The sequence below is a fragment of the Salvelinus namaycush genome, chromosome 10 (assembly GCF_016432855.1).
Source record: "Salvelinus namaycush isolate Seneca chromosome 10, SaNama_1.0, whole genome shotgun sequence".
NCBI lineage: Eukaryota > Metazoa > Chordata > Actinopteri > Salmoniformes > Salmonidae > Salvelinus > Salvelinus namaycush.
The window spans coordinates 16,259,832-16,331,703 of record NC_052316.1 but is presented as its reverse complement, the minus strand read 5'-3'; the positions used below and the strand labels follow the sequence as shown (position 1 = coordinate 16,331,703).

At 43.1% G+C, this 71,872-nt stretch overlaps 2 protein-coding genes across 2 annotated transcripts; one reads left to right on the top strand and one right to left on the bottom strand.

The window, feature by feature from the left end:
* Nucleotides 1-13,783: 13,783 nt before the first annotated feature.
* Nucleotides 13,784-18,906, bottom strand: LOC120054455 (follistatin-related protein 3-like). Its single transcript, XM_039001870.1, has 5 exons — nt 18,831-18,906; nt 17,077-17,262; nt 14,360-14,575; nt 14,000-14,227; nt 13,784-13,836 (listed from the first exon to the last, which is right to left on the bottom strand). Exons 1-5 carry the CDS (start codon nt 18,904-18,906, stop codon nt 13,784-13,786), a joined length of 759 nt encoding a protein of 252 aa, XP_038857798.1.
* A 4,904-nt stretch (nt 18,907-23,810) lies between these two features.
* LOC120054759 (serine/threonine-protein kinase STK11-like) lies at nt 23,811-56,542 on the top strand. The gene is made up of 11 exons (XM_039002344.1): nt 23,811-23,963; nt 24,591-25,432; nt 25,821-25,904; nt 27,661-27,750; nt 27,867-27,999; nt 28,111-28,247; nt 28,660-28,787; nt 29,621-29,678; nt 36,490-36,692; nt 54,317-54,602; nt 55,913-56,542. The coding sequence occupies exons 2-10, from the start codon at nt 25,146-25,148 to the stop codon at nt 54,556-54,558; spliced, it is 1,362 nt and encodes a 453-aa protein (XP_038858272.1). The 5' UTR covers nt 23,811-23,963; nt 24,591-25,145; the 3' UTR covers nt 54,559-54,602; nt 55,913-56,542.
* Nucleotides 56,543-71,872: the final 15,330 nt, after the last annotated feature.

The window sequence follows — 71,872 nt, the reverse complement described above, 5'->3', positions numbered from 1 at the left end:
GATATTGCTGCCAGTAAGATTGAACCCTAAATCAACCATTTATCGGATCATCAAGAACTTCAAGGAGAGCGGTTCAATTGTTGTGAAGAAGGCTTCAGGGCGCCCAAGAAAGTCCAGCAAGCGCCAGGACCGTCTCCTAAAGTTGATTCAGCTGCGGGATCGTGGCACCACCAGTACAGAGCTTGCTCAGGAATGGCAGCAGGCAGGTGTGAGTGCATCTGCACGCACAGTGAGGCAAAGACTTTGAGGATGGCCTGGTGTCAAGAAGGGCAGCAAAGAAGCCACTTCTCTCCAGGAAAAACATCAGGGACAGACTGATATTCTGCAAAAGGTACAGGGATTGGACTGCTGAGGACTGGGGTAAAGTCATTTTCTCTGATGAATCCCCTTTCCGATTGTTTGGGGCATCCAGAAAAATGCTTGTCCAGAGAAGACAAGGTTAGCGCTACCATCAGTCCCTTGTCATGCCAACAGTAAAGCATCCTGAGACCATTCATGTGTGAGGTGGCTTCTCAGCCAAGGGAGTGGACTCACTCACAATTTTGCCTAAGAACACAGCCATGAATAAAGAATGGTACCAACACATCCTCGGAGAGCAACGTCTCCCAACCATCCAGGAACAGTTTGATGACGAACAATGCCTTTTCCAGCATGATGGAGCACCTTGCCATAAGGCAAAAGTGATAACTAAGTGGCTCAGGGAATAAAACATCGATATTTTGGGTCAATTGCCAGGAAACTCCCCAGACCTTAATCCCATTGAGAACTTGTGGTCAAACCTCAAGAGGCGGGTGGACAAACAAAAACCCACAAATTCTGACATTCTCCAAGCATTGATTATGCAAGAATGGGCTGCCATCAGTCAGGATGTGGCCCAGAAGTTAATTGACAGCATGCCAGGGCGGATTGCAGAGGTCTTGAAAAAGAAGGGTCAACACTGCAAATATTGACTCTTTGCATCAACTTCATGTAATTGTCAATAAAAGCCTTTGACACTTATGAAATGATTGTAATTATACTTCAGTATTCCATAGTAACATCTGACAAAAATATCTAAAGACACTGAAGAAGTAAACTTTGTGGAAATTAATATTTGTGTCATTCTCAAAACTTTTGGCCACGACTGTACACATAATACCCCTTAATAACAAGGTAAAAAGGTTTTTAGAAATGTTTGCTAATTTATTATAAATTAAAAATAGAAATATGACATTTACATAAGTATTCAGACCCTTTACTCAGTACCTTGTTAAAGCACCTTTGGTAGAAATTACAGCCTTGAGTCTTCTTGGGTATGCTTGGCAAGCTTGTCACACCTGTATTTGGGGAAGGTTCTCCCATTCTTCTCTGCATACCCTCTCAGGTTGGATGGGGAGCGTTGCTGCACAGCTATTTTCAGGTCTCTCCAGATATGTTTGATCGGGTTAAAGACCGGGCTCTGGCCAGGCCACTCAAGGATATTCAGAGACTTGTTCCCAAGCCACTCCTGTGTTGTCTTGGCTCTGTGCTTAGGGTCATTGTCTTGTTGGAAGGTGACCCTTCGCACCAGTCTGACGTTCTGTGCGCTCTGGAGCAGGTTTTAATCAAGGATCTCTGTACTTTGCTCAATTCATCTTTGCCTCGATCCTGACTAGTCTACGAGTCCCTGCTTCTGAAAAACACCCCCAAAGCATGATGCTGCCACCACCATGCTTCACCGTAGGGATGGTGCCTGGTTTCCTCCAGATGTGACGCTTGGCATTCAGGCCAAATAGTTCAATTTTGGTTTCATCAGACCAGAGAATCTTGTTTCTCATGGTCTGAGAGTCTTTAGGTGCCTTTTGGCAAACTCCAAGTGGGCTGTCATGTGCCTTTTACTGAGTAGTGGCTTCCATCTAGCCACTCTACCATAAAGGCCTGATTGGTGGAGTGCTGCAGAGATGGTTGTCTTTCTGAAAGGTTCTCCCATCTCCACAGAGGAACTCTAGAGCTCTGTCAGAGTGACCATCGGGTTCTTGGTCCCTTCCCTGACAAAGGCCCTTCTCCCCCGATTGCTTATTTTGGCCGGGTGGCTCGCTCTAGGAAGAGTCTTGGTGGTTCCAAACTTCTTCCATTTAAGAATGATGGAGGCCACTGCGTTCTTGGGGACCATCAATGCTGCAGAAATATTTTGGTACCCTTCCCCAGATCTGTGCCTCGACACAATCCAGAGCTCTATGGACAATTCCTTCGACCTCACGGCTTGGTTTCAAGTCTCATAGCAAAGGGACTGAATACTTACAGTTGAAGTCGGAAGTTTACATACACTTAGGTTGGAGTCATTAAAACTTGCTTTTCAACCACTCCACAAATTTCTTGTTAACAAACTATAGTTTTGGCAAGTCGGTTAGGACATCTACTTTGTGCATGACACAATTCATTTTTCCAACAATTGTTTACAAACAGATCATTTCACTTCTAATTCACTGTATCACAATGCGAAATGTGCAAATCAATCCCAGAACAACAGCAAAGGACCTTGTGAAGATGCTGGAGGAAACAGGTACAAAAGTATCTATATCCACAGTAAAACGAGGCCTATATCAAAATAACCTGAAAGGTCGCTCAGCAAGGAAGAAGCCACTGCTCCAAAACCAAGAAAGATCGTACTTTTTGGAGAAATGTACTCTGGTCTGATGAAACAAAAATAGAAATATTTGGCCATAATGACCATCGTTATATTTGGAGGAAAAAGGGGGAGGCTTGCAAGCCGAAGACCACCATCCCAACCGTGAAGTACGGGGGTGGCAGCATCATGTTGTGGGGGTGCTTTGCTACAGGAGGGACTGGTGCACTTCACAAAATAGATGGCATCATGAGGAAGGGGAAATGATGTGGATATATTGAAGCAACATCTCAAGACATCAGTCAAGAAGTTATAGCTTGGGTCTTCCAAATGGGTCTTCCAAATGGACAATGACCCCAAGCATACTTCCAAAATTGTGGCAAAATAGCTTAAGGACAACAAAGACATCACAAAGCCCTGACCTCAATCCTATAGAAAATCTGTGGGCAGAACTGAAAAAGTGTGTGTGAGCAAGGAGGCTGACAAACCTGACTCCGTTACACCAGCTCTGTCAGGAGGAATGGGCCAAAATTCACCCAACTTGTTGTGGGAAGCTTGTGGAAGGCTACCTGAAACGTTTGACCCAAGTTAAACAATTTAAAGGCAATGCTACCAAATACTAATTGAGTGTATGTAAACTTCTGACCCACTGGGAATGTGATGAAAGAAAGAAATACTGAAATAAATCATTCTCTCTACTATTATTCTGACATTTCGCATTCTTAAAATAAAGTGGTGATCCTAACTGACCTAAGAAAGGGAATTTTTACCAGGATTAAATGTCAGGAATTGTGAAACTGAGTTTAAATGTGTTTGGCTAAGGTGTATATAAACTTCTGACTTCAACTCTATGTAAATAATGGTTTTCAGTTTTTAATTTTAATACATTTTCAAAAATGTCTAAAAACCTGTTTTTGCTTTGTCATTATGGGGTATTCTGTGTAGATTACTGTGGATTTTTATTTGTTTAATCCATTTTAGAATAATGCTGTAACGTATCAAAATGTGGAAAAAGTAAAGTGGTTTGAATATTTTCTGAAGGCACATAGGGCAGCAGTGTACTGTATGTGTGTTTCTATGCAATTTATCTAAGTAGGTCCTTTAGGAACAGCATCGCCTACCCCTGGTGGTACAGTCAGAGGAACAGAAAAATATTTTGTGTATAGGCAGCCATTGTCCCGGGCATGCTGGTAAGACGATTGTCACCCCATAGAGTTGTTCCAGACACTCCAGCAGGGAATGCACCGCACAGTTCCGCTTGGCCCCCGAGTACCTAGACACACATCAGTAGCACATTTCCTGGGCCTCTTAGTCATGCATGCGTCACTTATTTTTGCTCCCACTGAACAAGATCCCTCTCCTACACATGCTGGCGGAAGCCATGCGTCACAAGAGCTGAGCATCACACTGTAAAATCCCAGAAGTGAGTCCCAGAGTTGAAATATGTCAGTAGTTAAGGAAAGAGTTGTGCCCAACAAGTCAAGACAGACATAAAACTCCTCAACACATAAATTAAAGTGCCACTTAAACACACGTTAGGCAGTGTGGATTGTCTGCCAAACTAATTCCAGGCCATGAGATCTTCTCTTTGCTCAGCTCATCCAGTGTTTTCCATTGTGTGACTAGACTCTGTGTCATACACACTGGCCGCACTGCAATAGTCCATTAGCTTTGGCAATTACATCATTATACAGCTAAGGAAATATAGACGTCAGTGTGGTCTGCAATAACATGTGTGCACAATTAGCAACAAAAATCCAATCTCCTCTGTCATAGTAAATTTGATCTTAATCACTCTCTGCACATGCTCTTGCAGTACCCAAGAGATCTTGATATCATGGTAGTTTGAGAGTGACTTTATGACCCATTGCTTCACTAACACATTATTACAGTCTTCCCTGAACATGTCTAGGACATGAGTGTGAACACAAAGTGTGCCTCCATCCCTAATCTCGGAACCAGGTCACCATGGTGAGGAACGGTGGCAGACAGATTCAGATCCCTATTTGCGTATTTCCCAGGGTGCCTTTTCGAGTGAATTTTACAGTTAGCAGTACCACCCATGACTGTGTTTGCTAGTGACAGAGACATTGCTTTTGCAGTCATTCATTTTCAGATCTGTGGCCTTCACCATTATATCCTAGGTGAATATGTCATCATTAAAATACAATTATTTAAGACAATACTTTACTTACAATATTTAATACAGCCTTCTATGAGGGCCTAGTTTTACCCATATTTACCCACGTCGGGCCTGCAAGTCGCATTATGTTGGCTTGCAAAGTGAAGTGTAATTCCTATTGGAATCCAGCCAGAGTTCTTATATTCACCCTCAACCTGCATTCAGAATGACTGCCATGGTTGGGAAGACTAAGATATGAGACTACCTAAAGCATCTAAACTGGAATAACCATTTCCGTAACGGGTGCAATAAGTCCAACTAATTTATTCTGATCTTTTTTTCACTAATTAGTCTGTTGACCAATTAGATCAGCTCTGTAGAAGAGCTGATGTGAAAAGATCTGATGTGATTGGTCAAAAGACCAATTAGAGGAAAAAATATCAGAATTGGGCTGCCTGTCTAAACGCCGTCAGATTGGACTAGTTTATAAAAAATTATGCTATTTATATTTGTGTAGAATAAGATTAATTAATCAATCAATGTACATGCATAAACATAGATATTGAACAGTGGCAACCCGTCATTCAGGGCAGGTGGGGCTTTTCTCCACGAGGAGGTGATATTATAATGTTTTTGAGTCTGTAACCATGTTTTCCAGTGAAAGTTCAGTAATAGACCCATGAAATTCCAGTTGATATTGCGATGATTGTTTTGTTTGCGCAATGCACTGTCTGTGCTTCGGTATAGGCCTATTCTCTATAAAGTGGATCCTTGTGATTGTATTTTCCTTCCTTTTTAGACAGCATAAGCCTAATAAAATACTATTAAGCTAACCGCGTCTCACTCTCGCTCTCTCTATCTCTGGTGACTTAAAGAAGAGTAAAATTAACGCCTCAGCATCTGCTGAATATATCTGAACTAACACCTACCTGAATCTCTATCTGTGTCCATTTTGAAGGTGCTGAACGAAGGCCTACCTCTTCGCAGCTCGTTTTCTTGCACTTACTGTACTTATAATTAGAGCTTAGTGTTAATGATATAAGAACAAACATTATGAATCTACTGAACATAAATGTAATAATGTTTGTGTTTGGTTCAAGAGTCAAAACTCATGTCGGCATTCATTATTATTGAAGGAGAAAATGTTTTTTATAGAGTTACACAAATCCACAAGGAGTCAGTAGAAACCATATTTATTTAAGCAAGTCAGCCATATCAGCTATGGTTTTTAAAAAGGCTGAGGCTGAATTAAGGTTTTCGCTGCAAGATGAGGCTCCACTGATAGCCAGGTGTAGCGGGGGTAAAGATACAGGGGCTCCCGAGTGGCGCAGCGGTCTAAGGCACTGCATCTCAGTGCTAGAGGTGTCACTACAGACCCTGGTTTGATTCCAGGCTGTATCACAACCGGCCGTGATTGGGAGTCCCATAGGGTGGCGCACAATTGGCCCAGCATCGTCCGGGGTTAGGGTTTGGCCGGGGTAGACCGTCATTGTAAAAAATAATTTGTTCTTAACTGACTTGCCTAGTTAAATAAATGTTAAATATATATTTTTTTTTAAATACACTCCATGGTGCTGAAAGAAAGCTCCACTGTCAGAACAGCTTTATGTAGGCCCTAACAGTTTGTGGGCACTGCTTGTCACCGTTATAGTGGAATTAATATATTGTTCAGTGTTGTGTTGTGTAGTGGCTTTGCTGGCATGCATCTATTTTTTTGTTGTTGAGTTTGCCCCACCAAGATTTACATACTAAAATCGCCACTGATATTGAAACAAACAATTCAAAAAAATCTACCTGCAATAGAGCATGCTGGGAAATCTGATAATGATGGGCGTGGTTTTGGTTTAACTCTGGTTGTTAATACCAACACTGGGGTTATTTTACAACAAAGAGTGTTGATTTAACTCTTTACGGTGTTAATTTAACTCCTGAATCAACACTAGAAATGTTACATGGAAAAATCAACACTCCTTAACAATTTGCTATGTGCTATGAAAGGGACACATCTGCCGGCTTCCATACATTTCAAAGACCTTTTAGAATTCTGAAGAACGGTAGATGCCATATTAAGGTTCCTTATTGGGCAAGAGTTCTCCAAGGAACATCAAGTGCTAAGGAAGAACCATTTAAGAACTTTATTTTGTCCACTGTGTTAGACACAGCATATGTCAAAAGGCTGAGTGCGGTGAAAACAATACAATTACCTAAAGAGCAACAACAATATATAGTACCAGTCAAAAGTTTGGACTCATCTACGCATTCAAGGGTTTTTCTTTATTTTTACTATTTTCTACAATGTGGAATAATAGTGAAGACATCAAAACTATGAACTACTACATATGTGTGCAAAGCTGTCATCAAGGCAAAGGGTGGCTACTTTGAAGAATCTAACATCTAAAATATATTTTGATTTGTTTAACACTTTTTTGGTTACTACATGATTCCATATGTTTATTTCATAGTTTTGATTTCTTCACTATTATTCCACAATGTAGAAAATAGTAAAAATAAAGAAAAACCCTTCAATGATTCGGTGTGTCCAAACTTTTGACTGGTACTGTAGATGGTGGAGGAGATACATAGTGGGGCTAGTGCGTCAGACTGTTATTGTCGACACTTTCCTGCACTGAGCCGGGACAGATGTTATCAGGGCAGAGGCAAGCAGGCAGGCAGGCAGTCCTCCAGTCTAGAACTCCCTCACCATAAGTCTGTTGCTGAGATGTGTGTAATAGTCAGAGGAAATAGATTCCATATGGCCACAGGAGTTCACTGGGGGTACATTGTTCCCTTCTGATGAGAAGGGAATTCTCTGCAGTTACTTTTGCTATCTAGTTGTGTCCTTGTGGTTAATCTATCAAGTTGATATAAATTGTCACCGTTTGCTTGTATCTTCGAAACGTTGATTTATGCTGCTGAATGTGCACTTGTCAAAAGGTTATGCATAACTTCTGTGAACGAATACAACCAACTATCTATGACAAATAGGCAGGCATTTTGGCCCTATCTTGAGCCAACGTTTATAAAATAGTTACTACCTGTGTCTAAATTAGCCCACCGAATGTAGGGCAGTGATGTTGCTGATGGTGTAAGAAACAACATATGTACAGATCTACTCAGTTGACTTTGGGTAAGACTGGGAACATTCAGTTATCATAACTTCCCCCAATGACGCATTCAACCTGTGCCCGCACCTGGGTTCAATCAGTGACCTTGTCATCACAGGGTGCAGAGGGTCAATCAACAATAATCCTATCCCATTCCTAGACCAAACAATTAAATGGTTGTTTGTCACAGCTGTAATATTTCGCTGAGAATCTGTATGAAAATGATATCACACTCCAGCAAATCCAGCTGCCGTCTCCACTGACTCAATCAGACCACACACAGACACAGTCAGGGGTCAGGCTGTCCCAGTAGACGCATCCAGGAAAATAAAAGTTGCATAATTGGGGACAATTAACTTTTTGCGCAACTTTCCAAATCTGTTGATCTCTTGTCTTGATGGTCTGATTATCCCCCCGCAATTGAAAGCATGGCCCTCAATTGCTAACAGGGCACTGCTGGTGTTTAATGGTGCAGGTGGAGTGATATGTTAGCCTAGTGGTGGCACAGTGGATGGCAAGTTTATGTTGACAACGTAATGATGTAGTCAAAGGGATACATATCTTGCTGTACTTGAAGCCAATTACAAACAGACTCAAAGACAGGTGCTCATCACATACTAAAATAGTTGTCTACTATGCTACTAATTAAAAAAGGTTGTATTTTATATATTTATTAAGGCACATAAATTATATTTGACTATTTTATTAGGTTCCATCAATATTTTAACTAAGCAAAAACTGGTTTGTAATTTTTTTTGCTAATTTATAAAATAAAATAAACTGAAATATCACATTTACATAAGTATTCAGACCCTTTACTCAATACTTTGTTGAAGCACCTTTGGCAGCGATTACAGCATCAAGTCTTGGGTATGATGCTACAAGCTTGGCACACCTATATTTGGGGAGTTTCTCCCATTCTTCCCTGCAGATCATCTCAAGCTCTGTCAGGTTGGATGGGGAGCGTTGTTGCACAGCTATTTTCAGGTCTCTCCAGAGATGTTCGAGTCCAGGCTCTGGCTGGGCCACTCAAGGACATTCAGAGACTTGTCCCAAAGCCTCTTCTGCATTGCCTTAGCTCTGTGCTTAGAGTCATTGTCCTGTTGGAAGGTGAACCTTCGCCCCAGTCTGAGGTCCTGAGCACTCTGGAGCAGGTTTTAATCAAGGATCTCTCTGTACTTTGCTCCATTCATCTTTTCCTCGATCCTGACTAGTCTCCCAGTCCCTGCCGCTGAAAAACATCCCCACAGCATGATGCTGCCACCATCATGCTTCACCGTAGGGATGGTGCCAGATTTCCTCCAGACGTGACGCTTGGCATTCAGGCCAAAGAGTTCAATCTTGGTTTCATCAGACCAGAGAATCTTGCTTCTCATTGTCTGAGAGTTTTTTGGTGCCTTTTGGCAAACTCCAAGGGGGCTGTCATGTGCCTTTTACTGAGGAGTGGCTTCCGTCTGGCCACTCTACCCTAAAGGCCTGATTGGTGGAGTGCTGCAGAGATGGTTGTCTTTCTGAAAGGTTCTCCCATCTCCACAGAGGAATTCTAGAGCTCTGTCAGAGTGACCATCAGGCTCTTGGTCCCCTCCCCGACCAAGGCCCTTCTCCCTCGATTGCTCAGTTTGGCTGGGCGGCCAGCTCTAGGAAGAGTCTTGATGGTTCCAAACGTCTTCCATTTAAGAATGATGGAGGTCACTGTGTTCTAGGGGGCCTTTAATGCTGCAGAAATTGTGCCTCGACACAATCCTGTCTCGGGTCTGTACGGACAATTCCTTCGACCTCATGGCTATGTTTTTACTCTGACATGCACTGTCAACTGGGGGACCTTATATAGACAGGTGTGTGCCTTTCCAAATCATGTCCAATCATTTGAATTTACCACAGGTGGACTCCAATCAAGTTGTAGAACCATCTCAAGGATGATCAATGAAAACAGGATGCACCTGAGCTCAATTTCGAGTCTGGTCGGGTCTGAATACTTATGTAAAAATGTCTAAAAACCTGTTTTTGCTTTGTTATTATGGGGTATTCTGTGTAGATTGCTGAGGAATCTTTTTTATTGAATCAATTTTAGAATAGGGCTGTAATGTAACAAAATGTGGAAAAAGTCAAGGGGTCTGAATACTTTCCGAAGGCACTGTATATCAATTTGTTTCAGCTGTGGGGTTGGGGCTGTTTAAAATCAAGTGGTGTGATGTGGAGAGTGGGTGGTCTCTTTGCGAGCCCCAGCATGTTTTTGTCGAGATGTCTATGACGATCAATCTATTGGGCGTAACTTACTGGAAGTTGTCAGTCGACTGTAGGAAATGACGCACCATGACGACGAAAAATAGACAAACATAGGCATGGAGAGAGAGCAATGAGGAATTGTGTATGATCAAAATGGATGGACCCAACAGCTCTCAAACTTGAGTGTGTACACTTAGTTGCTACAAGTGTTTGTTTCAAAGTCTAAACATTTCACTTGGAGCTCCTGACAGAGGGATTTGTGCATCTGTTAGATTCATAGCAACAGAGCAGTGTGTTCTGGGAAAACCCACGGATTTGCATGACGCATCATCTACAGCAGGATTACACACTCAGTCCCACTCCCTCCATTCAGGAAGTGGCCTTCAGAACAGCCCCCTTATGTGTAGAAAACAGATTGCTCTGTGGAGCATGTGATCATGGTGTGTTACGAATCGCAAGCCCCAGGCCAGGCAACACAAAAATGGGAATGGACGTGAACTGGCAGCTGGAAGGCTGTACCATTTCCTGCTGTTGTGCTCTTGAGCAAGACACGTAACCCCCCACAATTGCGCTCCATCCAGGGGCACTGTACTGCTGCTGACCCTGTGCCTCTCGACATGTGTGTGTGTGTCCGGCAGTGGAGGCTGGTGGGACGAGCTATAGGAGGACAGGCTCATTGTAATGGCTGGAATGGAATTGTGGTTTTCATATGTTAGATGTGTTTGATACCGTTCCATTAATTCCAATCCAGCCATTGCCCGTCCTTCTATATCTCCTCCCACAAACCTCCTCTGGTATCTCAGGTGTTGGGAAAGGCTGAAAAACATTTCATTTTCAACTAATTGACAATAAATTTGTTTTCTGTTCTACTGTTCGGTCGCAGATATTCCTTTGGGTCACAGTTTAGTCTAGATTGGTGCCAGAAACATTGGTTTTGTTTATTGGGTGGGTCACAAGACAATTGAAAAGGCTTTAGATGGGTCACATCCCCAAAACGGTCTGGAAACCACCGCCTTAAAGCGTGTACATTTTCCCATGCTCTCTCCATAATTAAACTTTACTTTAAATTCCTTACATTTTAGGCCCTTTGGTACTTAACTGTAATATAGAATAGCCTGTGGAATATACTTTTATATGCCAATTATCACTATATGAAAAACTGAGCTGGCATTATTGAGTGGTGCATGCCATTGGATCACATTGAGGTCAGGTCTTGGTTGCTGATGACAAGATCATCAGGTCATTAAAGTTTGTACCAGAACTCAGTAAACTAGGCTAAATGGAATGGGTTAGCAGCGTCACACATTCTTCCCGCTATGTCATCTGATACCGTATAATTTCATTAGAAAACAGAAAAGGAAATAACATAATTTACAGTAGAGAACAAGAAATAAGATGCATGCATATCAGAAAAAGAACCACTTTTCGATGGCATTGTTATTGCCCGTTCGAGCAAACATTTAAGTCCTTTCCCAATGTAATAAAAGGGTGCTTGGATCAGAATATAAACATCTCCCAAAGTTAAACCAGATGCTGGCCCAGTCAGTCCAGGAGTGGTTCTCAGTCAGAGTAAGGAAAACAAGGAAGGTATTTCATACAGAAAAGTGAGTCAGTCAGTGGCCCTCTGTCTCTCACCTCACCCACCTCCTCTCCTCCAGAGGAGGCTCCAAAGGGACAGGAAACGAGGGCCTGTCCCCCTGCTTTGATGCTCCACCGCCCCTCTCCTCTGGTCTCCTCTCCTCTGAGGCCTGTCAGTGGGCTGTCAGGCGCCAGGGCCATTGCACGCACAGAGGCTGCAGCATTGTAAAAGCCGTCCATCACTCTAGCCCACCTGCTGCTCTTCTGTCAGGGTAGTTAACGTGGACAGTTCACCACAGTTCATAATCATGAACGCGACCTCCTTTTGGCAGTAAGTGATAGATGCTGTGCATATAAGCTTGTCGCGCAGCCACATGAGGCTTGCAATGACTGCCATTGATACATTTCTTTACTATTGTGTGTATTTTTAGACTGACAAAAGGCATATAAACATTACATATAGAATGGCAATTACTGTGCATGCAGTGTCTGTACTGTAAGTGATATGTTGTATGATAGATAGTTAATAACAGAGGGTAGGACAAAGCCTGCCTGGAATTATACACTAAACCAGAGAGACCATAGCCTGAGTACCATTTTCTTTAGCTAACATTCCACTCCTTGTCATTGCCAATGAGACAATTCTGACTTGTGTAACAGGTGTTACTCATTTGTGCTGAATTTAATGACGGTTGAAGTCGCACCAGAAATTAAAGAGGCATCATGACAAATACTATAGTTTATGTTGAGAGTACAAAAATACAAAAATAAGAAGATACATTTATCATTTAAATTTCACAGTAGGTACACTGGTACATGTACATGAAATGGAGTTGCATTTACAATAAACTACTTTTAAATTGTTCAACAACAGTATGTATTTATTTATTTTTTATCCCAAAATTAATTAAATCATCTAGATAAATGGGAAGCACTATTCATTCACATTACAATAACCAATAGCTATTTGCAAATAGCTATCTGCCCATTTGGTTCAAATGGTTGACAGTATTTCAACATTGAACAGATATATTCAGCTGCATAGTCTGGGGATCCGGTGAGTTAACTTGAGGTCATTTGGCATTCCCAGACAAATTTGATTCTGTTTTCAATTTGATAAGGCTAACAACATTTGTCAGATTTTTCAGTTCCACTGTTATGGTGTATTCAACAACCCGAATGGCATTATATTGAACTCGTATGACCTACAAACATATGAAATAAACAAAGCCAAGACTTCAACAGTGGAAGTATTGTAAAGGCTTGGTGTCGAACAAACAGCCTAATAAAACTACTGCAGACAGAAGTAAACTTTTAATTTCAGTAATCAGCGGGTGGCTCAGAGTTTTGATTGGGCTCCAGCGTAAACAGTATCATACTCTGTGCAGGCAGAGCAAGAGGAGACATGCTGTATACTTTGTTTTGGCTGAGTCTTCCCTCACCTTCAAACAAAGACTGAAACATACTTGACATACATGACTTCACATGGTTGACATATACTAAATGTGGTATCCAGTAACCAAACAAATTGAGATTGCTTGCCATGTTGCTTTTAGGGGACTAATGCACTTAATTTAGGGATATGAAAAACACAAAAATAAAAACAACTCTCTGAAATAAAAGAATGTCAGTGACCATTGAAATACATGTACATCTAAAAACAAAATACAATATATACATTTTTTTGTAAAAGCTGACCTATGGATATATGGATTTGTATACAGAGTAAAAACATAAATATAACAGATTTGATACCTTCTCCAATAAATAGTAGTGGTATTTATTTACAATATACACATATCTTCCTCTACTCAAAGTCGACTAGATATTAATTTTTTAAGATATATGCCTTTCATCTGTTTCCACAGTTTTACGAGCAAATCATCCAATTTAACATACATTGCATGCATCAACAAATACAGTATTGGTTTCCTTTTGGAATAAAAATGGTTTCTTCCAGCAGGTTCTCCCACATCAAATGTATCGTCATTCTATGTACAGGTGGTAGATATGGAGGGGATAGGTGATTGTAAAAAAGATGTCAACATCAATCAGAGCTTGGGGAGTGAACAGCGGGACAACACTGGTTCACCTATCGAACGTGATCTCTTGGAAATCTTCTTACCAGGTGGACTGTAGTACCAGGTGGACCACATCAGAACTGTCCCCCTAGAGTGAATTCTCCTCACTGCCCTCCAAATCCAGAGTGTTCCTCGGAACACCTGAGAGAGAGAACCCAAGAGAAAAAGATCAAGCACAGCCAACACATGCCAAATCAATGCAAAGTACGAAATATCTAAAGTCACAAGAAAATGTATTTAGGTTGTTTATTCATTTCTATACTTAGGCTGTGTTGACAGATCAGGAAAGGTGAAGGGGACTTACTAGAGCAGTTGCCATAGTGACGCACTCCTATGGAGCGCCCCAGAAAGCAGGTGGCTCTGCGGAGGTGGCAGGCGCTGGGGTAGGTGATGTTGTCATTGCCACAGATAGGCACCTCGGACTTCAGCGGTATTTGGCAGGGGGTCATGCGGCACATGACACAGTGGGCACTGTTAGTCTGGTCCGTCACACAGGTGTGGGTACCCGGGCACACCACGTTGGAGCACGACTCTGGACAGAACAAGGACACATATTTGTATCCGATATTGTGTGTAATATTGCTTCAGTAGCACAATGAGTACTTGAAATAACCAAACTGCTGACATATGCAAGATAACTTGTTCGAAGCACAGGTGTCCTCACTTTTGCATTCTCCCTGGTACATGACCTCCAGATCAGGGTGTCCCTTACAGCGGGCCATCAGCAGAGCACACTCATCATGGTAGGACTTCCCATCGCTCCCACACACAGCATGCTTTATGGAGATGTTAGTGCAGTCAGGAGAACACACACACTGAGGACGTCCAACCATCATCTTACACACCTTCCCTGGGCCGCATTTCACACCATCACAGGTCTCTGCCCAACATAGAGTAGAAAGTCAGTATTATTGTCAAAGCGTTAACTTACATTCAATGTTCTGTCATCAAGTGATCCAGATCATCTGACGCTCAAGATTCATTCTCCACAGAACAGAATAAAATGGATGAAAAATTTTGTCTTCACTGCAGCATGAATCATCCAGCAAAACATTTGCAATAAACACATATTTTGTTTATGGTCATGCTCGAGGATGTCTAGTCTGTAGGAATGTGTCTGAGGTTGTGCCTGTTTCCATGACAGTGGAATGGATCCCTGCAATGGGCTAAGTCTCATAGATGGATGGAGGGGTGTTCGAGCAGACCGAGCCAGTTCAAAGGCCTGTCACTGGGTTTTACAGGCTGATAGATGTGGCAGGAGGAAACGCAGGCTAAACAGACACTAGTAGACTGTCCAAGGCCCAGCCAGGTCAATAGGAAGTCTCCAGGTACTGTAACCCTAAAACAACACAGATACCATCGTCACTTTTCAACAGGCTTCTCGGGACCCGTTTGATCCCGATACAGAGTGATGTTCGGCCCAGATCCCTGAGATCCTGTAAAAAAGCCGGACTTTATTTCCTTTCTCTGCGAGCACTTGCTTTAATATCCTGTTATTCTCCATCTCCAAAGAGGCCAACTCTGCTACCTCTGGGTTTCTCACACAAGTATTAGATTTGTCCCCCTCCCTTTCAGGGATCCAAGCAGTTCCCTTTTTCTGTTATGTTTTGGTCCGGCTTTACTGGCAGCCGGTTATGATTTTATACATTTTCACAAATCAATGCAGATTGAAAGATAGGCCAGTCATGGAGTTCTAGTCAACACCCAGGAATGCTTTGAACCACTGGAAATCAGTAGCCCCAAGAGGACCAACTGTGGAGGTTCAGTCTGAGTCTGACAGGGAGTGCTACAGTATGATAATATAACAGCACTTCCCCACAGTATCACATGTACATTGATGCTGTAGTTTTGTTCTTTCAGTTGGACTAATGATCCAAATAGTGCTCCACATTATGAGGAACAGACGTCTGGGCATGTGGCAGACATTTCTCCTGTGGTAAACAGGAATGTGTTTTTTTTTCTCTGAGGGGAGGCAACCAGGCCTGTGTCCCAGCCAGCATTGGGAAATAATTCATGCAGAGTGAATTAGAGGAGGGAGGAGGAGGAAGGTTATTTCCCATTTATTCCATTTTTTCAATGTCATTCATTTGCACTGCAACTTTGAGGAGATATAATAGTGAAAAATTCCATTGTGGTAGACCAGCCTCTCGATAGAGAGATACAAATGCAGCTAAATTATTGAATTTTGTAGCTTGTCTTTTATAACTTGTCTGCTTCTCATTCTGGATCACTTGAGTTCATTCACTTATCATTGAAGCATCATGTTATTAATGAGAACATTTAATTGTTTCCTTATGCTGACATGTCATTCTAATGCTGCTGTTGATTTGGCTCATACCGTTTTTGGTAATAAACAGCATGCTGGAATAGCCTTAATCTTGGATTAAAAAACATGATCCATCATACACTAGTTGGCAGGGATGCTACTGCATTTTGAATCTACGATTCAGTTGGTATTTGGTAGCTGCTCAAGGCTTCAGCCTTGCTGACACTAATCATCCTCACATGGTTTAAAATAATCCTCTCTAACCTGGCCAGAGATCACATGCACATGTTCAGGTGCCTTAGTTTCTAAAGACAGGAATAAATATCCTTGAGTGAACCTGAATACCTGGCCAAGGCTTCCAATAGTGGAAGCGACTCAAAACAGCTGGACAGAGTTAGATGGAACGCCTGGCCCAGATCCACAGCTAAGTTTTCAAAAAACTTAGAAGAGACCTCTGGAAATCAACTTAGCTTGGAAATTCCATATGGATCAAAGTTATCCCAAGAAGAAGACAGGTGGTCTGGTTATGGCCAAATGAGCTGCCATTTGGAGCTATACTCAAATGTGGCCCCTAAACTTCTTTGCTTTTTGTTGCTATGTATTAAATGTGATCTATCTCTTATTCATCCAAATAGGCTCCAACACATCTAAATGAAATGTGGCAGTATGAAAAATGTTTTGAGAGGAACACAAAGGTAAGGAGGTTTTGGTGCTACATGTGAGCAGCTGTTTCTCATTTCAGATCGTTCACTGCTTCTCAGTGACTACATTTTCCCACAATGACAAATGAAGACCTGCACCCAATCTTGCATTTCGCCACTTCTTTGTCAGAGGCTGACAACAAGGGGGGACCATATGAAGAAGCTTAAACCAAACCTAACTTGTCTGAAGTACCTTTAGGACACTTCCTGGGATGGTGGCTTGCAATAAAATGATAAAGCGTCAAGGATTGTGATAGTAGGGAATCATAATCAAAATAAATCAGCATCTACTTTTAAGTCAAATAGTTTGAGAAAAAGCAAAACACCCTCATTGATGATAGGGTTGACTAATGTTGTCATTTTGACACAGTTGGTTCACAGCAGGTCATTGTGGGAACTGTAGTGTGCTGTTACCTTTGCAGAGTTTGCAGGACACGATTCCCAGGAAGCCCAGCAGGCTGACCTCGTTGATGGGCAGACTGGTGTTGGACCAGGCCGTGTCTAGACGGCCCCCGGCGCAGCATTCCTCCCTGCTGACCCCACGCATCAGCACCATGTCACAGCGCTGCTCCTGGCTCTGCTGCAGCCAGCACATCCCCGCTGAACACACCACAACAAACACAATAACACGTCTAGTTAGATTTTTTTTACATACTTGACATACATGACTTCACATGATTGACATACTTAAAGTAGGCAAACTTAAGCAATAAGGCCTGAGGAGGTGTGGTATATGGCCAATATACCATGGCTAAGGGCCGTTTTTCTGCACAACGCAACGTGGAGTGTCTGGATACAGTCCTTAGCCGTTGTATATTGGCCATCACAAACCCCAGGTCTCCCAAGTGGTGCAGTGGTCTAAGGCACTGCATCGCAGTGCTAGCTGTGCCACTAGAGATTCTGGGTTCTTGTCCAGGCTCTGTCGCAGCCGGCCATGACCGGGAGACCCATGGGGCGGTGCACAATTGGCCCAGGGTAGTCCGGGTTAGGGGAGGGTTTGGCCGCCAGGGATGTCCTTGTCCCATCGCACACTAGTGACTCCTGTGAGCAGTACACGCTGACACGGTCGCCAGGTACACGGTGTTTCCTCCGACACATTGGTGCGGCTGGCTTCCGGGTTAAGTGAGCATTGTGTCAAGAACCAGTGCGGCTTGGTTGGGTTGTGTTTTGGAGGATGCACGGTTCTCGACATTCGCCTCTCCCAATTCTGTACGGGAGTTGCAGCAATGAGACAAGACTGTAACTACCAACTGGATACCATGAAATTGGGGAGAAAAATGGGTGAAAGTAACAAACCCCAAAAATGTAAATATATATTTATCACAAACCCCAAAGGTGCCTTATTGCTATTATAAACTGGTTACCAACGTAATTAGAGCCTTAAAAATAAATGTTTTGTCATACCCGTGGTATACAGTCTGATATACCACGGCTGTCAGCCAATCAGCATTCAGTGCTCGAATTACCCAGTTTATAATTGAATGTATACAATGGCCTCCTGGAAATACAAATAGCCCACTTACGTTGACTTCAGAGCCAGAACCCACTTGTACAATATTCAGGACTCAGTCTACTCTACATCAAAGTGGGCTGAATGGACCAGACCAGTCATAGCCAGACCTGGCTGACCTCTCTCTCCACACACAATACACTTTACCAGCATTTAATCCACCAATTCAGACAGGAGAATAGAGACCTGCTGTTGCACTGTCATATAGTTTTGTTTATAGGTTTTAGAACTCATCACTTACACATCTCTCATATTGTTTAAAAAATAATATATAAAATATACTAAAGTAGCCAAAATGAGACATTAAAATTACTTTGGAATCCAGAAATATGCAGTTCTGTATACTAATTCCAACCAGTGATGAAGTAGCTAACTGTATGTAATACATACATTATTACTAAGCTGTAGTAACACCATGTGCACCTGCACTCTGTAAATATAAAATTCTCAGTATCAAGCGAGTAAAAATATGGCTTTAGTTGGTTTATTTTCATTATACTTTTTTTTACTATCAATTTTGAATGATACAAAACTTTGAATAACGTTTAAACATAAACTAATAAAGTTAGACTATTATTTTTTTAGCAAAACTTTTCTAATTAATCATAATGTATAAAACATAATTTATTAGAAAATACGTTTGAAAAGCTTTACTCACCATTTACATGGTAACTTCCAAAGATTTGACACAAAGCAACAAGTGTCACACCGAAAAGAGCAGTCAAAAAGCCCATGGTGACAAGAAAATATAAAGTTCTAAAATAAAAGTTGTGGCAAAACTTGCAAAAAAATGTGTTTGTCCTTTTGCAAATGGTTTCAAATATTTTGAACTTGCCAATGGAGAAGTTTGCAGAGTTCTCTCTCTTAAGTGAATGAATGTGTAAGTGATGGTGTTCCCCTCTTTATAAATATTTAGGCCTAACCCACTGAGTTATGCTGCTGGGATAGGCAATGGTCTCAGCCAGTTAAAATGCTGGAACGGACAGTGTTCTACGTGAGACGTCCCCTCACCAGAGTGCAACAGATGTAACTGCACCATGCATCTTCTGATAATGTTATTGTGATTGTAAAGTAGGCATACCACATTTCGAATTGGTGTTGCGTCATTTTAAATTATTATATGGAAATAAGTACTACATAATTTTTCACATAAATATTTCAAATAATGTAGAACCACTTTAGCACTTTTCAGCTTTCAATTGTGTTACATAGAGATAATTTGCTCTGTGGACAATGTTAGCTATAATCAATAAGAACAATATCACAATTCTGTCTTTAAAAAAATGGTATATACCGATAACAGGATATACAGTTCCTTCGGAAAGTATTCAGACCCCTTGACTTTTCCCATTTTTTTTTACGTTACAGCCTTATTCTAAAATTGATTAAATAAATAAAATAAAAATCCTCAGCAATCTACACACAATACCCCACAATGACAAAGCGAAAACAGGTTTTTAGAATTGTTTGCAAATTTATTACAAATAAAAAACAGAAATATCTTATTAACATAAGTATTCAGACCCTTTGCTATGAGACTTGAAATTGAGCTTAGGTGCATCCTGTTTCCATTGATCATCCTTGAGATGTTTCTACAACTTCATTGGAGTCCACCTGTGGTAAATTAAATTGATTGGACATGATTTGGAAAGGCACACACCTGTCTATATAAGGTCCCACAGTTGACAGTGCATGTCAGAGTAAAAACCAAGCCATGAGGTTGAAGGAATTGTCTGTAGAGCTCCAAGACAGGATTGTGTCGAGGCACAATTTCTGCAGCATTAAAGGTCCACAAGAACACAGTGACCGCCATCATTCTTAAATGGAAGAAGTTTGGAACCACCAAGATTCTTCCAAGAGCTGGCCGCCCAGCCAAACTGAGCAATCGGGGAGAAGGGCTTTGGTCAGGGAGGTGACCAAGAACCAGGGAGGTGACCAAGAGTTCGTCTGTGGAGATGGGAGAACCTTCCAGAAGAACAACCAATTCTGCAGCAATTCACCAATCAGGCCTTTATGGTAGAGTGGCCAGACGGAAGCCACTCCTCAGTAAAAGGCACATGACAGCCTGCTTGGAGTTTGCCAAAAGGCACCTAAAGACTCTCAGACCATGATAAACAAGATTCTCTGGTCTGATGAAACCAAGATTGAAGTCTTTGGCCTGAATGCCAAGCGTCACGTCTGGAGGAAACCTAGCACCATCCCTACGGTGAAGCATGGTGGTGGGAACATCATGCTGTAGAGATGTTTTTCAGCAACAGGGACTGGGAGACTAGTCAGGATTGAGGCAAGGATGAATTGAGAAAAGTACAGAGAGATCCTTGATGAAAACCTGCTCCAGAGCACTCAGGACCTCACAAGTCTCTCAATGTCCTTGAGTGGCCCAGCCACCCAATCGAACATCTCTGGAGAGACTTGAAAATAGCTGTGCAGCATTGCTCCCCATCCAACCTGACAGAGCTTGAGAGGATCTGGAGAGAATGGAAGAAACTCCCCAAATACAGGTGTGCCAAGCTTGTAGCGTCATACCCAAGACGACTCGAGGCTGTAATCGCTGCCAAATGTGCTTCAACAAAGTACTGAGTAAAGGGTCTGAATATTTATGTCAATGTGATATTTCAGTTTTTTCAAAAATATATCAAAAATATTTGTCATTATGGGGTATTGTGTGTAGATTGGTGAGGGGGAAAAAACGATCTAATCAATTTTAGATTAAGGCTGTAATGTAACAATGTGGAAAAGGTCAAGGGATCTGAATACTTTCCAAATGCACAGTATGACATGCAGCTTTTCTTATAGCCTGGATTGTTTTAAGAGTGTAGTGACCATAGTGACTTATTAGGAATATTTTCTTTGCAAATGGAAGCAGTCTCTTTACACTTGTCTGGCTCTGTCGTCTAGGTTCTGTCTGGTTTGTGTTGCATGTCCTCTCCTCCAAACGGAACTCAGCAGATTGTGAGATGTGATTATGGGAGACTGCTGTTACACAAGTACTTAGTGCTTTGTGGATGTGTGTCAGATTTTCCTTATGGGTTAATTAACTCAAAAATAAAGAATGGTTTAAGAATTCAATAATGATTCTTAATTTCCCTCAGTGCAGACGAGCCTAATTTCCTCAACTATACAGACTATTATTGCGCGATAGATTAACCTAAACTGTACGCAAAGTGAATCTGTATCATTAACTAACCTATGAAATCAGACACATCCTGCCTATAGACAGTCTACTACCACTGAGCTCGATGTGGTTAGATAAATACCCACATATTAGAGATGGGTTGTCAGTCTTTGGGCAAGCTAGGGGACAGGCTTTTTCACTTTTTATGAGGGAGGGCACATTAAAGCTAATACGTGATAAAATCAATTTGTGGCCCCAAGTCAGTCTTCAACAGCGGCAGGGCCACCAAGGCAGAGAAGCAGAAGCAGATACAAAACATCTGTATCAGAGTGATGGCAGGTGATTGTGGTGGCTTGGAGGGGGACTGGCACCAAGGCAGGGTAGGTTACTTTCAAAATGTAATCCGTTAAAAGTTACTAGTTACCTGTCCAAAATTGGACTTTTTTGGATTACCCAAACTCAGTAACACACTCTGATTACTGTTACTTTTGGATTACTTTCACCTTAAGAGGCATTAGAAGAAGACTAAAAGGATCCATCAAACTCATTTGGTGTGTCATCATAGTGGTCTTTGACTTGTAGTCAGACTCGCTCAGGTGGGACAAACTTAAACTTGTGCCTTTTTTCAACGCTGAATTGAATGTCATTGAGAAAACAGAAAGGCGTCATAATGTTTTTTTTCTCTTTCACGACATCCTTTCTGAATTGAAGTAATGATCAAGTTATTCAAAAGTATCTGTAATCTAATTACAATATTTCTGCTGGTTAAGTAACTGATTACAGTTAGAGTTTTTTTTGCAATCAAATGACATGTAACTGATTACATGTAATACATGTAATCAGTTGATCCGTAACCCTGTCTGGCACTCATTTCACCGATAGAACCCCTAAGTGAGAATGGCAGAGTGAGCCCCATTTTAGCCACATGTATGCCTCCATCATTCTTCCTGCATCCCTGGATCCCTGGTTGTCTATCTGAGAGCCGTCCTTGTGGTCTACATGGACACATCTGGCTGCTAGCCAATTGATTTCTGTGGAAATGAAATACCTTTCAGCCCCCCCCCCCCCCCCCCCCCCAAGCCGGCTCCTTTCTTTCTCCTGTCCCCTCTCACTGCCTCTTTCTTCTGTGGAGTATGATGTTGCTTGGGAGCCAAAGTTGTGTCAATCTTCCCATCTGTCTGTCTCTGGCATTAATGTAGTCCCTTTGATGGTGGAGAAAATTAAAGTAGCATATGCTGTTGCTGTAAGTTGTGATGAATGATGTTGCCTTCTGTTGCTGTACAGAGACCCTAGGGCACAGCAGGAATGCGGACCCGTCAGAGTGGTGCAGTGGGTGGGCTGGAGCACTGGGTCACTGCAGCAGCTCACATGGTTTGGATCATTGGGCCACACAGATAATGAGGCCAGTGCATGACAACCCAGACTAACCACTTCAAATCTCCATTATTTATGTAATCTATGGCAAAGCAATACTGATGGGACCTTTCAAGTTGGAGAAATGTTGTGAAACAGCATGAAATTGAAGTATGTGTGGAATCTAGGGTTTTCTCAAAGCTATATGACTAAGGATATATGTTATATCAACCTATCAATCATATATTCTGTCTTCTGTTTGTATGTCTGTCTTTTCTCTTTCCATCCATCTGTCTGTTTACTTGTAGGCTGTGTAGTAATGTGCCACTGTATCATTGGGGCCACTTTGCATTTGTTCCAGAAAAATATAATCTACCAGTGCTGCCATCAACTGGTGAGTGTTAACATCACATCCACATAAGAGAAGGCTGAATAAAATCTAGCTAATTATTATAATTTATTAGCATAATCCAATAATGTATTCATGCAGCATCACCAGCTGATATTGACATGATAGGGCCCTTTCACAGGGCCCTCAATCCTTTGCTCATAGACATGTTTTCATTGAGGTCAACTCACAGAAACCATCATGTTTCTTCAGAAAAAACTACACATGGTAAAAACACAGTATTTTTTTGTTTTGAGCATAACCAACCTTAGTAGCAGACTACTGTATGACTTTGATATGGAGAATTTTAACCCCTCGGAGGATCACGCCATGTATTCTTATACCACAATTCTTAGCGGTTGAAATATATTTCTTCATGATAAATTTCTATGGTTTGGACACAGCGTTTCTAAACCCAGAGGCCAACATCGCGAGACTTCCGGGAACGCTTGCGAAACAGACCAAACAGACCAGGCCGGGGTTTGGGGCTTGATAAGTTAATGAGAGAAAATAAGAAGTATTCCTTAGTAGTTAATTTTCTCGAAATCTAAATGCACAACCTAGATTCAAGACAAGTACTTAAGTAGTTGAACATGTTATTACTCCAACCTCGAGAAAGTGACAAACTGAAACGTTTTTATTTTAGTCTAAAACAACTTTATATCGAAGGAGTGCCTTTGATTTGTTTGAGTTTAGCGCGAGACGACCATTAGACACGATGACGTATTATCGCGCATGCGCGTTGCTAGTCAACGTCGCCATGACATCGCCTACAACTGTGATCGGGGATTTCTATTGGAGAAGCAGTTTTACCCTATCTTCATATTGTACTGTCTTTGGTTTGGAGCATGGAGTATGTAAACAAGATGGAGGCGTTTCTGACATCCAGCACTTCTACATGGGCAATCGGTGATATCGGTCAAGTAGCATTCAAGGTAAAGTTGACCTCTTTCAACATACAAAACATGTACCCCGTAACTGCAAATGCTATAAAAAATGACGTGGCGACAGGGGACGTGAAATAAATGTAGCGTTCGTTACGTTATCTAGCAGGTTTGTCGCACATAGCTAGCTAGCTAGTATGTATGCTTGCTAAGCTAGCTAGCCGAATGCTAATAACATTGCTTGGTTTGTGGATGTGACTGCGAAGCGTTACAGTAGTGAAGAGCTAGTTGGCAAACAGACTAGCTAGTTGGGGAGATATTGTTATTACACGAGTTGGCTGCTACAATCAATCGAATCTCAGAAATGTTATTGTGCTTCTGTGTGCCCGTACGGAAGCTATCTAGCCTCGCTAGCTATCTGCTGGTTTGCACTATCCAAGCTCACTGATTACTGTATATTACCCATGACCTGCTATTGTTGTTGAATGGATGTGATGTTCATAAGAAGATTTAGCATTTCTTGTTGTAATTGGAGCTAGTATTCAAATGTAAATCGTTATGATAGCACATCCATATCATTGGTAGTGTGTATTTGTCATATTCCAAGCATTTGGAAGGTGCCATCTCATGATGTGAATTTCATCAAAATGCTTATGCGATTGTGCATTTGTAATGCAGATCTGAGGATCCCTGCAACGATTCATTGACGCTGGCAGACCAGTTTTGCAGTCTTGGCAAGTACCCCGGATTTATTCGGTACATGGGATGGAGGAAGAAAATTTGATCAGCTAAACATTGTAGAAGAACTCAATGAAAATCATATACCAGATTCACAATTAAGTTGCCCAAAACATGACATTCACCAAGAACCAAAGAAAGCTGCACACATCACAACACTACAGGTCCCAGGTGTCACAAGGACATGGATAAGAAGGAGGGAATAGGCCTATATCATCAGAGAACAAAGAACCAAACCATTCCCTCATACATTGTAGACATTGTAATATTGGACAGTACCCAAACCCAGTCCACTCACTTCTCTGCTCAAGCAATGCTGCATGGTCAGCAGGTTAAGGAGAACATTCTGTAGCCTTTCTGCTGTTGCATTATCCTGCATTTCATTATTCAATATTGGAATATTTTTCTTGCAATTTCATATTGTCCGACCCAGGGCATCCAGAAACAAACAGTACAGTAGTATTAAAGAACAGTCAAGTTGCTGAAGGGGCAACCATGAATGACGAGGACATCCATGAACACATGGACTATTTGGAGAATGACTTGACCATGTGCATGGAAACCTTCATCCACCGCATCGACTCCACTGAAGTCATCTACGAGCCGCGGAGGAAGAAGGCCAAGCTGATTGGGAAGTACCTGATGGGAGACCTGCTGGGGGAGGGCTCCTACGGGAAGGTGAAGGAGATGCTGGACTCTGAGACCCTCTGCAGGAGGGCAGTCAAGATCCTCAAGAAGAAGAAGCTGAGACGCATCCCCAATGGGGAGCAAAATGTGAAAAAGTATGTGGAATGCTTTGCATGGCTTTTCAGTGCTTTTAGTGTTGATCTACAGAATAAGCTAGCTGTGTTGATGGATTTGTTGTTTTGGTGTGTGAATATGCTTCTAATCAGATTATATACTTCAGGAGTTACTCTGAGGAATTACTGAATGTAAAATTAACCTCACTATTGATTGAAGTGGGATGTAAATTGAGCTTTTCAGGACACTAATGTTTATCTCAATAAGTCTTGCCTTTGAAAGGCCAGAAGATAAAACAACATGAAGGTTGTTCAAATTACTTTTGCCCTGTCTTTTGTTGTGAGTGCTGATGAAAATGCAGTATTATTCCATAGTGCAATTACTCCAGTTTTCTTATTACCATATCTGAACACTTTTATTTCTTTACAGAGAGATTCAGCTGCTACGAAGATTGAGGCACAAGAATATTATCCAGTTGGTTGAAGTTTTGTATAATGAGGAGAAGCAAAAGATATATCCTTTAAAAAAAAAATGTATTCTTTAGCATGAGTACCTAAACCAAGGGGGGGGGAAAGTACGCACCGCGGGTCCTATCCGGTTCGCCGTGCACTTGAATCCGGCCATCGAGACATTAAATGTACTTTTTTTTGTAGAAATATATATTTATATATTTATTTATTTTATTTTTTAAAATCTCGCCAATTTCGTGGTATCCAATTGGTAGTTAGACTTGTCCCATCGCTGCAACTCCCTTATGGACTCGGGAGAGGCAAGGGTCGAGAGCTGTGCGTCCTCTGAAACACGACCTAGCCAAGCTGCACTGCTTCTTGACACGATGCCCGCTTCACCCAGCCGCACCAATGTGTCAGAGGAAACACTGTGCACCTGGCGACAGCATCAGCGTTGCACTGCGCCCGGCCCGCCACAAGATTCGCTAGAGCGCAATGGGACAAGGAAATCTCAGTCTGCCAAACCCTCTCCTAACCAGGATGACGCTGGGCCAATTGTGCGCTGCCTCATGGGTCTCCAGGTCACGGCCAGCTGTGACACAGCCTGAGATCTAAGCCGGGTCTGTAGGGATGCCTCAAGCACTGCGATGCAGTGCCTTTGACCGCTGCGCCACTCAGGATGCCCCCGCAAATTGATTTTAACAAACAATTGGTCCCCCAAAAAATGCGGTCCTCTGAATTTCAAAAATCCCGATGTGGCCCTCGACCCAAAGTTTGCCCACCCCTGATCTAAACCATAGTGATGTCATAGAAGTCGCACTAACAAAGCCTTCGCAAGCACTGCATAAGATTTGCCCAAGCATAATAACGTGTGGATAGTGGGTTAGGCTAGTCTATTTTGGGGTGACTTTTTCCTCACATCTGGAGAATTATCTTGTCCCATGGAACAGTTGTCGAGTAAGCTATGCAGATCAACTGTAAAAACTATGCACTGTCCTTCAAAGCTCATGTTGCTGTAATTCAGCAGTATGACCACAAGGGGTCTCTGTTGGCCTCTTGGGGAGAAAAAGGCAAGGTTAAATCAGATGGACTAACTAACTTCACAAGGCATTTACCTTCTGCCCCCCCAACTCACTGTCTTTGATTGTAATGATCTCTGGCTTGTCCTTAGTCTGCTGCTCTACACCACATAGACACTCAGTAAACTTTGTCTCTGACATTAAAAGGGTCTCCCCAATACATTTTAGTACAGTTAACACTTAAGATGGCTTTAGGACTTGCTCTTTAGGACCATGAAGGATTCTGCCAATGTCAGGTCAAATAAATCCCAATTGGCATTTTAGGGTAATTGTTGAGGTGAGAACATTATTATAGGAACTAATGCTCCCCTTTCACGCCTCTCTCCACCCCGCTCTGGTTGAGGATGCTGGCTAGATGAGTGCCTTCTATAAGTGACCCTGAGGAGTGTGAATACAGAAATGAGTATTGTTTTGACATTCATTTTCACAATTTGTACGCTTTTATTGCCTTGTCATCTTCAGTCCATTCAGGAAGATTAATGTATTCTCAAGGACATTGCATGTTCCCAGACTTGGATCGATTTATATTTTGTGTATCTAGCTAGTTTCATGGATTAGTGACTAGTCAGTCAACCACATATTGATCAGTACTGTAGTAGACATTAGGATTCAAGGTTATTTGTGTAGAATTAATATAGATCCTTTGGTGATGAAGATGTATAGCACGTTTGTTTTGGCACCTTGCTAAATGACCAGTATGAAGCCATTGCCACCTTGTCTCTTTTCCTTGACTCTGCCTACGTATATGGTGATGGAATATTGTGTATGTGGAATGCAGGAGATGTTGGACAGTGTTGATGAGAAAAGGTTTCCAGTCTTTCAAGCTCATGGGTATGTGTATCTTTCATCTCAATTCAATAGTTATAGATATGTGGCTTAAAGATATCTGGCCAAACACTAACACCAAACAGTGACATTAATGCAGATGTATTCCTATTTTTCCCCAGGTACTTTTGCCAGCTGCTAGATGGCTTGGAATATTTGCACAGCCAAGGAATAGTTCACAAAGATATTAAACCAGGGAATCTACTGCTGACGACGGATGGCGCACTAAGAATCTCCGACCTGGGTGTAGCAGAGGTGAGCCCCTAGTCCTCTGACTTTTCCGATATCCACTTTATATTGCAGTTTAATTGGGTTACCTTTATGGGGCCGAATGATTATCTGTGTATTCCTGTTCTCCCTCCCAAGGCGCTGCACCCATTTGCAGAGGATGACACGTGTTGTACGAGCCAGGGCTCTCCGGCCTTCCAGCCCCCAGAGATTGCCAACGGCCTGGACACCTTCTCAGGGTTCAAAGTGGACATCTGGTCTGCTGGTGTCACACTGTGAGTGGCCACTCTGACATTAATTGTTTCGGCTGGTATATTTATTTCATGCCTCTTGGGTGAAAAATACTATTTATTGAATTGAACATGCTTTGCTGTCTAATAATGTGATTTGAATTGCAAATGATCAGGGGCGTAACTTTGGTTTTAGAAGTGTGGGTGATATGTGTATATATATTATCCAGTCGGAATAACACTCCAAACAGCCTACATGACTGCTCGGAGGCGTCCGCATGGTCCTAAACCACACTGTTGCCATGTTTTTGTGTCACATTCCAATGATAATACTGGGGGGGACAAAAAGGCTATTTTAGAATGTGGGGGGGCCCTCCCCCAGTGAAAGTTGCGCCCCTGCAGATTATTCTTCATTAAAGTACTCTTCTTGATTTTGGAATTGTATTTTTTCTTTCAGTTATAACATAACAACCAGCCTGTACCCTTTCGAAGGTGACAACATCTATAAGCTGTTTGAGAACATTGGGAAGGGAGACTACAGTGTTCCAGAGGAGTGTGGCCCTCTGCTCTCTGGCCTGTTAAGAGGTAAGAGTCTAGACCAGGGCTCTCCAACCTTGTTGCTGGAGAACTAACCCTACTCACTCCAACCCTACTCAAGGTCACCTGATTCTAATAATTAGCTGGTGGATAAGCTTAATCAGGTTAGTTATAACTGGGGTTGGACTGAACCTACAGGAGGGTAACTCCAGGAACAGGGTTCAAGAGCCCTGGTCTAGACTAACACTGCTGCTGGCACTCCCAATATTCTATGTCATGTTATTAAGCCTTATTAGAGATGAAAGCATTAGCTGCAGTCGTAAGAGTATTTGAGGGATGCCAACTTTGATAACTTATTTCTCAATATTCTTTTAGATATACATGTCAACAATTATTCCTCCAAAGGACCATTCAGTCGATAACATTTTGTGAAAATCCCCCAAATCATGGGGTCTTTTTGTCCCGGTTTCGTGACTCATTACAAGAAGGGTATGGCCACAGAATTAGAAATGTTCCTCTTTATTGGACTTAATTTGACCACTCAAATGTACTTAGCAGTTAGTAGTGATTCATTCTTGGAGGTTTTTCTTTTGGAGATGGCTCTGTGGTGATTGTACCTTCTGTGTCACAACAATTGTTATTTTGATGCATCGCGAATATGCAGTGTATTGAAAACATTTCTCAGATAAAGATGTGTTCGAAGGACAGCCACTCTGTTTTTCTCGATGGAAACGGTCATTATGCTCAATTGTCTGTTTTCATTGTTGTCAAATAGCCCTGATTTAAGCACCGCACAAAAATAAGGACATAATGAAAAGAATAAATGCATCTCATCAAATTATTTCGAAACTGTCTAATTTATTTTTGTATTTTTTTTCCAGGAATGCTTGAGTATGACCCTGAGAAGAGGTTCTCAATACAAAACATTAGACAACACAAGTAAGTCCTCGTGCTCCCTTTCTAGCTGAAGCAGCAATTGAACTTACCTCCATACTTGCTGAAGAGAGGGCTCTTAATTGAAATGCAAATTCAATCGAAGATTAATTGGGGGGGGGGGGGGGGGGGGGAGCGATGTCCAATCTATTTCTTTTCAACATAGGATGATGAATGTAAAGTGCTCGAGGAAACAAGCTGTCACTTTAGTGATTGATTTGTTGTCATTTGCATCTGTGCTCTGCTGAAGGCCAAATTGTATCATTTCGATAATGATGGGAGGAGAAAACAGAACCCACTGCCTCTTTCTTGTATCATGTGGAGGTCTAATGTGAGGCCCATTGTGTTGGAACAGGCTTTTATGGTAATGCAGCTCCTGTTTGTTTACAATACATAACCTATATGATATAGGCTACTGTACATTACGCACCACAGAAAAACATAATAGCCCATGGGGCTTACAAAGTTACAAGTATGGGCTAGCAAATTTTATTTTAATTTTGAAATGTAATAGGGCCTGTTTATGTAATCAGTAGGCTGACGTATATATATATCTTTAAATATTTCCCCTAATGTTAGAGCCTACCTCCTCTTTCTCTCTATTGTTGCTTCATTCCTTCCTTGCTTTCAACAGTTAAATGAAATATGTTTTGTTGTCCTTATCTTCATCATTCTAATAACATCCTTGAATAATATAGGTTTAGAATTAGACGCAAAAGGCTTTCACTTCTCTTCACGAAGATTGAACGGTTAAGGGTCTGAACAAATAACTGCTACAGACCGCTATTGCACGTTCGCTCTTCTTTCAAACTACCCATGAGTTCTATTGGCTGCTGTATTTAGCATTCAGGAAACAAGAGTTTGCGTCCCTATTCGAATAGTCTATTGGTATAAGAAATCATGTCCAGCAAGCTATTCCAGTCTAGCTTTTCCTGCATGGGACTCCAAGAGCTAAGGAGCGTTATTTAAGGAGAGAGGCCAGCGGAACACAGGAGGTTCCGTATTGCGCAAGAGACGACGGCTGTAAGTTAGAAGCTTATTATGCATAACCCATCATTAATTAGCCTAATATAAAGGCTGATACTGCATTGAATTTATTACCTGAAAGAGGTAGACTGGGACATCTATATATAAATCTAGAACATCTGTTTTGGAAGCAATTTGAATGTAGTTGATGGAGAGAGAGGACATGGAGAGAGTGCTCGGGCGTGCAATGATTTAAAGTAAAGATATTCGAGTGATGGGCTGTTTTTAAACTGCAACTGCAGTTTAACGCCAGATGGATGGGTAAATTAGGCATGCATTCTGTCTTTATATTATTGTAACATAGGCTATGTTGTAGCAAGTGTAGGCCTACCTGTCACAGGAAAAAAAAGTTACCGTGATGAGATCATAGGTCTACATGCAACTGCTGCTCCATAGTGACCCTGAGGATTGATTCATCATGCAGAGGCCGTAGCGAAGCCAGATTTAGACATCGCATATAATTTAACAGTTCCATTTCACGCCATGCTTTTCATATAAATAATTTACCGTGTTCTCGCAGCTTTTTATCCTGGGAGAAGGGAGTGGTTTTGGGCAATAAATCTCGGTAACCGGGTTCCCGCTATTCAACCCTAGTTACAACCAATTATGCTTCCAACTTTTTGTATGCCTCTATGTAACATCACCAAGAAGTCATGTGGTAGTGAGAGCCGTTGCCTTATTTGGTGCTACCTCAGGGCTTCTGGTGAGCTGTAGTTAAAAAGGCATCAGTCAGACTGGCAGCATTTCCCTGCCCAGCCAATCTATCGCTCCCTCTCTCCTCCTAACTTTCCAGTTTTTCCCCCCCAAGCCCTTAAAGACTCTTGACTACATGGTCTGATGCTCTGGTGAATGCCGGCGGCAGTTACCATGGCAACAGATGACTGAAGCGTATCTGTGTGATGCTAGAGCTCGGGGAGGGAGGGAAAATCACGTATTGTATTCACCGTGGGCGTCTCAAAACTGCTTTAAAATCCTATTTCATTTTGTCTCGCTGTATTGGGTGCAAAATGGAATGAGAGAAAAATGATGAAAACAGGTAGTGTAGATACATACACATGCTTGTAATGAACTATGTTGGCCTCCCGAGTGGCGTAGCGGTCTACGAGCACTGCATCGCATTAAATGAACTATGTTTTAGAGTTGGTTTAGATATGTCTAGCATATGCTTTTTCAATATTCAGTTTATTAACATGGTTTATTAATTTGATAGCAAATGTGTTTTAACTTCAAGTTTCTTTCACTTCCATGTATGGATTGCACATCATGATAGGATGTAGTGCGTCCCGTGTTGCCTAACCTACCTTAGTGCATGTTAATAACAAGCAATTATTCAAAAGTATGTAATCAATTGCTCCTTCATATGTGGTCCTTCTATGTGTGGCTATGCCAAAATAAACCAAGAATAAAAATAAACCAAGGATAAGGAGGCGTAAAAAGGAGCTGGAGAAAAATGAAAGTATAAATATTTAACCAGGAAAAAGGGCAGATGGGTCTTTAAAATTAATTACCCAGCTCTGTGCAAATATTAACATTAAGGAGAATTACAATGGGTAGCGACACCATGCTGGAGTTGATGCAACTTTAATGTCCCGGCTCCTTAGGGGCCCCCTTCTCGTTAGGTGAAGCAGCTTCACTAGGCTGCTTTATGGAGGCGTGATACTTATTTTCCTACCCTACACACACACACCCACACACCTTATTATCCTACCCTACACACACACACACACACACAACTTATTATCCTACCCTACACATTTTACTGGCCTTGTCTTAAATCCACATCATAATTATACACTGAACACAAATATAAACGCAACATGCAACAATTTCAAATATTTGACTGAGTTACAGTTCATATAAGGAAATCAGTCAATTGAAATATATTCAATAGGCCCTAATCTATGGATTTCACATGACTGGGAATACAGATACGCATCTGTTGGTCACAGATACCTTTTTAAATGTTTTATTTTATTTTTTAAGTAGGGGCATGGATCAGAAAACCAGCCAGTATCTGGTGTGACCACCACTTGCCTCTTGCTGTGCTACACATTTCCTTCTCATAGAGTTGATCAGGCTGTTGATTGTGGCCTGTGGAATGTTGTATGGAACATTTCTGTGATCTTTTATTTCAGCTCATGACCCATGGGACCAACAATTTTGCATTTTATATTTAAGTAACTGCTTATTCCATTGGTTAGCCTTCTTTATATAACTAGTGAGCGGAGGTGGAGGAGAATGGCTGCAGCACTTGATCAGCGAATAGCAGTGAGTGGGAGTGTGTCCTGTTATAATCATGGAAAAGATGGAGAAGATTTTGGACGGAGGTGTAGATTGAACGTAAAAGAAGAGTTGTACACACAACGTACAGAAAACGCACACAATCAATCCCACGTCACAATGTACAGAAAAAGCATGCACCCACACACGCACTCATACTGTGCGCACATACACCTACCTCTGTGGCCCCATGGCAAGGCTGTCATCACTGACGCTCCATGTGTTACGAAACAAAAGGCCAAGGTCTCCACAGGCCTCTCTACCATTACTCACTCCTCTCAGAAAGGAAGCTGCCTGTTACATAGTGTGTTGCTTAGCTCTTCACTATTTCTGGCATAGGCGGAAGGGGACGTGGGACATTTCTGTCTCCTAAAATATGAGCCCTGTCAAGATGATTCTGCTTCATGACATGCAGGAGATTTAGTGGTGACACATAACTGCAGTGAGAATGACAAAGAAATCATTGGTCAGTTGTCATGACACATCGCTCTATTGTTGTGCATTGCGGCTCTGCTTCTGTTGTCCTCAATCCGCACTTATAGTCTGCCCACTTCAGAGCAAATCATGCCTGGCTGCAAAGACTACGTTGTTGTCCTGTATTTACTAGGGCTGGGAATTTCCAGGGACCTCACAATACGATATCATCACGATACTGTATTGTGATTTTATTGCGATTTGGTGTTCCAAACATATTGCTCACCATATGTCTGCTGCAGAGAGACGAGGGAACCCCCCATTACTAGTAGTTAGCCCAATGTGATGACACTGGAGATTTGGCTTTGAAGCTGGCTTGGGAGTAGGCTTTTTACACTAACAAGTCTCTCTCTGTACTGTACTTCAGTACAGTAGTTGAGTATTTGCATGTCAAATTACTATGATAGTAATGGATGACAGGGAGTGTCTTTTTTAATATGAAACGCATGAAAGGCCTGTGCTCTTGGGAGAGACCAGCTGTTTCCACCATGCCCCCTAATTAGGAGCCCCTAACGTGTGTGTGTGTGTGTGTGTGTGTGCACATGCTATTTGATGTGTAAATGAGTAAGAGAGAACCAGACCTAGCTTCAAATACATTATCTAAGTATTTGTTATTTAAATACTCACTCTATGTATTTGAGCATTTTCTAATAATGTGGTGCTGAATTAACTACCTGTATTAGGAGTAGTTTTCAAATTTTCTATAAACGGCCTGCTATTTGAAACTATTTTCAAATACTTATTTCCAAATACATTATTTCAAAACTCTAGGACCAAACCGACCTGGATTCAAATGCAAGGGAATATTTTGTATTTGAAAATACACTTGCCTGTGTATTTGAGTATTATCAAATACACGCCGATACTTTCCAACTGTATTTCCAAATACAATTAGTGGAATATTAGAATGTATCTTCAAAGGACAAAATCTAGAAATTCTTACTTTGAAATGTATTTAAAATAATTGAAATTATATTTGGAGAGAACACACACTGCCTAATGACGTGGCATATTACAGAAGCTTGCCTCTTTGTCATAGAGATGTCAAAGCCTGTCCCCATGTTCCTCTACATGTCAGCTGCAGAGCACTGGGACATTCCCCCTTTAGCAGTTTCTTTCACACATTTAACAAGGATGTTGCATATGTTACATATACAGTGCCTTCAGAACGCATTCATACCCCTTGACTTATTCCACATTTTGTTGCATTCAAAATGGATTCTACAAATTTATAATTCACCCATCTACACACAATACTCCATAATGACAAAGTGACAAAATGTTTATTTTTTATTCAAATGTATTGAAAATGAAATACGGAAATATCTAATTGACATAAGTATTCACAACCCTGAGGCAATACATGTTAGAATCACCTTTGGCAGCAATTACAGGTGAGTCTTTCTGGGTAAGTCTCTAAGAGCTTTGCACACCTGGATTGTACAATATTTGCAAATTTTTTTATTTTTAAAATTCTTCAAGCTCCGTCAAGTTGGTTGTTGATCATTGCTAGACAGGCATTTCCAAGTGTGCCATAGAATTTCAAGCCGATTTAAGTCAAAACTAGAACGTGGAACATTCAATGTCATCTTGGTAAGCAACTCAAATGTGTAGGATTTGCCCCAAACATAATGCTTTGTATTACTTTAGTACCTTATTGCAAACAGGATGCATGTTTTGGAATATCTTTATTCTGTACAGGCTTCCTTCTTTTCACTCTGTCATTTAGGTTAGCATTCTTGAGTAACTACAATTTTGTTGATCCATCCTCAGTTTTCTCCTATCACAGCCATTAAACTCGGTAACTGTTTTAAAATCACCATTGGCCTCATGGTGAAATCCCTGAGCGGTTTCCTTCCTCTCCGGCAACTGAGTTAGGAAGGATGCCTGTATCTTTGTAGTGACTGGGTGTATTGATACACCATCAAAAGTGTATTTAATAACTTCACCATGCTCAAAGGGATATTCAATGTCTGCTTTTAAAATGTTTACCCATCTACCAATCGGTGCCTTCCTTTGCGAGGCATTTATTTCTTTCACCTTTATTTAATCAGGTAGGCTAGTTGAGAACAAGTTCTCATTTACGAGCATTGGAAAACCTCCCTGGTCTTACTGGTTGAAATTGACTGTTCGACTGCGGGACCTTACAATTATCTGTATGTGTGGGGAAACAGAGATGTGGAAGTAATTAAAAAATCATGTTAAACACTATTATTGCACATGCAACTTATGTGACTTGTTAAGCAAAGTTTTACTCCTGAACCTGCCATAACAAAGGGGTAGAATACTTATTGACTTGAGACATTTCCACTTTTCATTTTTAATTAATTTGTAAAAATTCAAAAAAACATAATTCCACTTTGACATTAGGGGGTTGTGTGTGAGGCCAGTAATGCACAATCTCAATTGAATACAACCGGAATTTAAAATGTAACACATTTCTTGGGAGAAAGAAGTAAAGGGATGTTAAAACTTTCTAACGGCACTGTATTGTGATGTTTCCAAAAGCAAATCTTCTTGTTTAAAGGGATACTTCGGGATTTTGACAATGAGGTCCTTTATCTACTTCCCCTGAGTCAGATGCGTGAAGTTTGAAGGAAGTTGCTAACTAGCATTAGCGCAATGACTAGAAGGGGATAGCACAATGACTGGAAGTCTATGGGTAACACTATTTAGCATTGTCTTGTGAAACTACCTCTAACATACTGGACACAGAGATACACATTTTATCCACAAGTTAATCTGATTCTGGTTAAGTAGATAAAGGGTCTAATTGCTAAAATCCCAAAGTATCCCTTTAAGCAAATAAGGTGTCACTGAGTTTTTTGCCTTGAGCATTATTAAGAACTGGTTCTCAACTGACTCACCTGGCTAAATAAACGCTAAATTAGCTGCACAAATAAAGAATAAGCTTTATGGGTCCAAAATGAAAGGCATATGTCGCCCCCAAAAATGAGGTAGGGGCCCAGAACAAAGATTGTATCTTATTTTAAGTTTCTGGAATTTTTATTCTGTAACCAATGTTCTGTGGTTTCAGCTGGGTGAGGAAGAAACACCCTGCAACGGAGCCTCTGGTGCCCATGCCCCCTAGTGCTGACCGGAGGGACGCGTGGCGTAGCATGACCGTACTGCCCTACCTGGAGCACCTGCACGGCTACGCCGACCAGGACGACGAGGATGACGACGAACTCTTCTACGGAGACGGAGAGATCATCTACTCTCAGGGTTTCACTATGACAGGTGAGAGATGGAGGGATAGAGATCGATGGAGAGGTGGAGCGATAGAGAAATGGAGAAGAATCTTTTGATTTCTGAACTTTACAGCTGGTAGGCAGATAAGGTACATGCAACATAAATACAGTGTTATTGTTACAACAGCGTTATGTAGGGGTTGGTGGAGGCTTCAAGTAAAGGTTCCCTGGACAATAGTGTCAACTGTGCATTACATCCATGAGAATATTAAACATCTATAGTTGAAGTCGGAAGTTTACATACACCTTAGCCAAATACATTTAAACTCAGTTTTTCACAATTCCTGACATTTAATCCTAGTATTTCAGCTTTTATTTCGTTCATCACATTCCCAGTGGGTCAGAAGTTTACATGCACTCAATTAGTATTTGGTAGCGTTGCCTTTTAAATTGTTTAACTTGGGTCAAATGTTTCGGGTAGCCTTCCACAAGCTTCCCACAATAAGTTGGGTGAATTTCCTCTTGACAGAGCTAGTGTAACTGAGTCAGGTTTGTAAGCCCCCTTGCTCGCACACGCTTTTTCAGTTCTGCCCACACATTTTCTATAGGATGAGGTCAGGGCTTTGTGATGGCCACTCCAATACCATGACTTTGTTGTCCTTAAGCCATTTTGCCACAACTTTGGAAGTATGCTTGGGGTCATTGTCCATTTGGAAGACCCATTTGCAACCAAGCTTTAACTTTCTGACTGATGTCTTGAGATGTTGCTTCAATATATGCAAAAAATAATAATTCCTCATGATGCCATCTATGTTGAGAATGCACTAGTCCCTCCTGCAGCAAAGCACAACATGATGCTGCCACCCCCGTGCTTCACGGTTGGGATGATGTTCTTCGGCTTGCAAGCATCTCCCTTTTTCCTCCAAACATAAGGATGGTCATTATGGCCAAACAGTTCTATTTTTGTTTCATCAAATGTCCAGAGGACATTTTTCCAAAAAGTATGATCTTTGTCCCCATGTGCAGTTGCATACTGTAGTCTGGCTTTTTTATGGCAGTTTTGGAGCAAGGAATGACCCCTTCCTTGCTGAGCAGCCTTTCAGGTTATGCCGATATAGGACTTGTTTTACTGTGGATATAGATACTGGAGGAAACGGGTACAAAAGTATCTTCACAAGGTCCTTTGCTGTTGTTCTGGGATTGATTTGCACTTTTCACACCAAAGTACGTTAATCTCTAGGAGACAGAACGCGTCTCCTTCCTGAGCGGTATGACGGCTGTGTGGTCCCATGGTGTTTATACTTGCGTACTGTTGTTTGTACAGATAAACGTGGTACCTTCAGGCGTTTTGGAAATTGCTCCCAAGGATGAACCAGACTTGTGGAGGTCTACAAAAAAAAAAATCTGAGATCTTGGCTGATTTCTTTTGATTTTCCCATGATGTCAAGCAAAGAGGCACTGAGTTTGAAGGTAGGCCTTGAAATACATCCACAGGTACACTTCCAATTGACACAAATGATGTCAATTAGGATATCAGAAGCTTCTAAAGCCATGACATCATTTTCTGGAATTTTCCAAGCTGTTTAAAGGCACAGTCAACTCAGTGTATGTAAACTTCTGACCCACTGGAATTATAAGTGAAATAATCTGTCTATAAACAATTGTTGGAAAAATGAATTGTCATGCACAAAGTAGATGTCTTAACCGACTTGCCAAAACTATAGTTTATTAACAAGAAATTTGTGGAGTGGTTGAAAAACGAGTTTTAATGACTCCAACCTAAGTGTATGTAAACTTCTGACTTCAACTGTATGTGTTTGAGGGAAAAAAGCAGGAAATCGGTAGAATGGAACAAACATTAACGCCACATCAAACAGCCGTGTTGTGTTGGCCAGTGCTCTTTTCTGCTCACATCACTCTAGACATGCTATTCGTTTCCCAACGTTTTTCACATGAAAGGAAGAATACAATTAATGAAGTCCCTCCAGCCCACCTCTACTTCCTTCCACTCTAATAATTCAAATTCCCTTTCATCTTATTATAACTATTAGATAGAAACCTTTTCCAGAATGCGTTATTAGATCAACCACTCAGAATGGAAGTGAACTACCTAACATGACAGATAAAATGTCGCCGGAAGAAATGGCAGCAGTGTTACGGGCGCCCAACCAATTGTGCTATTATGTGGGGGGGTTTTCGTGTTATTTTTAACTTATTTTGTACATAATGTACACAATGCTTCTGCAAAAAATAGCTTCTGGATATCAGGACAGCAATCACTCACCTCGGATTAGACAACGTTTTTTTCTTCAACAAGCAAGACGCACAGGACATTCTCCAAACACCCGACAGGGCCAACATCCCCGTTATTTGCAAGAGGAAGAAACGCAGGTACAGGGGACACAGAGCGGGATGCCTCGTGAGGACCCACAGAAGGCGAGGGGGAAAGCTGCCGTTACCTTCAATATTACTTGCCAACGTGCAATCATTGGACAATAAATTAGACGAGGTACGATCACGAATATCCTACCAACGGAACATCAAAAACTGTAATATCCTATGTTTCACGGAATCGGGCTGAATGACGACATGGATATTCAGCTAGCGGGATATATACGCTGCCACCGGCAAGATAGAACAGCACACTCCGGTAAGACGAGGGGGGCGGTGCATATTTGTAAACAACAGCTGGTGCACGAAATCTGAGGAAGTCTAGATTTTGCTCGCCTGAAGTAGAGTATATTGTGATAGATTGCAGGCCCCACTACTTGCCAAGAGAGTTTTCAGCTATACTTTTCGTGGCTGTTTATTTACCACCACAGACAGATGGCACTAAGACCGCACTCAGTCAGCTGTATAAGGAAATAAGCAAACAGGAAACCACTCACCCAGAGGCGGCGCTCCTAGTGGCCCGGAGACTTTAATGCAGGAAAACTTAAATCAGTTCTACCAAATTTCTATCAACATGTTAAATGTGCAACCAGAGGGAATAAAATTATACATCACCTGTACTCCACACACAGAGACGCGTACAAAGCTCTCCCTCACCCTCCATTTGGTAAATCCGACAACTCTATCCTCCTGATTCCTGCTTACAAGCAAAATTTAAAGCAGGAAGCACCAGTGACTCGGTCTATAAAAAAGTGGTCAGATGAAGCAGATGCCTAACGACAGGACTGTTTTGCTATCACAGACTGGAACATGTTCTGGGTTTCTTCCGATGTCATTGAGGAGTACACCACATCAGTCACTGGCTTTATCAATAAGTGCATCGAGGACGTCGTCCCCACAGTGACTGTACGTACATACCCCAACCAGAAGCCATGGATTACAGGCAACATTCGCACTGAGCTAAAGGGCAGAGCTGCCGCTTTCAAGGTGCGGGACTCTAACCCGGAAGCTTACAAGAAATCCTGCTATGCCCTGCGACGAACCATCAAACAGGCAAGCGTCAATATAGAGTTAAGATTGAATCATACTACACCGGCTCCGACGCTCGTCTTATGTGGCAGGGCTTGCAAACTATTACAGACTACATAGGGAAGCACAGCCGCAAGCTGCCTAGTGACATGCATGAGAGCATCAGCCTGACAGACGAACTAAATCACTTCTATGCTTGCTTCGAGTCAAGCAACACTGAGGCATGCATGAGAGCATCAGCTGTTCCGGATGACTGTGTGATCACGCTCTCCGTAGCCGACGTGAGTAAGACCTTTTAAACAGATCAACATACACAAGGCTGCGGGGCCAGATTGATTACCAGAACGTGTGCTCCGGGCATGTGCTGACCAACTGGCAGGTGTCTTCACTGACATTTTCAACATGACCCTGATTGAGTCTGTAATACCAACATGTTTCAAGCAGACCACCATAGTCCCTGTGCCCAAGAACATAAATTAGCACTCATGTTCGTAGCCATGAAGTGCTTTGAAAGGCTGGTAATGGCTCACATCTACACCATTATCCCAGAAACCCTAGACCCACTCCAATTTGCATACCGCCCAAACAGATCCACAGAAGAAATCTCTATTGCACTCCACACTGCCCTTTCCCACCTGGACAAAAGGAACACCTACGTGAGAATGCTATTCATTGACTACAGCTCAGCGTTCAACACCATAGTACCCTCAAAGCTCATCACTAAGCTAAGGATCCTGGGACTAAACACCTCCCTCTGCAACTGGATCCTGGACTTCCTGACGGGCCGCCCCCAGGTGGTGAGGGTAGGTAGCAACACATCTGCCACGCTGATCCTCAACACTGGAGCCCCCCAGGGGTGCGTGCTCAGTCCCCTCCTGTACTCCCTGTTCACCCACGACTGCATGGCCAGGCACGACTCCAACACCATCATTAAGTTTGCAGACGACACAACAGCAGTAGGCCTGATCACCGACAACGACGAGACTGCCTATAGGGAGGATGTCAGAGACCTGGCCGGGTGGTGCCAGAATAACAACCTATTCCTCAACGTAACCAAGACTAAGGAGATGATTGTGGACTACAGGAAAAGGAGGACCGATTACGTCCCCATTCTCATTGACAGGGCTGTAGTGGAGCAGGTTGAGAGATTCAAGTTCCTTGATGTCCACATCACCAACAAACTAGAATGGTCCAAACACACCAAGACAGTTGTGAAGAGAGCACGACAAAGCCTATTCCCCCTCAGGAAACTAAAAAGATTTGGCATGGGTCCTGAGATCCTCAAAAGGTTCTACAGCTGCAACATCGAGAGCATCCTGACTAGTTGCATCACTGCCTGGTACGGCAATTGCTCGGCCTCCGACCGCAAGGCACTACAGAGGGTAGTGCGTACGGCCCAGTACATCACTGGGGCTAAGCTGCCTGCCATCCAGGACCTCTACACCAGGCGGTGTCAGAGGAAGGCCCTAAAAATTGTCAAAGACCCCAGCCACCCCAGTCATAGACTGTTCTCTCTACTACCGCATGGCAAGCGGTACCGGAGTGCCAAGTCTAGGACAAAAAGGCTTTTAACAGTTCTTACCCCCAAGCCATAAGACTCCTGAACAGGTAATCAAATGGCTTCCTGGACTATATGCATTGAGTGCAACCAGGAAATTGCGGAGTGATTTCTGTGTAGGGAATCTTTTAATATTTGAAATGGTATCTGTATTCTTTAACCTCTACGGGATCGCCCCCCCCCCCCCCCCCCCCCCCTCGTAGGACAGTTGAGCTAATGTGATTAACATGAGGTTGTAAGTTACAACAACAACAAAAATCCCAGGACATAGATCTATCTGGTATGGGCAGAAAACATATATTCTTGTTATTCTAACTGCACTGCCTTATTTACTGTAGCTATTATAGTGAAAGAATACCATGATATTGTTTGAGTAGAGTGCTCAATTATGAACTTGTATATGTATTAATAAACCAATTAGGCACATTCGGGCAGTCTTGATACAATATTTTGAACAGATATACAATGGTTCATTGGATCAGTCTAGAACTTTGCACATACACTGCTGCCATCTAGTGGCCAACATCTAAATTGCACCTGGGCTGGAATAATACATTATGTCCTTTCTCTTGCATTTCAAAGATGATGGTACAAAAAATGCATGTTTTTCTTATTTGTATTATCTTTTACCAGATCTAATGTGTTATGTTCTCCTACATTAAAATTGAAAAAAAGGGTCAGATGGCAGAAGCTTTTGACAAATTATTTTGTAAAAGAAATGAGATTTGTGTTGATGTCTGTTTTGAATTTCTTTTGAATTGGGAGTTAAAGTAGCATTTATTTCAAATTCTGCTTCCGTTGGGGTGTGGCCAATTTTTTTTAAATTCATGGGTTGAATTGAATTAAATTCTGAATTGACGCTCACTCACTCACTCACTCACTCACTCACACCATCCTCCAACTACCTCTCTCTGTGTCAGCCACCTTTGTTCTTGTCACAAATCCACAGACACACACAGGGGAGGAAGTGGCTTCTCTCCAGCCTGATCAGTAATTAGTCATCTCTGGGTAGACTAGATGGTAATGGGAGGTGATTGTCTGGGACTGACGAGCCACGCTCATATCTAAAAGAGACTGAATTTCCTTCTGTTCTGTCTCCATTTGGTTTTTCCTCGTCCTCCCGTTTCTCTTTCATAATAATCTGATGTAGCCAGACGCTTATCTAGTGCAGGAGAGGAGACCGTCGGGTCTGGTTGAGCCAAGGGAATGCTGCTGACATTGTGCACTGCACTACGACCTACTAAGGACCCACACCATGACACAAATGTCAATGTTTTGTGGGGTTTTTATGAAAAAAAAGTTGAAGTACTATGTATGTAAAGGGTGGAAAGCAGAAAGTCCGGGTAGCCGTTTGATTAACTGTTCAGCAGTCTTGGCTTTGGGGTAGAAGCCTTTTTGTACCAGACTTGGCCCTCCGGTTCCACTTGCTGTGCAGTAGCAGAGAGAACAGACTGACTTTGACAATTTTTAGGGCTTCCTCTGACACTGCCTCCTATAGAGGTCCTGGATGGCAGGGAGTTTGGCCCCAGTGATGTACTGGGCCATACGCATTACCCTCTGTCGCACCTTGTGGTCGGATGCCGAGCAGTTGCCATACCAAGCGCCGATGCAGCCATTCAAGATGCTCTCAATGGTGCAGTTGTAGAACTTTTTGAGGATTCGAGGACCCATGACAAATCTTTTCAGCCTCCTGAGGGGGAAGAGGCATTGTCGTGCCCTCTTTATGACTGTGTTGGTGTGTTTGGACCATGATTGGTCCTTAGTGATGTGAACACGGAGGAACTTGAAGCTCTTGATCGTCTCCATTACTGTCCCGTCGATGTAAATTGGGGTGTGCTTTGCCCTTTGTTTCCTGTAGTCCACAATAAGCTCATTTTGTCTTGCTGGTGTTGAGGGAGAGGTTGTTGTTCTGGCATCACACTGCCAGGTCTCTGACCTCCCTGTAGGCTGTCTCATCGTCGTCAGTGATCAGTTCTACCCCCGTTGTTGTGTTAGCAAAGTTAAAGATGGTGTTGGAGTCATGTGCGGCCACACAGTCGTGGGTGAACAGGGAGTGCAGGAGGGGGCTAAGCACACGCCCCTGAGGTTAGGTGATTGATTTGAGGGTCAGCGCGGCGAATGTGTTGTTGCCTAGCCTCAGCATCCTTTTCAAATTCTAGTATCCAATTGCAGAGGGAGTTGTTTAATCCCAGGGTCTTTATTAGTGAGCTTGGAGGGCACTATGGTGTTGAACGATGAGCTGTAGTCAATGAACAGCATTCACATGTAGGTGTTATTTTTGTCCAGGTGGGAATGGGCAGTGTGGCGTATGATAGAGATGGCGTCATCTGTGGATCTGTTTGGTCGGTATGCGAATTCGAGTGTGTCCAGGGTGTCTGGGATGATGGTGTTGATATGGGCCATGACCATCCTTTCAAAGCATTTCATGACTGCAGATGGGATTGCTACGGGCGATTTAGTAATTTAGACAGTGTTCTTGGGCACGGGGACTATGGTGGTCTGCTTGAAACATGTAGGTATTACAGACTAGGTCAGGGTTAGGTTGAAAATGTCAGTGAAGACACTTGCCAGTTGGTCAGCGCATGCTCAGAGTACACATCCTAGTAATCCGTCTGACCCTGCGGCCTTGTGAATGTTAACTTGTTTAAAGGACTCACACAGTCATCCGGAACAGCTGGTGCTCTCATGCATGGTTCAGTGTTGCTTGCCTCGAAGCAAGCATAGAAGGCATTTAGCTCGTCTGGTAGGCTCGTGTCACTGGGAAGCTCGCGGCTCTGTTTTCCTTTGTAATCTGTGATAGTTTGCAAGCCCTGCCACATCTGACGAGTTTAGTAATCACTGTTTTGATGTCCAGAAGCTCTTTTCGGTCATATGAAACGGTGGGAGATTTTATATATTGTTTTAACTCAACAAAAAAAGAAATGACCCTGTCTTTTCAAAGATAATTCTTAAAATCCAAGTAACTTCACAGATCTTGTAAAGGGTTTAAACACTGCTTTCCATGCTTGTTCAATGAACCGTAAACAATTAATGAACATGCACCTGTGAAACGGTCGTTAAGACACTAACAGCTTACAGACGGTAGGCAATTAAGGTCACAGTTATGAAAACCTAGGACACTAGAGGCCTTTCTACTGGCTCTGAAAAACACCAAAAGAAAGATTCCCAGGGTCCCTGCTCATCTGCGTGAACGTGCCTTAGGCATGCTGCAAGGAGGCATGACTGCAGATGGGGCCCAGGCAATAAATTGCAATGTCCGTAATGTGAGATGCTTAAGACAGCGCTACAGAAGGGACAGCTGATCGTGTAACAACACCTGCACAGGATCGGTACGTCCGAACAACACACCTGCGGGACAGGTACAGGATGGCAACAACAGCTGCCCGAGTTACACCGGGAACGCACAATCCCTCCATCCGTACTCAGACTGTCTGCAATGGGCTGAGAGAGGCTGGACTGAGGGCTTGTAAGCCTGTTGTAAGGCAGGTCCTCACCAGACATCACCGGCAACAATGTCGCTTATGGGCACAAACCCACCGTCGCTGGACGAGACAGGACTGGCAAAAAGTGCTCTTCACTGACGAGTTGCGGTTTTGTCTCACCAGGGGTGATGGTCGGATTCGTGTTTATCGTCAAAGGAATGCGCGTTACACCGAGGCCTGTACTCTGGAGCGGGATCGAGTTGGAGGTGGAGGGTCCGTCATGGTCTGGGGTGGTGTGTCACAGCATCATCGGACTGAGCTTGTTGTCATTGCATGCAATCTCAATGCTGTGCGTTACAGGGGAGACATCCATCTCCCTCATGTGGTACCCTTCCTGCAGGCTCATCCTGACATGACCCTCCAGCATGACAATGCCACCAGCCATTCTGCTCGTTCTGTGCGTGATTTCCTGCAAGACAGGAATGTCAGTGTTCTGCCATGGCCAGTGAAGAGCCCGGATCTCAATCCCATTGAGCACGTCTGGGACCTGTTGGATTGGAGGGTGAGGGCTTGGGCCATTCCCCCTCAGACATGTCTGTGAACTTGCAGGTGCCTTGGTGGAAGAGTGGGGTAACATATCACAGCAAGAACGGGCAAATCTGGTGCAGTCCATGAGGAGGAGATGCACTGCAGTACTTAATGCAGCTGGTGGCCACACCAAATACTGACTATTACTTTTGATTTTGAACCCCCCCCCCCCCCCCCCCCTTTTTGTTCAGGGACACATTCAATTTATGTTAGTCACATGTCTGTGTAACTTGTTCAGTTTATGCCTGTTGTTGAATCTTGTTATGTTCATACAAATATTTACACATGTTAAGTTTGCTGAAAATAAATGCAGTTGACAGTGAGGATTTTTTTTTTTTTGCTGAGTTTTTTTATATATATAAATAAATAATAGGATCAGCACAAACACACAAAATAACACACTTGGTCAGGAGCCCATAAAACGGCGGCCATCCCCTCTGTCGCCATTATTTGATTAGATCAGGGCTCTCCATCCCTGTTCCTGGAGAGCAACCCTCCTGTAGTTTTATTTTTGCTCCAACCCCTGTTTTAACTAACCCGATTCAGCTTGTCAACCAGGTAATTATTAGGTTCAGATGGGTAGATTAGGGTTTGAGCGAAGACCTACAGGATGGTAGCTCTTCAGGGACAGGGTTGGAGAGCCCTGGATTAGATGATCATCCCAGATCTGTCCTCAGGAGGATATTGAATTGTCCCAGGTGTCATCTATATACTGTTGAGTGAGTGAGTCCATCCGTCTCCCGGAAGAGCTGGTCAGTCTATCTGTAATTGCATCAGCCCAGTGAGTCTGTGGGCTGGCTGGCTGCTAATCTGGACCAGTGAGTCACTTTGCCCCGGCTGAGATTAGTGATTGGACAAGGTCATCGCTGAGAGGAGTCTGGAAGAGGAGGGAGCAGATGAAGTTGAGTACCTCATGCTCTGAGAATGTCCATGGACTTGGTTGTTGGGTTCTTTTCTACTGTCCTTAGTAGAACTCTTTTTCTCTCTGTCTGTAACTTGCTGTGATGTGCACATATTTATATGGAGTATTGATATTTATGTTTTGCATTGAGGACATTGGTTTAGCATTGGTCATTTCTCACATTTAACAGTTTGTCATAGTAATATAGTATAGCAGTAGCTAATGCCTGAAGGTAGACTTATATTGGCTGTCTTGTACAAATGTTGTAACACAAGGTGCTAGAAGCACTCAAGTCCTCGCCTGCCTCTGCTAATTACTGCATGCTGTTGGTGTCATGGGTCCGGTTAGAGACACGGTATAGTCATTCTTGGCCCACTGTTAAAGCCCTAGGCACCGGCTGTGATGTAGGATACATTACACACTATATATTTCAAGGCTATAGCAACTACGCGTTTCACTCCCTCAAAGCGACAGGGATCCAGTATTGAATTCATACAAAAAGCCCATCAGGCATATTATATCAAAAGATAAGATGGAAACAGTGAAGATTAGATTGTATGGCATCTAGGAATCTAATCTGAAATCGGATTGTTCCTGTGTCCCTGTAATCTTCTGATTTTGTTAACTGATAGCAGTACATTTGATAGATGCCATGATAAGCCCACACAGCTATTTGCCTGTTTTAATGACTCATTCTAGTATGGGTTAGTTTTGGGTTAATGTTTTACTTTTTCCTGTTGACTGCAGTGATTCGCCTACCTGAGTCATAATATAGAAGATTGGCCAAACTGCCTCCTCTCTTATAACCACTGTGAAGTTCAAAAACTAAATCAGCCATTCCTAGCCATTCTGTCTTCTTAGAGATAAGAAGGGATGGAAATTGTTTTCATTAGCTTTTTTATTATATTGGTTTTCAAGGAGATTACATTATTTATCTTTCCACAATAGACCTTTATGGGCTTGTTTGAACTGTGGTAATGTTTCCAATCGGTCCATACCCAATTACATGAGGACAGCATGCAGAGAGAGTATCCATCATTCTTTTAATTTTTTTCCTTTCAATTCACTATTTCCTGGCAGTCTTTTATTAAGTGATTTGTCTGCCGTGGCTTCTTGTGCATTGTGTGTTGCCAATTAAAGTTAAGTCAATTTAAACCGGAATCTTGTTTATGTTCTGGGTACATTTTATTCCGTACTCTCCTCTTCAAAGGGAAGCACAAATATATTATTTGTATTTTTGATTTGATTCACCACTGCTTCCTCTTGGGTGTCCTGTGGAGGATATTTTGTGAAATTATACCCACTACCCTTAAGAGTCCGACCGATATATCGGTTCACCGATATAGTCTGCCAATATTGGCTTTTTACCTCTATATCGGTATCGGACGATATATCCACCGATAAGCAATATTTAATAAATAGGATGAAAAAAGGGAATCTTATGCTTATCTGAACACTTGCAGTCATTCTCATGTTATTCATTTCACAATGTAAGAAATCAACATTTGAAGCATATTTATTGGACAGTTGCTGTTTTTGGATGTCAATTTATAAGAACTCAGTGTGGAAAACATACACTTTTTAATTTCTCCGACATAAAATACAATATCAGCAGATATGTCAGTATCGGTAAGTTTGTCCCCCCCAAAAAAGGTAAATGACAACAACAAAAAATTCCCCTCACTGTCATCGGAGTCTGTTGTGTTTGCTCTCTGTGCCATGCTGGAGCTGTTAAATTTGGAAAATAGGGCTTTAAAATAACAGGAATCACAGTGTGGCTTTGTAGGGCAATGCCTGTTGGGAGGCTGATTTGTGAGAAAGGTGAACAACCGTGTGAGTGTGTAGGGGAACAACGGTGTGATAGAAATGTTAATTAGAATTTGTATCTGTCATATAGTAGTAGTCTGTTTTTTTTTTCTTGCCCACTTCCTCCCCAGTCTGAGCCTCCTATACTGCACACCACACACTCCTGTATTTTCTCTCTTTCTCTCTCTATTCCTCTTACGGTTGAAGCATTCTTAAGCAATTTAAGAACTCCTAAAGGATTTGTATGTGTGTAGGGATGCGTAGTACATGGTTGCTGCTCATTTAGGGCATAGAAACCACCCCAGCAGCACCCACTCATACTGTGCAACAATGCAACCCATTATAGAGGGAGCACAGCTTGACTGCATTAGAGAGGTGAGGTGTTTTAGAGAATGAGAGGGAGGTGTATGTATGTATGGCCTGGGGTGTATTTGACGTCAAACGTCCTAGTTTGTGACCCCGGCGTTAGCCTTGTGCTCATTTTGTGCATACACACACACACACACACACACACACACACACACACACACACACACACCCACCACCACCACCACGTATTTTAATGATTTCCGGAAACATAAACCCCCCCCCCCTTCTCTCCGCTCGCCGGCTCCATGAGCAGCAGTTCAAAATCGCCGATTAGAGAGTAGCGAGTGTTTAAGTTGCCATGGCAACTAGGTGAGTCATCCTGCTGCAGTTCGTTAAGTCACTTGCACTGTATATCCCCCTCTTCCTCCGCCTCTCTCTCTCTCTCTCTCTCCTCCCTCTCTCTCTCTCTCCTCCCTCTCTCTCTGCTCTGACACTATGATTCTACCTGCTCTTTTGTCACCTTTGCTGTTGTCAGAAAGGGGGTGACAGGCACAGGTCTTCACAGGTTAGCCATTGTTGGAGTAAAGGGGAGGAGACGTGCTGTGAGGGGGAGGTTAATGAGGGCGAGCCCGGTGTCGCTGTGCTGCCTTTGATTACATATTTATGGCCCAGGCTAATCAGTAAGCCCAGTGTCGACAGCTTCACAGGGGGTTTAGAGGGAGAGCGAGGGCCCAGTCAGACTTCATTTAGCTGGTGTTCAATTACTGAGAGTGCCGGAAGCACTTTGATTTCTGATTGAACAAGTCTAATAATGTGCAGATGTCAATTGTGGTTAATTATGGTGATGATTGTCGTTATGACCGGGGTTTTAGTCATCTTTTGCCTGGTGAACCTGTGTGCCTAAATCAGGGTGACTTCATCGCCCCATTCATGAAAGGTCATGATTAATGATTATTAATGTCATGTAGTTTGCTTTGAGAAAATTTAGTTTTCTTTTCCTTTTTCAACTTGCATGTTTTTCTAACCTGTTGCACACTTTATCTTGGTTCCTGAAGCAACATATCACTGAGAGATGTCATGCTCTGCGCTCTATAATGAAGCAAAACCAGTTCAGACAAGAAACTTGAGTGTTTGCATCATCTGAGATGGCACCAATCTGATTCAAACATTTCCTACCTTATGACAGTCTATTTAAGTTGACAAGTTCTGCACAAACATCCTAACTGAGCAATCTGGGGAGAAGGGCCTTGGTCAGGGAGGTGACCAAGAACCGAATGGTCACTCTGACAGAGCTCTAGAGTTCCTCTGTGGAGATGGGAGAACCTTCCAGAAGGACAACCATCTCTGCAGCAATCCACCAATCAGGCCTTTATTGTAGAGTGGCCAGACGAAACAAGATTCTCTGATCTGTTGAAATCAAGATTGAACTATTTGGCCTGAATGCCAAGCATTACGTCTGGAGGAAACCTACGTTAAAGCATGGTGGTGGCAGCATCATGCTGTGGGGGTGTTTTTCAGCAGTAGGGACTGGTATACCAGTCAGGATCGAGAGAAAGATGAACGAGCAAAGTACAGAGATCCTTGATGAAAACCTGCTCCAGAGTGCTCAGGACCTCAGACTGACACACCTTCCAACAGGACAACGACACTAAGCACACAGCCTAGACAATGCAGGAGTGGCTTTGGGACAAGTCTCTGAATGTCCTTGAGTGGCCCAGCCAGAGCCTGGACATGAACTCGATCGAACATCTCTGGAGAGACCTGAAAATAGCTGTGCAGCAACGCTCTCCAACCAACCTGACAGTGCTTGAGAGGATCTGCAGACAAGATTGGGAGGAACTCCCCAAATACAGGTGTGCTAAGCTTGTAGCGTCATACCCAAGAGACTCTAGGCTGTAGTCCTGCCAAAGTTGCATCAACAAAGTACTGAGTAAAGGGTCTGAATACTTATGTAAATGTGATCTTTCTATCTATACAGACAGTTGAGGTCGGAAGTTTACATACACTTAGGTTGGAGTCAATTAAACTCGTTTTTTCAACCTCTCCACCAATTTCTTGTTAACAAACTATAGTTTTGGCAGGTCGGTTAGGACACCTACTTTGTGCATGACACAAGTAATTCTTCCAAAAATTTGTTTACAGACAGATTATTTCACTTATAATTCACTGTCACATTTCCAGTGGTTCAGAAGTTTACATACACTAAGTTGACTGTGCCTTTTAAACCGCTTGGAAAATTCCAGAAAATGATGCCATGGCTTTTCAAGGCTTTTTCTTCAAACTCAGTGCCTCTTTGCTTGACATCATGGGAAAATCAAAAGAAATCAGCCAAGATCTCAGAAAAAAATTGTAGACCTTCACAAGTTTGGTTCATCCTTGGAGCAATTTCCAAAACGCCTGAAGGTACCACGTTCATCTGTACAAACAATAGTACGCAAGTATAAACACCATGGGACCACGCAGCCATCATACCGCTCAGGATGGAGACGCGTTCGGTCTCCTAGACATGAACGTACTTTGGTGCGAAAAGTGCAAATCAATCCCAGAACAACAGCAAAGGACCTTGTGAAGATGCTGGAGGAAACAGGTACAGAAGTATCTATATCCACAACCTGAAAGGCCGCTCAGCAAGGAAGAGGCCACTGCGCCAAAACCGCCATAAAAAAGCCAGACTATGGTTTGCAACTGCACATGGGGACAAAGATTGCACTTTTTGTAGAAATGTCCTCTGGTCTGTTTGGCCTTAATGACCATTGTTATGTTGGGAGGAAAATGGGTGAGGATTGTAAGCTGAAGAACACCATCCCAACTGTGAAGCACGGGGTGGCAGCACCATGTTGTGGGGGTGCTTTTCTGCAGGAGGGACTGGTGCACTTCACAAAATGGATGGCATCATGAGGAAGGAAAATTATGTGGATATATTGCAGATACGTCTCAACATCAACTGCGTGAATCAGGCCTTCATGGTCGAATTTCTGCAAAGAGGCCACTACCAATAAGAAGAGACTTGCTTGCGCCAAGAAACACGAGCAATGGACAGCAGACCGGTGGAAATCTGTTATTTTGGTCTGAAGAGTCCGAATTTGAGATTTTTGGTTCCAACCGCTGTCTTTGTGAGACGCAGAGTAGGTGAACGAATGATCTCTGCATGTGTGGTTCCCACCGTGAAGCACGGAGGTGGTGTGGGGGCGCTTTGCTGGTGACACACAGCATTCTGCAGCAATACGCATCCCTTCTGGTTTGCTCTTAGTGGGACTATCACTTGTTTTTCAATACAAAACCTAGGAGGCTCATGGTTCTCACCTGCTTCCATAGACTTACACAATAATTATGACAACTTCTGGAGAAATTATGCCAACCTATCAGAGCTCTTGCAGCATGAACTGCCATCCAATCAAAGGATCAGAGAATTCATCTAATACTGAAAGCATAAGCTACAGCTAGCTAGCACTGCAGTGTATAAAATGTGGTGAGTAGTTGACTCAAAGAGAGAGAAAGACAAGAGTTGAACAAATGTAATTCCTTACAAAATGAGGAAGCAAGAGGGAAATAGAGATGTCATTTATTTTTCAGTTTCGCTTAATGTTACTTAGCTAGCAAATGCAGCTAGGTAGTTTAGCCTACTGAAAGAACCCCTCTGTTTGAGCAGGGTGTATGTTAGCTCACTGGCTTTGACTTTCCAACACAATGTAAGCTTTTGGTATTAGAAATATATTGCCACGAGGCCCGCTGGTGTAAGTGCTTACTTGACTGTACACTAACGTTGATGTAGGCTGTGTAGCGGATCGGTTTGGAAAAAGATTTATGTATTTTTTGCCTGGTGACATACAGCTGATGTGTTCATGTCCACACATGAAGAGAAAAGGTGAGAGGAGAAGAGTGCATAGAGTGAATAGAACGTGGCTGCTATGATCAGGGGTGTAGGGGGTGTAGTCATCCACTGATTCTGTTGAAAAACGTTTCTTAAACGGAAGTTAACAAAACGGGATGAAAATGCCTGAATTTGTCCAATAGAAACTCGTTTGCAAGCTAGATGCAGGCAAGATTGTGCAAGTTGGTATATAATGTGTAACTGTCTGTCACTGTGTCACCTCAAATTTCTCTTTCGACCTGTGTGCGCCTACGTTGTAAACTTTCATTCATAGGCTCGGTTGTGGCAACCTCTTGATGGGTATAGGGAAAATGTGAGTATCATGTAGTAGCCTAAACCTATCAATGTTACATTGAACTGGGTGAATGGAATATGAATGACAGTCATCCAATAAACTGTAATAGAAATAAGGCCATGCTCATAAAAAAAACATTTGTCCTCACTTATCTTAAACGACACTGACCGCCACTGCGTAACATGTGGTAGGCTATGTATTGTATAACAGCGCAATCATTTTAATTCTGTTTTTTCTTTCGGGCTTGGGCTCATATAGGCATATGCATAAGCCCTGATATTCGTATGGGTGTTCGACATGCAATGTCTTAAAGGCTTTTGAATGAATCATCACCTTAGAAAGCGCTGTCCATTTCATTGTGTTTGGCTTTGAAACAACATCCACAACAACCATGTTTTCCACTCAGATCCAACCTGTTGTTGAACTTCTTTCTTCACATTGATCATCACAGATGTAACAAAGTGTAGCCTTATGGTGAGTTTTTTAAAAAGCATGATACTGTTTTGATGATAAGTGTTTGCTGTTATTTTAGATTGCATTTGCATTAACGTCAGAGTGGTTAGAGGGACAATAGAGCCCTGAGTATCAGGTCATTAGTAACCTGATGTTCATTAGTGATTTGGATACCAACACATTCTTGAGTCATGTGGTTTTTGACTGCAGTCATGACTCCCGGTGTGGTGGTAATACTGTCACCGCAACAGCCCTAATGTAGGGTTTCCCGGACATAGAAGCATAGTCTTGGACTAAAAAACAGGACTGGTGGGAATACTGTTTGCGTCTGGAGGATTTGATTTGGCAAGCGGACCCAAATGTGCTCAGTCATTACTTAAGCTAAAGCCCACCTCACCTTTAGTTTTGCAAGACTTTTGCAACTTTAGAAGAACTGCATCTTAAATAAAGCAGGCTGTTTTTGGTTTTGCTGAGTTTCACACATAGAGGAAATGGCATGAAACGCTTTGGCATTAATTAGGAAATGTGTTCTCTTTAGGTGAGACATTTGACATTTTCAGGGATATGTGCAAATGTGTTATTCTTGTCAATGTTTGAATGGAGTGTTTTATTTCTATGCTACATTTGCTAATACAATTATATTGGGAGCCTGAACAGTCTCTTTTGTAAAAATGCAAACTGCTGAAGAACACAGTAAACATATGCTTACATTTAGTAAAGGTCTCCCAACAGTTTTTGCTCGTCTACAAACTTTCTTCAAGGCTGCTCAGTGCTCGCTCACCTCCCCCATTATCTCGGGTCACTCTGACCTGTTACTAACAGTGTGGAGGAAAATGTCCTCCTAGACCTAGATACTTATCTGACAATGATTTACGGGCATTTTTTCATTTCCGCCTAATGGTTTGGGGGGAGTAAGCTGATCCCAGATCTGTGCATAAAGCTGACTTCCACCAGGAGTCTAACCTGATGGCTGACAGCGTATGTTTCTCTGAGTCAGTTTAGACCACTGACCTCCAACCTCTAATTCTCGTCTCTGTGTTCTCTCCACAGGTCGGGTGCATGAGGATGGGCTGGAGCAGAACGGGCACCAGGGGGGTTGTGTGGGGCCGGGGCTGGGGCTCAGGACCCTATGTGTGAACGGTACAGAGACAGACCAGGACCACTACCCAACCACCAGCAGGACCAGGTCCCGATCAGAACGCCTCTCCTCCTCCTCCTCCTCCAACCCCTCACGCAAAGGAGTGTCCACCTACAGCCGCATCCGCAAGCTGTCCAACTGCAAGCAGCAATGAGGGCAGCCCCTGGACCCCCAGCCCTGAACACATATACTGGACAGGTGAGGAGGAGGAGGCATTGGGGGAGTGTTTAACAGCTGTACAATATGGTGTAGTTTAGACCTTGTCGCATCCCTGTGGCCTTCAGATGATAATGCTACTAAATCCAAGTAAGATGACATTTTTATCAATTTAACTGAGATGACATACTCCTTTGATCCCCTCCTGAAACCTACAGCTAACTGTATACAAAAAAAGCAAATGGAAGTAAGATTCTGGCTACACGTCTGCCTGGTGTAATTACGCATGTGTGCCTTGATTGTCTTCCAAGCTGCTCTCAAGGTAAAAAAAACACAGGCCTGAGGAGTCTAATTATGGAGCCAAACAGTAGAGTGGCGTCTCCAGGGAGGAAGACTCGGTTATTGGAGAGGCAGGATTGGGCTGGTTGACGCAGCGTATGGTGCTAGGGACAGGGTGGGGTTGGAAGAGCCCTGACTGACGCTCTCCTCTGTATGGATGGAGAGCAGGAGTGTGTGGGCGGACTGCGTGGGAGGGAGATGCAGCATAATCTGCTTTCTAGGCTTCTCTCCTCTCTCCTCTCTCTTCCCATTTCCCCTCCTCTGTGTTCCCCCCGAGGCACCTGCTCATTCATGTGGGTTCCCCTCTTTCTCCCTCCCTGTCTCTCTCTCTCTCTCCTTCTTTCTCTCCCTATGAGTCATTGCTGAGTACGGGTTCTGACTCTTTAACAAGCTCCCCCTGCCTCACGCCTCACATTCCTCTTTCTGAAGAATGATGAAGGATCCCATCATGCACTCCTGCCTGGTTAACAGGTTCATGCAAATGCATTTCATTTGAACACAACCGTCACACCATCTCCTGGGCCAATAGGGGATTCTGATGCTAATCCCTTCCTAACAAACATGTTTCCCCGTTTTATCACAATTTACAAAATTGTGATCGTGCTATATGCAACACATTTGTTAAAATAATTATATAATACAGTACCCCGGGGAAATGATTTTATTGGCATATTTGAAATGCTACATCTACAGTACTGTATGAAATTGAAGATTACATAATTTCCCACAGAGGCTTACAGCACCAACTGAGTGGAGAAGCAATACAGATGCAGAATACTAACCATACAATCTTCGTTCCATTGTTCTTTTAGACTGTAATACTATGTGAATCCTCCATTATTTAGACTGTAATACTATGTGAATCCTGCATTATTTAGACTGTAATACTATGTGAATCCTCTTAATTCAGTCATCTTTAACTGTATTGTGCAAATGTTTAATTGAGGGGTGCTGATAACTGATTGAGTAATACTGTAAATGATTGTAGCTAATTGTCGGTTTGATTCCCTCAGGTTTGTTTTTCTCTATTTTCCGGCTCCCTGACGTTTGGGTGATGAATGTTTTGACAGCCTGGTCTGCAGCATGCAATAACAGGACATGATGCACTACAGTGGTTTATTTCACTAGTTATTTTCTGTCTGACGACTGACAACGTGATGATGTAATAGTGAAGCTCCAGAGAGAAATGGAGAAGAGGCTAGGACTTACCCCCTTCTGCAAATCATACTGGGAATCCCACCCCTCACTGTATGAATGTAGCTCGTTTTAGACTACTACACTGTTTATCCTACAGTTACTCTGTATTAAAGCGCACATTGTGATGTGTATTGAATGACATGGATCATTTCAATAAACTACAATATTTGTAACGGTAATAATTATGGTCATTTAATAAAAAAATGCATTAACGGCATATGCAGGCTAAAGGAAAGGGAACTATAGACACGCCAAGTATACATAACTATTCAAGAATGTCTTTGCTTTAGATTTTTTTTGCATCTTTAGTTTTGTTTTGGTGTTTTAGTCCCCAAAATGGGTTTTAATTATTATTTATATCAAATGCACCCCAACCTCACCAGCTGTTTGTTCTGTGATTTCTCTTTATTTGTGGCTGTATTATAAATAAATGTATCTTGTCAATCAAACAATAGGCAGTGTGAAACTTTATAACCGACTCGTCCCCAGGCTCAATTGCTAGGTTCTGAGAGCAAGCCAGTTGATGGACTTTGACATTTCACTGAGATATATCAGTTCCGTCACTAATTTTGTTTGGTTTTTCACTTGTTCAGATCTGTCATCCTCATTGAAAGCAGGTCTAAGAAGTGGTAGATCTGTTCTATATGCACTCTTCCTATGCTTCCCGTTAAGTTTCCTTTTTGCGTCTTACTTTCGGTTTTGTACATCAGCTGAAAACACTATTTGGTACAATGATTGATTCTCTACACTATACTTGCTTGTTTTGTCACATATCTAAAATTAGGCGAACTATTATAATTTTTGCATCCAGGAAATGACAACGATTTCTGCATAGTGCATCTTTTAGGAACATCTGTGTGTGCTGCTGCAGTCAAACCTGCAGGTCCCTCTGGCACTACACTGCAGATTGCTTCACCTTGACTTTGATGTATTATTCTGATTGGTGTATTGGCTGGTGGGAGGGTTGGCTGCAGCCTACTTTGATAAGATGATATGTGGCTCCTGCTGTGATGGGCTTGTTTTAGTGGAGCTGGCCTGGCCACTATTGATCTGGACTGTCAAACCTTGTACTGTACTGGACCATCCCTGAGAGTGATGTTCACACAGACCAAAAAGGCTACCCCAACACGGCATTGTTTATAAATCCAAGAGCAAAAGCGAACAGAAGTCATAGCTTTGCTGCAGGTTGGTAAATAAATCCACATGGTATTAGTGGTTGATCATTGCAATAATGACTTGAATCATTGGAGTAAAGCTATTGGGGAATCTGATGGAATGCTGGCATTTTTTATTGTCATATTTGCTGATGTAGTGTTGGTGATGCAGTTCTTCTGCAGGTTGAGACTGCTGTCCTACTTTCACTCTGCTCTGCAATCGATTGGGAACCCTAATCACTGGGAAGTCATTCATTGATGTGCATGGGCTCTGGTGCATATTAACAGCTCCACACAGTCAGACCCTCAACACCTGAAATGAACAACACACGGAGTGGGATGGAGAAGAGGGAGGATAGTGTTGCAGTCCCCTTGTCTTCCTCTTCTTCCCACTCTTTTTGCTTTGGAGTACCATTAAAAATTAGAAATGAGACACAACCATTAATGCCTTATTCATTTATTTACTTATTGGAAAAACCCCAAATAACGGTTTAATTGTTTGGTCCGTCAAGGCTCATATAGTTCTGGGTCAACAAATCAGTTATTTATAAAGCTCTACTTAACTAGTTTGAGAAATATAGCAGTTATAACAAGCAGGAATACAGAAATAGATTGTATATTTTTCTCTTTCATGGAAATAAATCTCAATTGTAGATTATCAGTTAGCATGGCATGACTCCTAAACAAAGGTAGATTCCATAGAATGCAAAACCTAAGTACCAGTGCTGATTTAAATGTCTATTCTGTCGACCGACAACCATGGAATCATTAATTTGGTGCAGTAGTTCTGAGAAATCATGAATATATGTACTAAAACGGTAAATTATCATGCAAACCTATGCACAGTAATGCGTCAATGCATTGGACAGGCTACTTGTGTACAAAACGTCTTTCACCACAGTGTCGCCAGTTACATCTACACCTAATAAAAGAGACTACACTAGTTCCTGCAACATTGTGCTTGTATACACAACAAAGTTAATCTTTGTACAAATGTACTAATTTGTTTGCGCCTCTAGTCTTTTTCATTAAGTTGGTGTTGTCACCCCCTTGCTAAGTCCAGAAACGATGCACCATTCCTCTCATTACTGACAAGAATCAGAGAATGCTGAGTAACCAGTAACCTCAAAGGCATCTGATCTTGTTTGTTCCCAAGGTGACTGGCGAAAGGATCCGTCTCCTTCCTTGACGTTCTAACACCTCCATAAAAGGCACCTGGTAATGACACAAAATGGTGCTGAGACATGTGAAGCCCCTGGGTTTCCTTCCCATGGTGACATAATGTGCACTGTCTGATGTGAAGTAGGTGAGCGAAAGGAAGGATATCACTAGCCTCCACGCTAGAAGACCAATTCAAGCCCTCTCACCAGCTTTCATCTTGGCCATTGTTCCCCTAATGAGTTAAGGTACCTTCTGCCTGTGAGTCCACACAGCTATAACAAGGGGCTATCTGATGTCCCTATTAGAGGAAACATATCTGATTCACCGGGGCTGTGAAGTAGCACGGTCACACCCAAAAGGAGGGAAATGAAAGCTAGAAATATCTCCCTCTTTTCCATTTACGGCAATTTCTCTATCTTCATTGTGTTACACCCTCAGCAAGAGACCAGGCAGAGTGGACTTCAACTACGGGAGGGGGACTCCCCTTCGTTTTTGATCAAATATTCCTGCTGATTGTGGAATGTAGGATAAGCAGACTTCCAGCCACTACACAGTTAAGTGCAAAATAGTTTCCAAGGTAATTCTGGAACGGGCATGCCATTCCTTGCCTTCTTTTGGCACATAAGACATAATCTGATAATGGGGTTATACTTGAATGGCATTGGGTTGCAAAGTCCACACAGAGGATGTCAAAGGAGAAGATGTGGAATCTGCTCCAAATAACAACTTTGTTCTGGTTTGGTAACGGACAAGAAGTGCAGTCCTTTTAGCCCAGAGGGATGCGCTGCTGCGTTATCAACTTTCACAGGAGAAGGAGGGGAAAGAAAAGAAAGTGAGCAAACAAATAAAGCCTGTTTGGTAAACCCATGCACAAGAAAGTATGCCTTTATGAATAAATTCAATAAACGCAAATGTCTGCGAGGGCAACATCGGCCCCATTCAAAGCCTTAATTTAAACCTTTACAGCTATAGACCAGCACTAACCAACACTGTTGGGGGAGGCCAAGGGAGCCTTGCCTTTGATGTGTGATTCTAACAGAGTTGTCAGCAGGGGTTGGAACAAAGGAACAACATTTTTCAAGGAACAGAAACGGAACCTGGAACGAAAGTGATCCTTACTGTTCCAGAACAGAACCGTTATTTTTAAAAGCTTTGGAACCGATTAATAACGTTATTTTACATTCCAGGCATTTTTTTTTAGTCCCACAACAAAACACCTATGCAAAGCTCTCACTCTGTCACTCAAACTTATTCCAGTTACTGCCTGCAAGCTGAAAATCTTTGTGTGTGTGTGTGTGTGTGTGTGTGTGTGTGTGTGTGTGTGTGTGTGTGTGTGTGTGTGTGTGTGTGTGTGTGTGTGTGTGTGTGTGTGTGTGTGTGTGTGTGTGTGTGTGTGTGACACACCTGCTCCTCTCCAAAGCATAGGCTACTGTACTGAGGTTACAAGCTTGATTCAGAAGTCGGGAGACCTTTTTAATTAACTAGAAAATAATGGATGGACTTTTTCAATGCTAGTTAAGGATACTATAGGCTTAGTTATCATGTTTTATGTCGAATTTATTAACTACAAAAAATATGTTTTTAATTATGGTGTGGCTCTGCACACACTAGCTAGCTAGCTTGCTCGAAGGACATTCCAAGTGCCTCCATAGAAGCCGCTCCTCCGTAGGTATAATTCTGTGGACCTAATTCAGATAATGCATGTCATAAGAAGATGCCCAGAACTTCAACCCTCGCTCGCTCTCTCCACCTGCAAAATTTCTGTCGCATCATAGGCTACACTTGCCTGTCCATCACGCATGTAAACAACTAAATGAGCTAAATGTAAAGAAATTAAATAAATGATTTGACAGGTTAAAAAAGGAACAATATAAACCAGGACTTTTTTGGGGGGTTCTAAACTCTTGCTGGTCGGAACAGTGGAACAAAATGAAAAATTAGAGGTTCTGTTCAAAACTAAACGATTGGAAAAATGTTTTGGTTCCAACCCCTGGTTCAGTAACACTTGAGATCCCTCCATTAGCTAACAAGGTATTTTTGGCACAGAAATTAGGTAAAAACCTGCCATTTAAGTTGCTCTCACCCTGGCCTCCAGTATGCCAGATATTACAGTCACAACCAGAGTGAAATTTAAAACAAGCATAGACACATGTAAATGAAATGTGTCAACAAATACAAAGGCATTGAATAACATGTCCTAACAACCATCACTTTTCTGGAAAGCAGTAAGATTTTTTTTATAGAAACATGAGGCCAGACTTTAAGCAACAAGGATACTTGATGAAGAATATGCTCTGATCCAGTGTGGATATGACGAGGCGGTCCTAATATGGATACTGGAATTTATTTGGTGTCCAAATTAGGACAGCATCTTCATACCCATTTAATGAGTGTTTATGAGAAGGAAAAAAAAGCATTTTCAAATTCATGGTCTGATCTGTTTTTGTTCCTAGTACCATAGATTCTGATGAAATTACATCACATTACAATTAAACAGTCTTGGCTGGCCTATCAGTCAAGACTGGCCTATTACGCCCAGATAAACTTTGTATCCAGATCTTGAGATGACTTCAAGTCTAATAGCACCTAGTTTCACAGTGGATAGACTAGTGCAGACGGCATACTGGCTCTTTACATCATCACTTCTCTAAGAGGAGAAAGGAATCACAGCAGTAAGAGACACTATGGTACTATAAATACTATCTAGGGGTGTATTCTTCATATAGCCTACATGATACTGTATAGTGTAGCCTGTTTTCTTGTTACTGGTCTGGGACCAGCTAATTCAGACAGACGGAGAAATTGTAGTTACCCGGCATAGAATGAAATCAAATGAAACACAAAAGATCAGGGAGGAGTGGAGGAGGACTGGAGACATGCTACACTGGGCTGTGGTCGGGGGAGGCGTGAACGACCTTCACCACACACTCTGTCACCGCCGCTGTGTCCTTGGTCCGTCGCAGGCCTGTGTACAGCCGCTCATCCAGAGTGGCGCTCAGCTTGTCCGTCAGCTCGGCTGTGATGGTCTGTCGGCCGTTGCCCGTGTCAGGAGGCTGGCAGGGCTCGTAAGGGGCCTCAGGGGGGTGTACCGCCTGCCTAGTGTCTTCCTGGGGGTCGGGCTGCTCCCCTAGCAGGCCCTCTCTATCCGGAACAGTGGGAGGGGAACAGGATGCCCTCCCTTCCAGGTCTCTAATGGTCACGGTGCTGCTGCCACAGCTACTGCTGGGACTCGCCCTCCTCCTGTCTCCTTCCTCCACCTCTCCTGCTCCTCCCGCCACCACCGCCTCGGCCTTTGGCGTCTGGGGGGTAATGGGGGCCCCCTCGCTGGCCTCTTCATCAGGCGCACTGACGATGCGTGGCAGTGTGCTGTGGAAGCCCGTGTCCAGAGGGTAGTTGACGCTATCGCCTCGTCGCAAGGGGGTCCGCTGCCTCTCAAAGGAGTGGTACTGGTAGCGAACGCCCGGGTCACTGTACTGCTTGTTGCGCTGCCACTGTTTGCGGAGGTGGATGCGCGAGCGATGTTTCCTCGGTGACTCCTGCTGGTCGAACTGGGGGTCGTGGCGGAGGAACTCATGGAAGAGCGCGTCAGTTTTCTTGTCGATGCTGTAGTCGCGGCGGTGTAATGATAAGGGTGGGTGGGAGTGCGGCTGCGCCTCTCGTGGAGTGAACATCTGCCCATACGGAGACCAGCCCAGGGGAGACCTGGACGTTTCTATTGCAATGCCGCCCGTCGCCCCCACCAGCATCTCCTCGCCTGGCTCTTCCTCGAAGATGCGGGCCTCGAAGCTCTCGCCCACTGTGCCAGTGTGCCCTGCACTGGTGAAGTAGTGTCTCTTCTCCAGGGCCGTCCTGTCTATACTGCCACTACTGCCAAACAGTCTCAGCTCCTCTGGCGCCCGTGATGGAGCCTCTATAGACGTATAGCCACTGTCCATCTGCATGAGCTTACGGTTCCCTGACTCCCCGTCACTGACCCTCTCTGACTCCACACTGTCCTGCTTCCCCCCTTTCTTCTTCTCTTCCTTCTCCTCTCCCATCCCATCATCCACGGGCAGCTCTACATCCCCTTCGGGTTCATCCCCGATGTCCTGGGAGGGGTTACTGGGCAGCTCCCCCCTCTCGGTCCGGCCCCCCAGGGAGATGACACTGTCGGCGTCGCTGCGAAAGGAGTCCCTGTCGTTGTTGATCTGGTCTGAGGAGCCGTACTGCTCTAGAGAGGCCCGGAGCGTCCAGATGTCTCTGTACAAGGCCTGGTGGTCTGAGGCCAAGCTCTCCTGTCTACAGTCCCCCAGGCTCGCTGCCTCGTCCTGGGGCTCCGGGGACAGGCCGATCAACCCCGGTACCTGGCCCCTGCTGCAGCTGGGCTCCACCACCACCTCCACCTCTAACCTGTGTTGACACACACACACACGTACAAAGACAGGCGCACACACACACACACACACACACACACACACACACACACACACACACACACACACACACACACACACACACACACACACACACAGTATAACAGTCAGTCACAGAGTCCCCATACACAGATCTGATGTCTGATGTTTGAGTATGTTTGCAGCCACTGTGATTACAAGTGATCACCATGACTTCTTATGGTTGTAGCATGTTTTCCACAAACCACTGAACTGCAATGCACAAATGTCATGTGTTTTGCAAATGTGTAGAATTTCCCTACATTGTGATTTCACTGGTCCCAGTTAGTTATCCATTAGAAGCATGACATATGGCTTGCATTATGTTAGCAACTATGCATGTTCAGGAATCAACATGAATACTTTCAACTTCCAGCACTGTAGAAGAAACAAATATGGATTGGCTTTGATTATTACTTAAAAGCTGATCATATACAGTGGCTCGGAGAAATATAGAGAGAAATACATGGTTAAAGTGGTTTACAAAGTTATTTTTATTCAGTATATGAACACATATTTGTATTCCTTAAAATCCATCACAGCTCTGCGTCCACAGTAACTTCAAGTAAGGGGGTCACTAATGGAAAATCTTAATTGCACACTGCTTGGGTCCCCTCGCGAGGAGAGGAGAGAGGATGCGAGGAGTTGGCAGTTGAGATTCTCCCATTGACCCCAAAAACTATTCCTGTCCATGACATCATCACTCTGCATCAGCAATGGAATGGGCTGGCTTGTTAAGCAGCTGTGGGTAAAAGTTTCCTGTAGGCACAGATCTAGGATCAGCTTACTCTCCTCAAATCCTAACCTTAACAGGTAAAACATACACAAAACTATCCATAATATTGTTAGTTACCGTATTGATGACTGAGGCAAAGCGGTGAGGTGGAAGGATGGCGAGGGAATTAAAGATACCTGCCGAGGGAGGGTGGTGGCTTGGAGGAAGAGGAGGGGGAGAGGAAGCGGGCGGAGGGGCTGGGGTGGTAGGTGACATCCTGGGTGCGGGCGATGTACTGGATGAGGTCCATGTGGTGGGCGTCGTTATCCTCCTGGTCCATGCTCTCGCTGGCGGCGCGCTGCCGCTGGAACTGCCTCCTCTTAGGGGACCCTGACACACAGGACGATGCAGGGCAAACATTAGTCCACAGAGAGACATGGGATGTTGGCACCAACATTCACCATGGTATATCAAGTTTCAAGTTGTATTAGGTGTATGATTGGGATACACATGGTAAACACCATCCAACGAAATGCTTACTTGCAGGTTCCTTCAACAATAAGAAATAATAAAAGATAAGAATATGAATAAAGTAAATGGCTCAGTAGAATACAATAAATATTTTAGCATAAGTCTAATACAGGAAGGAACAATTTATAGGCCAATATTTACACGTTAGTTTTGGGGAAAGGGATTGGGGGCAGTATTTAGAAATCATAATAAGAGTCTGGTAGCAGCAGTTGTGTTGTGTGTAGCATGAATACAGTGCCTTCAGAACATACTCATACCCCCGGACTTATTCCACATTTTGTTATGTTACAGCCTGAATTCAAAATGGATTAAATATAATTTGTTTTACTCATCTACACACAAAACCCGATAATGACAAAATTAAAACTTGTTTTTGACATTCTTGCACATTTATTGACAATGAAATACAGAAATATCTTTATGGGTAAGTCTCTCAGAGCTTTGCACAACTGGATTGTACAATATTTGCCCATCATTCTTTTCAAAATTCTTCAAACTGTCAAATTGACCACTCAGGAACATTCACTGTCTTCTTGGTAAGCAACTCCAGTGTAGATTTGGCCTTGTGTTTTAGGTTATTGTTCTGCTGAAAGGTGAAATAATCTCCCAGTGCCTGGTGGAAAGCCAACTGAACAAGGTTTTCCTCTAGGATTTTGCCTGTGTTAAGCTCCATTACGTTTATCCTGAAAAACTCCACAGTCCTTAAAGATTACAAGCATACCCATAACATGATGAAGCCACTACTATGCTTGAAAATATGGAGAGTGGGACTAAGTAATGTGTTGTATTGGATTTGCCCCAAACATATAGGTGAGCTACAAATGTATTGGGACAGTGACACATGTGTTGTTTTGGCTCTGTACTCCAGCACTTTGGATTTGAAATGATACAATGACTAGGGATTAAAGTGCAGACTGACAGCTTTATTTTAAGGGTATTTTCATCCATATCGGGTGAACCGTTTAAAAATGATAGCACTGTTTGTACATAGTCCCCACATTTTAGTGGACCAAAATGTTTACATTTTTTTTACTTATGTGTATAACCTAGCATGCAATGATTACATTAAGCTTGTAACTCTACAAACTTGTTGGATGCAATAGAAATTAAAATGGTAAATAATGTAGTGTCAATTTTATTGTAAATGAGAATAGAATATCTTTCTAAACACTTCCACATTAATGTGGATGCTACCATGATTACGCATAGTCCTGAATGAATCGTGAATAATGATGAGTGACAAAGTTAGATGCACAAATATCATACCCCCCCAGAAATGCTAACCTCCCCTGTTATTGTAATGGTGAGAGGTTAGCATGTCTTATCTGCTTATGTACTGTACCAGTCAGCTGGCATTGAGATACACTACATTACCAAAAGTATGCGGACACCTGCTTGTCGAACATCTCATTCCAAAATCATGGGCATTAATATGAAGTTGAGAAAGCTTTCCACTAGATGTTGGAACATTGCTGCAAGGATTTGCTTCCCTTCAGCCACAATAGCATTAGTGAGGTCGGGCACTGATGTTGGGCAATTAGGCCTGGCTCGCAGTCGGCGTTCCAATTCAGCCCAAAGGTGTTTGATGGAGTTGAGGTCAGGGCTCTATGCAGGCCAGTCAAATTCTTCCACACCGATCTTGACAAACCATTTCTGTATGGACCTCGCTTTGTGCACGGGGGCATTGTCATGCTGAAACAGGAAAGGGCCTTCCCCAAACTGTTGCCACAAAGTTGGAAGCACAGAATCATCTACAATGTAATTGTATGCTGTAGCGTTAAGATTTCCCTTCACTGGAACTTAAAGGGCCTAGCCCAAATCATGAAAAACAGCCTCAGACCATTATTCCTCCTCCACCAAACTCTACAGTTGGCACTATGCATTGGGGCAGGTAGCATTCTCCTGGCATCTGCCAAACCCAGATTCATTCGTCAGACTGCCAGATGGTGAAGCGTGATTCATCACTCCAGAGAACGCGTTTCCACTGCTCCAGAGTCCAATGGCGGTGAGCTTTACACCATTCCAGCTGGCATTGCGCATGGTGATCTTAGGCTTGTGTGCGGATGCTCGGCCATGGAAACCCATTTCACGAAGCTCCCGCCATACGCTTTCGGCGGCCCCGTTCTGTGCGCTTGTGTGGCCTACAACTTCGCGGCTGAGCCGTTTTTCCTCCTAGATGTTTCCACTTCACAATAACAGCACTTACAGTTGATTGGGGCAGCACTAGCAGGGCAGAAATTTGACAAACTGACATGTTGGAAAGGTGGCATCCTATGACAGTGCTAAGTTGAGCTCTTCAGTAAAGCCATTCTACTGCCAATGTTTGTCTATGGAGATTGCATGGCTTTGTGAACAATTTCATATACCTGTCAGCAACGGGTGTGATTGAATCGCCAAATCCACTAATTTGAAGGAGTGTCCACATACTTTTGTATATATAGTCTATTTGGGGGGTGTTGGAACTGTGTGCTCTGTTGTTAGCTGTGTGTAGGGGGAGCAGGAGGGGGAGCAGTATTTGTGTGTTTGTGAGGAAAGCTGTGGGGAGGCTTCAGTTAGGCTCACAATGCCTTGGAAGAGAAGAGTCCTGCGTCATAAAGCCATCTGTCAGAGGGTGTGTGTGTGTGTGTGTGTGTGTGTGTGTGTGTGTGTGTGTGTGTGTGTGTGTGTGTGTGTGTGTGTGTGTGTGTGTGTGTGTGTGTGTGTGTGTGTGTGTGTGTGTGTGTGTGTGTGTGTGTGTGTGTAGTGTACACAACGTGCCTTGGCAGTTAAGTGAAGCCTCTTGCAGTTGGACCTCATTCTTAAGAAGCATTGTCTTTAAAATAGAATTTGCACACTAAATTTGAGTACAAAGAACCATTTTTAAATGAGGCCGATGCTCCATCTATCATTCTGTACATACAGTAAGCCTGAAACATACTACACATAAATATTAATAAGAAGTCTGTTCTACCTCTGGTGTCCAGACTAGAAGCCCGCTGGCTGCTGTCCAGCTTCCACTTCTTGATCTTGAAGTATGGGCTGGCCCCCTCTAGGCTGGCATGGCGCCTCAGCTTGGTGAAGAACTGCAGGACCGGGCCCTGCCCCACTCCCGCGCTAGGGGACGCACCCGTCACAGACGTCACCGACGCCCCCTCACTCAAAGACGGACTGCCCCCATTCCTGGAGCAAGAAACCATCACCTCAATCTGGGGGAGAGAGAGGGAAAGGGGAAACCTAGTCAGTTGCACAACTGAATGCATTCAACCGAAATGGGTATTCCGCATTTAACTCAACCCCTCTGAATCAGAGGGGTTGTTTTTCAGGACAATGACCCAAAACACACCTCCAGGCTGTGTAAGGGCTATTTTACCAAGAAGGAGAGTGATGGAGTGCTGCATCAGATGACCTGGCCTCCACAATCCCCCGACCTCAACCCAATTGAAATGGTTTGGGATGAGTCGGACCGCGGAGTGAAGGAAAAGCAACCAACAAGTGCTCAGCATATCTGGAACTCCTTCAAGACTGTTGGAAAAGCATTCCAGGTGACTACCTCATGAAGCTAGTTGAGAATTCCAGGTGAAGCTGGTTGAGAAAATGCCAAGATTTTGCAAACCTGTCATCAAGGCAAAGGTGGTTATTGGAAGAATCTCAAATATAAAATATATTTTGATTTGTTTAACACTTTTTTGGTTACTACAGGATTCCATATGTGTTATTTCATAGTTTTGATGTCTTCACTATTATTCTACAATGTAGAAAATAGTAAAAATAATAAACCTTGAATGAGTAGGTGTTCTAAAACTTTTGACCAGCAGTGTATTTGATTGTGATCTTTGCAAAATAACTATTTTGGATGCAGCAGTTGTTAGCTAGAATGCTAACTCTCATTGATATAGGATGTAGCAAAAGCTAGGCAAAGAGCCATTTTACTGGTTGAAATGTATGTGTTTTTAAGAATAATGCAGTTGATTTGATGATGACAAACATTATATTAAGCAGAACATTCATACCAGCCTTACAATCCAATTATAATCCAAAAGTTGTTGCTTATGAGTGCACATCACACATGTAAATAGAGACTTTTTTTATGGTGTCCTATAATGAACTCCCTCTTGTTCTGCCATCAACTTACGCCCATCGCCCTCGTGTGGCAATGTTTGCCAACACAGAAAGGGTCTATTAGGTTAGTATTGTGGGGTAACTACAATGCTGTTGATTCCTCCTCAGTTATCTCCCATCACAGCCATTAAACTTTGTAACTGTTTAAAGTCACCATTGGCCCCATGGTGAAATCTCTGAGCAGTTTCCTTCCTCTTCGGCAACTGAGTTAGAAAGGACGCCTGTATTTTTGTAGAGACTGGGTATATTGATACACCATCCAAAGTGTAATTAATAACTTCAATGTTCAAAGGGATATTCAATGTCGGCTTTATATATTTTTACCCATCCACCAATAAGTGCCCTTCTTAGCGAGGCATTGGAAAATCTCCCTGGTCTTTGTGGTTGAATCTGTGTTTGAATTCACTGATAAACTGAGGGACCTCACAGATAATTGTATGTTTGGCGTACAGAGATGAGGTAGTCATTAAACACTATTATTGCACACTAAGTGAGTCCAAACAACGTGTTATGTGACTTGTTTACTCCTGAACTTATTTAGGTGTTGAATACTTAAAAAAAAAAATCCAAATCCACTTTGACATTATGGGGTATTGTGTGTGTAGGCTGGTGATAAAAAATATATTTTTAATACATTTAAAATTTAGGCTGTAACACAACAAAATGTGTCAAGGGGGTGAACACTTTCTGAAGGCACACACTTTGTATGTGATGATGAGGGATTAACTGAGTCGCTTAACGTAGTGTTTAATACTGTAGATAACATTTGATTGATTGGTTCGTTAGTGGGTTGACTGATTGATAGATAGATAGGGGGTAAGTGACTCACGCTGCTGCTGTTGGGCTTCTTGGGTCCCGGGACCAGGGAACTCTCACTGAAGCTGGAGTCCACCACCGAGTTGAGGGTGTCCCCAGGGAGGGCTGAGCTGGGGCTGACACTCAGACTGGTCAACGCTGTCTGGGGTAGGGGACATAGGGGCCGCAGGGGCCGCAGGGCACACAGTGCCGGCTATACACATAATGATTGAGAAACTTCAGTTAAAGGCAAAATCAATGTATATGTCTCATTGGAAAGAGGAGGCAGAATGATCCCTGGGCTGTATCTGATAGGGCTGAAACACACTGTGGGCCCCACAATGATGGATGGCCTAATTGGTCAAGTCATGACTAATGATGTATCAATGCTAATAGCAGCACGGCTGTCACCTGGAAGATGGAAAGGCTGGACTTGGCGGCGGGGCGGGTCGTCATGGCCATGCTGTTCTCTGATGTCTCACACTCGTGGATGGTGACGATCTTGAGGGCCAAGGGCGGGATGTGGAGGTGTGTGAGTCGCGCATTCTTCAGGTGGTGGAAGTCACCCTCAGTCAACGTGTACCTGAGGTGGAAAACAGTTGAGAAACAGTTCAGAGAGTTCAAGGCTGATGCAATATAAATGCTATTGTGCAATCCCTTACAAGGAATGTTCTTCCATCCTTGTCCTCGGGAGCCACAAGGAGTGAAGTATTTTGTTCTCAGCTATCCCTACACCTGATTAGACAAATCATCAACCGTTTCCTTTGTTGTAAGTTTTCAGTACTGGGCTGGGAAAAAAGCTTGCACACACTGTAGGTTCCTGGGACCAGAATCAGAGAACATTCGTTTAGGGAAAGATGGTGAATAGAGAATGCTGATGCAACATGGGTGCAGTTACTGAGCTGTGTTAACTTTCAACCGATAAAAAACTGATTTTCTCACTTCAAACTCAAGGCTCAGCTGTAATATGTATTTAGCCCTACAGAATCTCTAAACTTAATTTGCATATCAGAATGAGGTGGGGCTCATGCAAAGAACCCGGACAGTCAGAAAGAGAGAGCACAGAGCTTAGTTACCATACATAATACATTTAAGCAATAAGGCCAGAGGTGTGGTATATGGACAATATAACATGGATAAGGGCTGTTTTAAGCACGACGCAACACGGAGTGCCTGGACACAGTCATTAGCCATCACATGACCGAATAAAAACAGTGTAGCTATTCCCTCCGCAAGGCAATCAAACAAGCTAAGCGTCAGTATAGAGACAAAGTAGAGTTGCAATTCAACGGCTCAGACACAAGAGGTATGTGGCAGGGTCTACAGTCAATCACGGATTACAAAAAGAAAACCAGCCCCGTTGCGGACCAGGATGTCTTGCTCCCAGACAGACTTAATAATTTCTTTGCTCGCTTTGAGGACAATACAGTGCCACTGACACGGCCCGCTACCAAAAGCTGCGGACTCTCCTTCACTGCAGCCGACGTGAGTAAAACATTTAAACGTGTTAACCCTCGCAAGGCTGCAGGCCCAGACGGCATCCCCAGCCGCGTCCTCAGAGCATGCGCAGACCAGCTGGCTGGTGTGTTTACGGACATATTCAATCAATCCTTATCCCAGTCTGCTGTTCCCACATGCTTCAAGAGGGCCACCATTGTTCCTGTTCCCAAGAAAGCTAAGGTAACTGAGCTAAACGACTACCGCCCCGTAGCACTCACTTCCGTCATCATAAAGTGCTTTGAGAGACTAGTCAAGGACCATATCACCTCCACCCTACCTGACACCCTAGACCCACTCCAATTTGCTTACGGCCCTAATAGGTCCACAGACGACGCAATTGCAACCACACTGCACACTGCCCTAACCCATCTGGACAAGAGGAATACCTATGTGAGAATGCTGTTCATCGACTACAGCTCAGCATTTAACACCATAGTACCCTCCAAACTCGTCATCAAGCTCGAGACCCTGGGTCTCGACCCCGCCCTGTGCGACTGGGTACTGGACTTCCTGACGGGCCACCCCCAGGTGGTGAGGGTGGGTAACAACATCTCCACCCCGCTGATCCTCAACACTGGGGCCCCACAAGGGTGTGTTCTGAGCCCTCTCCTGTACTCCCTGTTCACCCACGACTGCGTGGCCATGCACGCCTCCAACTCAATCATCAAGTTTGCGGACGACACTACAGTGGTAGGCTTGATTACCAACAACGACGAGACGGCCTACAGGGAGGAGGTGAGGGCCCTCGGAGGGTGGTGTCAGGAAAATAACCTCACACTCAACGTCAACAAAACAAAGGAGATGATTGTGGACTTCAGGAAACAGCAGAGGGAGCACCCCCCCTATCCACATCAACGGGACAGTAGTGGAGAGGGTAGTAAGTTTTAAGTTCCTCGGCGTACACATCACGGACAATCTGAATTGGTCCACCCACACAGACAGCGTTGTGAAGAAGGCGCAGCAGCGCCTCTTCAACCTCAGGAGGCTGAAGAAATTCGGCTTGTCACCAAAAGCACTCACAAACTTCTACAGATGCACAATCGAGAGCATCCTGTCGGGCTGTATCACCGCTTGGTACGGCAACTGCTCCGCCCACAACCGTAAGGCTCTCCAGAGGGTAGTGAGGTCTGCACAACGCATCACTGGGGGCAAACTACCTGCCCTCCAGGACACCTACACCACCCGATGTCACAGGAAGGCCATAAAGATCATCAAGGACAACAACCACCCGAGCCACTGCCTGTTCACCCCGCTATCATCCAGAAGGCGAGGTCAGTACAGGTGCATCAAAGCAGGGACCGAGAGACTGAAAAACAGCTTCTATCTCAAGGCCATCAGATTGTTAAACAGCCACCACTAACATTGAGTGGCTGCTGCCAACATACTGACTCA

Coding starts and splice junctions, on each gene's coding strand:
- LOC120054455 (XM_039001870.1), bottom strand. CDS start 18,906: ATGGGCTTTTTGACTGCTCTTTTCGGTGTGACACTTGTTGCTTTGTGT. Junction 17,263..18,830: donor TGGAAGTTACCATGTAAATG/GTGAGTAAAGCT, acceptor TGGTGTGTTCAG/CGGGGATGTGCTGGCTGCAG. Junction 14,576..17,076: donor GTCCTGCAAACTCTGCAAAG/GTAACAGCACAC, acceptor TATGTTGGGCAG/AGACCTGTGATGGTGTGAAA.
- LOC120054759 (XM_039002344.1), top strand. CDS start 25,146: ATGAATGACGAGGACATCCATGAACACATGGACTATTTGGAGAATGAC. Junction 28,000..28,110: donor CCGACCTGGGTGTAGCAGAG/GTGAGCCCCTAG, acceptor CTCCCTCCCAAG/GCGCTGCACCCATTTGCAGA. Junction 36,693..54,316: donor TCAGGGTTTCACTATGACAG/GTGAGAGATGGA, acceptor TTCTCTCCACAG/GTCGGGTGCATGAGGATGGG.